Raw genomic sequence first — 72,089 nt, 5'->3', positions numbered from 1 at the left:
GTTTTTCTCATGCAGAATTGAAATAGTTTTAAGCAATTTGTCAAAATGTTCAGAAAATCTCAGTTTTTCATTGAAAAAGTGAATAATTTTTTTTTTCTTTCTGATGAGGACAGATAAGTATTCAAGGAAAGAAAGCATGTTTTGTAATGACAACATTTTAACAACAGCAATAATAAAAATGCAACAGGTTTGAGCTGATGGAAGGGATGCTTGGACAGGATGAGCGGGATGGAAAGGAGGCTGGAACAGGAGTCAGAGCAAAACTGATGGGTAGCTGTGTATTGGGGTTGCCAGGACTTGTGTTACCAAATATCATTGCCACAGCAATTAAAAAAAAAAACCACAAACCAACCAACCAAACAAAAAAGAACCACAGAACTCTTCCCATTCCTCTTTCATTTGAAGATATTGCTGCTTTTTTGCTGTGTATAATCCGGCATCTTCTACTTTTTGATGAGTAAATAAGTTACTTTAGAGTATTGGTACCTTCTTTTCCTTTTGATCGCAGTCAGCTGAGCTTCTGGGACACAGATCTGACTGCATCAGTACATCCACTGAGGTCACTTTAACTGTTACTGAACATGAATTTTTCAGGTTACTGTACTACCCATGTTCCCTGTCTGAGTGTGCTGTTTTATGCATCGTAACCATTTCCCATGGAAAAAAAACCAGAAATGATGATTCAAGTTATGTTTAAAAAATGCTGATCTTGTGTTTGTGGCTTTGCTTCTTCCCTTGAGTGTAGGCAGAGCAGGGCTCTTAACCAGCATGCAGGTTACAGCCCGTAACACTCAGCAGGAGCTGTGCCTTGCCCCAAGGCAAAATCAGGACAAGGAAGCTCGAGCACTGCCTTTCCTTTCCTTTCCTTTCCTTTCCTTTCCTTTCCTTTCCTTTCCTTTCCTTTCCTTTCCTTTCCTTTCCTTTCCTTTCCTTTCCTTTCCTTTCCTTTCCTTTCCTTTCCTTTCCTTTCCTTTCCTTTCCTTTCCTTTCCTTTCCTTTCCTTTCCTTTCCTTTCCTTTCCTTTCCTTTCCTTTCCTTTGTGTGTCCTGTCTCTTTGGAGCAAAAGTATTTTAGTGTAACAATGACATTAAATGAAAGTAAACAGGATTGGTAGTCAACTTGCAAAGGGTTTAGCTCAGCTAAGCATTCTGGTGTTATCTCATTAATTATTTAGAGTAGCTGTATGCTGGAAATGGTAGAATACACAGAGGATAGCACGGACTAGAGAGCACATGGTGTAACTGAGTCACTATATTGCTCTTCCATCAAATGCAGTTTACTGGGGAATGGTGAGAAGGAGAAACAGTTTTAGAGCTGTCATGCTTATGGGTCAGGGACGTGTACACACAGTGACTTCTGGAGCTTCAAGAGCACAAACTCAGGATGAATTCTTACATCAGAAAGACTGTGCTTTCTTGCCCTTGCTAATACCTGGCTGTCAGGAGGCATGGAGAAGCATAGGGTTAACCTGGCCACTTCTATGCCTGGTCCTCCTGGTATTGGTAGTGATAGTGCCAACTTGTGTAAGAAAAAACTTGTTCTGGATTCCGTTTTTTTCCAGCCTGTTCCAGAACACAGCCTTGAATGTGAGAAATTAATTCAGGAGTGAGCCATGCCATCCTCTCAAGCTGAATGGGATTCAAGCTGATAACTTAAAAGGGAAAAAACATATAATTTATTGGCAGTGTCATCTTGCTTTAAGCATACTATGTACCTGTGAGAATGAGTCTTCTAAATTTTTCTCCTTGGAAAAGCAGTGAAGTTGTTAATTCTTTCATAGTAGAGTCAAAAGATCTTTTCACAGAACTGTTTCATCTGGACTAAAAATTGCTGTAGGACAAAATCAGGGCAGATAGAACTGTTATAATTAAAGTGATACAGTTAGAGAGTGCATGATGTGAATCACATACAAGCAGCAAGCAAATATGCTCAGAGTAAATTGCAGTTGAAAGGAGTTTTAAAAGACTAGCAATGTGACCCAGTTTTCAAACCCGAGGTGTCATAGTGCCCTTTCAGATGCCCTCCATATCCTACACTCCAGCTGCTTCTACAGACGGTTGTGGATTTGCAGTCTCACGTCATGTGTGTCAGCCCCACATGGATGTCTCACATACGTAAGGGCGTCTAAAATGGTACTTCATGCCTATGTTCAGGAAGCCAAAACCCCTCTGAATTACTATTTCAGAAAGTATGTATTGGTAGCTTCTCTTAACATTTATTTGCTCTGCATTGCTGCTGAGACTGGAAACGAATTAAAGCCGCCTTTTATCACAGGATATTGCACATTCATATCTACCCCTGTGGGGCAGGGGTACAAGCAGTAACTTCTATATGAGGTTTGAGAAATGAGTAGCTCTTAGTGCCACTTTAGGAGCTGGTGTTGTAATCTCTGCTTGAACCACACATTAGGGTAATATTATCTATAACATCTTCCTAAAAGTGAATGTTTATTGAAGAATTAAACTACTGTTTCCTATGGTCTGGAACATATGTAGTAATTTCAGTCATTAAAAACCTGCCCAACTGTTCAAAGAAGAGCTGCATTAACTAGCTCTATAATCAGTGGCTACTTAAGACAGTGGTTAACATTACCATAAATGCTTGATAGCTTTTGGACTTGAATTTGAATAGAATCATGGAATGGTTAGGGCTGGAAAGGACCTTAAGATCACCTAGTTCCAGCTCCCCCTGCCATGGACAGGGATACCTCCCACTAACCCATGTCACCCAAGGTTCTCTCCAGCCTGGCTTTGAACACTGCCAGGGATGGAGCATTCACAGCTTCTTGGGAAACCCATTCCAGTGCCTCACCACCCTTACAGTAAAGAACTTCTTCCTTATGTCTAATCTAAACTTCCCCTGTTTAAGTTTGAACACGTTACGGGTTGTCCTATCACTACAGTCCCTGATGAAGATTCCCTCTCTGGCACCCTTGTAGGTCCTCTTCAGATACTGGAGGCTGCTGTGAGGTCTCTTCTCCAGACTGAACAGCACCAACTTTCTTGGTCTATTTTCTGAATATTGAAACATGTTTGTGCCGTACTTACCTGTTGTCAATATCTTTTTTTTTCTCTTTTTCTCCTTTTGTTTTCCTAACAAGTTAATAAATTCAGTTATTTGACAACTGTTCAGGTTCCTGCCTGTGAATAATAATTGCTTTTTAAGGCAGTTTGGTGTGCAGCGGAGGGCAATGCATTGTGTTTGGAGAATCCAGTGTTTTCAAATAGTTACAGTGAGAGGGGTATCTTGTCTTATTTGTGTGGCCATAAAGCTCTGTTATACTATACTGTACAGGGCCATATGTCATTTTAGCATCTGAGTTCCTTCTGGCACAGTAGTAAGTTGTGTGCTTAGTGTTTTGTGGTCCTTTAATTCCTCTTAGACCAAAAGCAGAGCCAGTGATTGCATTTCCTTTGTTTTTCCAGCTACACTGAGGAGCAGTGAGCACACTTTGTATTTGGTGCTGCCACCTGACCTTGGAAAAATCTGAGTTATAAAACCGGTTTTATATTGGCTTTACAGTACTGTATGTTTCCTTGGAGCTCAGACAATTCCAGTTTTGTGATTTGGACATCCTCTGAGATATAAATGCAGTTAGATGTCTCTGGAACAAAATAATGATATCCTTGGGTGTTCCAAGGACTGCTTCTTCCAGATAGATGAGTTAATCTGCTAATAACTATGTGCCTAGGGTCTGATGATCCAAAATTTGCAGGTTTATGTACAGAACTATTTTTTTGTTGAAGAAGCACCATACAATGAGTTCTGAGAGCTGCCTGCTAGTGTCTGCAACTTTCACTTGTTCAGACTTGTTCCACTTACCTGAAGGACATGATTGCCTTCTAGCATGCTGATCAGCCTTCCCAAAGAAACATAAGAGAAGACAGTGTAACATCCAAGGTTTTTACTCCTTGTGCCCATTTTTTATTTGCTGTGACTAAGTGAAGCAGAGCTCTTTTAGTTCATGGGCATAGCATTCCCTTTATAGGGGATCTCCTTTTGCCATCTGAATCACCTTAATTTTTCACCATTCTCTGAGCAGTTTTCCTTAAATGCTTTGCTGTCTGTCAATAGGAAAGTTGTTTTTCCTTTTAGGCTCAGCTGTTCTTCTTACTCTAGCAATATATAGTTTTACTGATTTCCATTATTTTTAACTACTTGCCTCAAAATGTGCTGAACTGTAAACTCAATTACTGAATGTATCATTGCATGGGATTGGAAGGGCTGTCTGTAATTTTGTTCTTCTACTAATAATCTAGTGATGCTTGCAGTCTGGACTCTGATGTGAATCTAACTATAGTCAAAGAGGTGTAGCTCCCCTTGAAGAGCTTGCAGTAGTTGTAGTCAGCTGAAGAGGTAGCTTTTTTGGGTTACGTGTCCTTCCCTGAAAACTAACTTGAGAGACATGTGTTATTTGTGAAGTGGCAGGGAAGGGATTTTTAAATGAATTCTGGGAAGAAATTGCTGGAGCAGGGATATGTCATAAAGGTTCCCCAGCTTTAAAATTTTAAGGTCCAAGCATGTGCTCTTAAAATGAGTGTGCTGATTTCAGTGAGAGCAGGGACTGTCACCATCACCGGGTCACCCCAGTGCCTGCAGAGATGGAGCCCCAGGCTCCATGCCCTGAAAAAATCTCTAAAGATTACCCAAACCCACAAAACATGCAAGACCACAGTGTACAAAAACGGAGAAATAACCCCAAAAAACTGTTAACCTCCTTTTCCACTGCAGAGTCTACTCTGGCTCATCCTCTGCCTCCAGGATAAGAGGAAAAAGCCCCTTGGCTGTGGCCTGCCCTTTGTTACACTGCATTTTTGTCTTTCGTATTTGTCAGCTTGCTTACTCATTGGGGTATTCTGTCTATTTGTGCAATACACAATGGCTTGCTTGTCCTGCAGTCTGCTGGCTGGGAAGATAAGACATTCTGCATGAAGAGAATCCAGCCTCTCTTAAACCTGGATGCCTTCAGCTCACTTCTTTGTGGCACTGTTTTACCCTTCCTTCCTAGTTCTCTAAAAACTTCTTTACAGCCCCTGTGATGTGAGTCTGAGTAATCAGACTGGCAGCAATACACAGCTGAATGAGGCAGCTGAGTTGCACATCTAGTTCAGTAAAAAATAATACTGGCACCATCCCAGTCTGCAGCAGTGACTACATTTCTTTGAGCATGGATACATTACAGTGACAGTGATTGGTTTTGTGTTTTATTTTTCCCCCCTTCTCTGTCTGTGTGTACAGATCATCACAAAAGGCAGATGATGGTGAATGTGATTCTTTTTGCTGAGTGACAGATCCATCCAATGGTAAGACCCTAGAGGAAGTTGATTCTGCAGTGGAGAATGGCCACTACACTATTGCCAGATGAATACACCAGTGCCAAGATGTTTATACCCACAATGCCATAAGGCATACACAGGGAGAATGCTTCTCCTACTGGGAGAAATACAGTTTGGTATTGTGGTGTTAGGCCTCTAGCACTGCTGTGAAGCAAGGTTTGCTGTTTTGAGAAAAATGAAACTTCTGTGCAGCCAGATTGCAGTTGATTAGCATGTGAACTTCAACTTTTCCTATGGGACAGGAGTATTCAGTAACCCATATGGACTCTGAAAGCTTGTGCAAGTGAAGGCTTGTCAAGTTTTTGTATTCTACCTGTGTGGGGTAGTGTGTCTTTAAAATTGCATGTGTGTCTTTTTCAAATGTTTGCAGATACTTTTGGAATCTGAAAAACTAACCAGGAAGCCAGGAAGTATGTTTGTACACAGACCCTGTGACACTTTGGCAAGTGAGCTCAGTGCAACCTTAATCAGGTGAGGGTTGCAGTGGGTGCACTTAGTGCAGATGTTTCATATGGATCTCGACAGGCTTTTCCTATAGAAACATTGACACCAATCTCTTCCATTGATGGATAAAATAGAAGTGGGCTAGACATAGAATTATCCATTGCTCAATGTAGGACTTGGGGAAGAGGGTAAACTGTTTTCAAAAAGGACATGGTCCTGAGTCAGCATGTGTGAGTGTGATCTCTCCTATGATACATATTTTAGCAGATAAGGATAAAGAGTCTTGCTTACTGAGTGTGGAGAACGGAGTAGAGAGTTGTCTAGCAAGAGTGCTAAAAAGTGCATTTCATCATAGTTTCTATAAATGACCAATGGCATAAGCCTCTTAGCTGAGCTTTCCTAGAGACGAAGTACTAAATACTAAAAAGCAAAGGAGGAATATCAGTGTCCCAGAGTCATGGTAAGCATGATAGAGAGCCCTGCCAAAAATGTTTGCTAGCAGATATCCAAATAATGAGAAGGGAGATACTGCATTTTGCACTGCTCCACAAGAGCAGGAGCCTGTTGTCCTTCAGGGGCAGGCTGACAGGTTAGCTGCACTCCTTCACCCCTGCACTGCAGGTGAAGAGCTGGAGATTAACGGCTTTGAGACTGGCTTTTGATGCTTGGAGTTGTGCTAAGGCTATGTTCATGACCAGAGCAGTAGGGGTTAACAGGGCACTGAGAGATGTTTTAATATATGGTCAATTAGTTATAATGCAGACTGATTGATTGCGTAGCTATTAAATATTCTGTTAATGGACTTATGAAATGTATTACTCATCTGTAAAATGGTTATAACAGCTATAAATCATTTAAGAAACTTTATAATTCATTTGTGAACCTATTCTTTACAGTAAACAGGGATTGATCTTCATCTTCCTGCCTTGTTTTTTAAAATCACACATATGATACCAGCACTTTCTGTGAGCATGTCTTCCATACTGGGCAATGGAATAGAAAGGATCCCAAGTGTTTCTTAGTGGCTGCTTATTTTCCTTTCCAAGTTTTGGTTCTTGTCTTTGTGGAAGTTATCACACTGACTTTAAAGCTGTTCCACAAATTCTGTTGCAATCCCCTGTTATGACTGCTGGAGCTGACTGAAGCACAGCCATTTGCTCAGTCTGTGGGAAGCACGGCATTTTGGGCTGTTACACCACCCTCAGAATTTAAGTGTGTCTGCCAGATGCCAAGTGGTCCTTTCCAGTGGAAGTCGGTGGGGCTGTTAGTGGTGTATGAAGAATAACATAAAATCTTGGCCAATGTTTTGGTTTGATCAAGCCATGGGTAACCTGATTTAACCTGGGTGTACTTGAGGGCATTTCTGGGCTTGTGCTTACTTATGCCTATTTGCCGTGCAGAGGAATGGCTCCAGGGACTGTGCAAACCTGGGAATGAAACATATTCCCAAACTGTCTTTTTCGCTCAGTCTGAAAGTATGAGGGAATTTCCCTGCTTTTGCAGAGGCCCTGTGGAGGACTGGCATACCTTCCTGTCTGACTTGGAAGATGCATGACTGGGGTGGCTGTGTAATTCTGGCTATTATTATGCTTTCTAGCAAATTTTGTACTTTCTCCATGTACTGGTACTTCTAACCTCCAAAAGAGATGTGATCCACTGAGCCCCACGGGTGCCACCGTGGGTGCCTAGACAGGACCTGCTGGGGAGCAGCACCAGTACTGCCATCTATGCTCTGGCTGGAGCTGAAGATGGAGAGCGAGGGCTCTGTGATGGGAGCCTTGGGGAAACTCACGCAGGACATCTTTTTGTTTTCTTCCCAATTCACCTACAGATGTGTCATCCAGCCCCAGCACTGCTGCTGCTGAAGAGACTGTCAGGGCATTTTCTTCAAATGAAGTTTTCAAATGTTTCCCTCCCACTCCTTTACTTTTTATATTAGCCTCTTGGAAATGGGAAATTGAAATCTCTTTCCTCCCTCAGGGGAGTGTTTCCTCCCTCCTTTCTCTTTTATTTTTTTCCCCTACTTTATATTGCTTGAGCATTTGATGGCTGCTTTTCATGGGCAGCCTGTAAGTTCGTGAAATGAAACAAGCAAAGGAGCAAACAGTACTTTAATGAGATGAGGAGGATGTTAATACATTTTGCAGAAAGGCTTTGCAGACACAGACAGGAAAGCAAGAACACTATAGATAATATTAGCATGGACAGCATCCCATAAATACTTCTGTGCCACTCAACACGTGGGTTGCCAATAAGCAGTTGGTGCCAGACGCTGAAGTTTACAGACCCTATATAATTCCATGCAAGTCTCTGTGTGACAAAGACATTCATAGCTGCTGGAGTGTCTCATGTTTGATACTTCTTTCAGGAGGTTATTCGCATAGGTCTGTGTGCATATCATGTGTCCTGGAGAACTCACTCACTTGCAGAACAACTAAGAGTTCCAGATGAAATATATCTCATTATGGCATGTAATACATTATGCCACAGGACATGCTGTCACGAAGGCTGGACATCAGAACATTGGTCCAAAAATGATGCCAGTTTCTCTCCATGTTCTCTTAGTGCAGTGGGGTGTGATATCATGCAGCTGTCTGGAGGTCACACTGACTCAGCCTGGCCTTCCTGGCACTATGCCCCTGAAACCCATCGCCTCTCAGGATGCATCAGTACCACAAAGCAAGCGACAAGCCTGTGCCTGTCTTATTTCTCTGTCCATGTACCCTTCTCTCCTAAAAAAAGGTTTAAATTTAGGTATAAAATACTAAGAAAATCAGTCCCTTCTTTTGCAAACCAAACCTGATGCCAGGAGTCCTGGTCAGTGTTGCTGGCTTTGGGGATTTCATAACAAATTCAAGCAATTTGTTTGCTTTCATTAAAAAACCAGCCTCCTAAACAAGCAGCTCAGCTGTTCAATTATTTAGAGAGGCAATGTTTTCCTGGCTGGAAGCTCTGGGACATGAGCTCCAAAGTTGCCAGTGTAGTGGCAAATTGTTAAAAATAAAACTCAATTTTTTCTGAAAAGAAAAACATTGTATAGTAAAGCAAAGAAAGTTTAATAATTTGGGGATAGTTGACTTGTGGGTTTTTTGTATGTTTGTAACTGATATAACTGATTTCACTCCCTATAAAAGCAACCACATGGGTTAATATTAACTGTCTTTCATATCTCATTCTAATTCCAGTATGAATTATCCTTCATCTGGGTACTTGGTATTAATAACACTAAAAGTATAAATCAGAGACTTATTTTTTGGTGGTGTTGTACAACTTTTAGCTTCATTATTGGACACTTTTCGGAGAATGGCATCTTGAAATGTTCAAATTAGCAAGCACAGGTATAAGGATGTCCTTTTTTTTTGGCTCATGGCTTTATATGACTGTGTAACCTCCTCACTTGCATCATAAATTCCAGCATGAAGTAGCTGCTGCAGCTATTGCTTTATGTTCATCCTCAGATCTTTGTTCAGGTGCTTCCAACGTGGTCCTTACTTCACTCTCTGCCCCTTTTCCTCTTCAGCTAAAAGGATGTGAAGTGGCATCAATGACTTTTTATTATTGTTGTCCTGTTTTCATGTTCTGAATGTGCTCTTGCAGGGATAAACAGAATGTCCTCTCAGCTGAATACCTCCAGCGTCTCTCCTGTCTGATTCCCAGCCCTTTTAAATAGTGCTTTCTGTCCAATGTGCCCCAAATCTGTTGCTCTTAGATCTGCACACTCCACAGGCTTGATACACTACATCCTTCCTTTCCATGTGAGCTGCACTGCCCCTTTACACAAGTCCCCTTGCACATCTCAGTTGTGCACCTTTGTGCTTGGCTGCGCCATTGCGTAGGTCCCATGGCCTGTACAAAGCAGCAGGGAGAGGCCAGTTGCACCCAATGACTGTCTGGGTTCTGTGCAGCCTCTGTGGGGTCTCTGTGATCTCATGCATTTTGATCCTCTCTGATGCTGGTGTTGCTAGATGGACCTCATCCACAAGCAAGCTTCAGGAATTAATAACCTCTGCCAAGGCTGTCATGAACGCAAACTAGTTATTACTGACTGTGAACTCCATCTTGCCTGTGCCCTGCACGTGACCCCTTATCAATCACGCTCAAAGCAGCTCAGCACTGAGAGAAATCCTGAGCACAGTCGAAAACCCCAAACTTCTGTGAAGGCACCAAACACCTTAAAGAGATCATCAGGCTCCACAGACACTGCTGCAGTGTGCCAATCCTGACAGCTCATTGAAGGGGAAGAAGAGATTTCTCCATTCTCAGAGTGGTGTCATTGGAGCCATTGTAGGGTTTGCATGGACTTCATTGGCTATGTGGAGCATCAGAGAAGTCAAAAGGAATGACAGGAGACAGGAAGCCAGCATGTGTAACAGTGAAGCTGGCGTGCAAGAAGTTGCATTAGAGCCCGACCATACTGTGGCTCCTGATCCCCTGCATCATTTTCAGCAAAGGGAGATGCTCCGGCTTTCTTAATGTATTGATTAACAGGAAAAATAACGTGTGTGGCAATGCTGTCTGTAGGCTCTTCCTACAAAACTTTCCAGCCAAAACTAGGTCAGGTTTAAAAGCCTAACGTGTGCACTGAAGCGCAAAGGCAGAGAGAGAGATGACTTGTTCCCAGTAATGATATTTTAAACAAAAAGAAAGGGCCAGCATTATGTTTCTTTAATGGCTGCAAGCTGATCAGATATTTCACTACAGCTGTGTTTTGCTTTTAGATGCTATCACAGTATTTACTGGCAGAGACAGGACAAAGAGTTGCAGGCAGAAGCTGGCAGGGAAGATGTTACAGCAAAAGTAGCTAAATAGCATAATTTTTCCTGTTATAATTCTGATACATTGCAGTAGCCATTATCCACACATGAAATGAGAGATGCTTCCCTGGCCTTACAAGCAGCGTAGCTAAGATGGAGGACACTATTACCTTTGATTTGTGGATGGGGATCTGATAGTAATAGAAAAAATGACTTGCTACAGGTCCAAATAAAGTCTTTATCACAACTATGTGCAAAATCAGTGTCATGATCTTGTATCTTATACAAACATCTTGGTTTTGCCCCATGTTGGTTTGAGCAGCCATGGTGGCAGTAATTGGTGCTGACAGCAAGTGTATCCACCAGCAGTGGCAGGTCTCACCTCCTTTCTGGGCTGTACACACTTTTTAAGCAGTGTTTGAAGCACTATGGATACCCAAGCAATTTGGTTTCCTCTGAGATTTTACTCTTCACTAGTTTATCTTGCACTAACATCTCAGTGAAGCCTCTCTTCATCCCTGTTGGAGATGTGCAGTTGTCAGGATCCCTCATCAGTTCTCTGAGGACCTCTGGCCCATGTGGACACCTGTTCAGCCAGAAGCCAATGGCCTAAGAAGGGAGAAACACCCCTCTAGGGGCCAACTCTTCTCTTGAGAAGGGTGATTAAAGTAATATGGTCTACTAGCTGGGGAATCCTCCTCTCTTTCTATTGTCTATAAAAAGAGTTTAGATATTTAATTTTTAGATCAATTCTACATTTTTCTGGAAAATTTGGATCTGCTGTATTATTGGTCTCAGATCCTGCTGGGCTGCACCAAGATGCTCAGCTGATTTTCCTTTAGCAATAGTATTAACATGTAATGCTCTCTAAAGGCTACTGATAACAGAGTCACATACTCATCAAGGATGCTGTGCTGCTGCAGTAATTCATATTTACTGTGTGCTTTGATGTTTTTGGAGAGGTCTGACAAAGAAGCAAAATATTGTGACTACAGCTGATAAAGTGAGACAAAGGAGATGGATTAGGATCTGGTTTTCTATAACATTTTGCTCAGTTCTATTCTAGGTATGCTTTAAGGAAGCCTGCATCATTATAATCTCCAAGTGCCTTCCAGTAATGTGTTAAGAGATGCTGCCAACATCTGCTACTTGTGAGTCATCCTTCTTTTTCTCTTTTCTCAGAGCTAGAAGGGTATGTGCTTTTTGAAAAGAAATACGCAGCTTTATATCCTATCTAGTATGTGCCTCAGGCCCTAAAATGCTTAGCAGTCTGCTTAAATAAATACTAAAACTCTTCACATTGTTATGCTACTTTAAAGTGGGTAATAAAGATATCTATCCCTGTGGTATGCTGGGTGGAAATCCACAGCACAGATAGATAGATAGACTGTGAGAATTCATCATACTCACATGTACCATCAGCATTAGGGTCAAACCCAGACCCCAAGTCTCATAGTGCCTTGGTATTGTTTGTTAGCTATGAGCTGGCAGAGCACATTTGGCAGTATGTGGCTTACACAGGGTTGTGGCTGTTCACCAAAGTGTTGGAGGGAGATGTCTTGCTTTCTGTGAGCCTAGATATAAAAAAAACAATACCAGGAACACTGGGGAAGTTTTTTCAGCCTTGTCCTTCACCAGACTTGCTATCGGGTTGGCTGGTGTAGTGGGTTATGCAGTCTAACTCTAACTGTGGGATGAAGCCATTTTTTTACTGACAATTTTCCTTTGCACCAACCTGTGAATGAAGTCAGGGCTGACAAAGCTCTAGGCCAAGCCCCATCAGAAAATGCTGAGAAAAATTGCTTGCTTAATTTGGTGTTGTTCTAAGCAAGCTAACAGTTTACCACACCTTTGAATGTGCTGTTCATTTATCAAGCAGATCCATGAAATCACGAAAATTTTCCAGGGAAGGTGAAGAAGGCTTAGTATCTTATAAATCGGTCAGTTAGGAGCTCTCTCACTGTGAGTGATGTTTCTAAAATGCTAACATTATCTCTAATTTCTTAAAATTACACATAATTTGTGTTGTGTTGTTCACTACTCTAACAGTTTATGAAAACACTTGACAATTAACTCTGGATGGTAAGATTTAGTAAGAGCTTTCACACAGTTTTATCCTGCTTATCTGTTTTGAGTTGTAAATGCAACATTGACTTTTGATTTCTTCAGTAGTAGGACAGCTGGCTGAATAGTAATTGAGAGTTTCAAATACTCAGGAACCGTGAAATGAAGTTTCCTTGAAAATATATCTACGCCTGAAGGAAAAAGGGAGTTCTTGTGTTTCCTGATTTCTCTGTCATAACTGATTTGAATGGTGACCAGGTTAAGGTAGTATTGGGTACTTAGAGACCCACTGGAAACCAGCCATGGCTCTAATGCTCTGCAGTGATCATGGCAGTGAACCCTCTTTCAATTGTAAAGGGGGAACAAGAGATGCAGGGAGATTTTCTGTACCTATTAAGAGTGGGAGCAAGAGGGAGGGCATGTTCCCTTGACCATAGGCTATTTTCAGTACTAGTTTCAAGTTATCTCTTTCCCTTCCTTTGTCCTTCCCACGTGGGAGGGGTGGTCCTTGTGCTGAAGGGCTGGTGTCGGTGGAGCCCGACAGCATTAAGCTGTGCTGGGAGGAACAGGGCCCTGCACACTGCTCCAGGCTGTTTGCACGCTTCAAGCATCTAAATGACATTTTCCAAATTTTTCTTTTTCTAGGCATGGTGGAAAAGGCAAAATCTCCTATTCGGCACCCATAATGGTACTCTGGTGCTGAGGAGAACCATTTGTACTCTGACTTACCCATGTTTGCTTGCCAGGATGAATGCCTAGAAATAATAAGACTCTAACTAGGAGCTCAGCTTCCCAAGTCCCAAGACGGGTCTGGGAGCCTTCACCCTTTCCAAAAAACAGGAGCAAAATCTGACTCCTCATTAGGATAGACATCATTGTTAGTTTTTTTGTTGTTGTTATATGGCATGGTGGGCACTTTTGCCTCTAGTGTTAAATGTTGAAACTCATGCGTCTTTGAGAAAAAAATAATAGGATCAGCCATTGTGGGACTGGCCTATAGTTATTAAGATGTTAATTTGAAAATTCATGTTCCCCAAGATGCCCATTCCTTAATGGTGGGCTTAATAACAAACGAGTTCTGACCATGATACTCAGACAATTCACTGAATTACATGATTTTTAAAAATCATTGTGAAGTGGCTGTCCCTTGCCTTCTCCATGATATTACACTAATGTCTTTTGGGACATTGTCCTGGGTTCAGCAGTAGCAGTCATCTTTTCTCCTTCTTGGTAGCTGGTGCAGGACATCTGACCCAGGCTAGCCAAAGAAGTATTCCATACCATAGCACGTCATACCCAGGATGTAACCAAGAGTTACCCAGAAGGGCTGGGCTCTGGGGGTTGGAGGAGGTATCGGTCGGTGCTCGGTCGGGAAAGGTGGGGTGAGTTATGGGTTGGTGGCTGGTGAGGTGTTGTATTCGCTTCACTTGTTATTTCCTTTATAATTATTATTTGTAGCAGTGGTAGCAGTAGTGATTCATGTTATACCTTAGTTATTAAACTGTTTTTATCTTAACCTGTGGGGGCTACATTCTTTGGATTCTCCTCCCCAACTCTCCCGGAGCTGGGGGAGCAAGGGGGAGGAGTGAGTGAACGAGCTGTGCAGTTTGGGTTTAAACCACGACAGACATACAGTATCAGCATTATCCTGCTGCTTTTGCTCAGAGCCAGTGAAGCAGGTGGCTTGATTTTCCACCTGTTAGGCCAGCAGTAAAATGTCTTGCATATCATTGTGGGAAGGATCTTTAGAAGGCTGATATAGAAAAGCAAAACTGAAAATCTGTCCCTAAAGCCTCAGTTAGGCAGTGGGACTCCCCAGCCCCTATTGCTTTCCTTGGATCATCACTCTGACTCAGGTTCACTGCTGTCCCTGCTAATTTTCCTCTGTCTTTTTAAAGAGAATGGACTGATACAGATTATTGCTGCATTACAGTCCAAATGAGAGACAAATCACTGACCTCTATGCATGGGAATGAATCCCTTAGGTGATACAGCTGTTTTGTAGCAGCAGCTATCTTGGAGCAGTCTGATGGTATATGCATTTCCCTGACATACAGGGCACTACTGTGAAAGGCAGCCCCTTCTCTTCCAAGCGCTGTAAATCTCAGCAGGCACAAACTGGAATGTCTTCAAATACTCACTCTCAGTTTACAACAACTGCATGTAAAAAGAATGTGTTGCGGGTTATTTCTCAAGCAGGATACAATGGACTGCCTCATATCTTGACAGACAGGAGGAGGGAAAGCAGCAACATATTTAGCTTACAACAGTATGGACTTTCTCATATACCATCTTCCCTTGTTATTGAACCCACCTCCAGCAGCCTCTCCTGGGCTGGTCTGATAGCTAAGCTAGCGTAAACCAAAGTGATCACATCTGGCAGCACCTTATTAATAAGACCTTGGCAGCACAAAGGCAAAAGCAACTAAATATCCTCAACTTTGAACTTGTCCAGGTCAAAACTTTTCTGGAGTATGTCAGGTACTATTTATGCCTGTTTTACATGCCTTGTTTCTCTTACTTGCTGTCAGGACATGTGAGATGTGGTGCATATACAGGGCAGACCTCTGGGAGACATCTGTCCATCTGGTTTGATGGTTCCTGAGAGCTGTTGTCAGGCAGCAGGCATTGCGGCATGTTCTAGTCTGTGGCCTATGACAGTTGCACCAAGCAAAAGCCAAGCACAGGCTAGTAAATCATATTTCAAGGTGACCAAATTATAACTTTTATAACTTTTGAGTCCTTCGAGGATCTGTGTCACTATTGGTTTTAATGAATGGTCTAAAAGGGGATTGTAGGCAGCAAATGTGATGGTGGTATAAAATGATTAAGAGCAATAAAACCTGGAAGAGAAACGACAAAATCAGGAGGGACCTAATAAAGCTGGATAAATGGGCAATGCAGGAGCAAATGAAAAACAGCGTTGCAAGAAAATTTGTAACAGAAGGAATGATGTTAACTCTTTTTAGCATTCTTGAGTTCTGCATTTTGCTCTGAAGAGATCTGGGCTTTTGAAACACAGCTTAAAGAACACTGCTACTCAGAGCCTATGTGTGCAAGTGATGCAATATAAGAGATGGCATGTTGTGCAATCTACCTAGACAAGACAGATGGGTGGTAGGGAAGGAAAAGGAAAACATCAGAGACTGCAGTGTTTGCCCATGGTCACTCATCAAATCAAATGTAGAACAGGGGGCTTGAGAATTTCAGTGTCTAGGGCCAGACTTTGAACTGCCTGCACAGATCCCCAGAGGCCAGGCCATTAACTGAGAGAAGCACCTCCAGAGGGTCATAGACATACATAGACATAGTCATACAGATGGTCAAGACAGAGGGAAGGAATCACTCTTTGTCTAGCTCATTTATTTAGAGGGAGAGGTTAGATGAGCTGCTTAGGCTATATGCTCAATTTTTAAGTGGCTGGTGTTAGTAAAATGACTTATACCCTGTTATTTTTACCTCTGAACCATTTCTTTTCAGCCTGAGCTGAAACTAGAGGGTTGTTCCTGGATGGTAAGTTCTTTTGTATTTCCCTGAGAACTGGCAGCTGTGGAAAAAAAATGTCATCAGAGGAACAAAATGAAATGAATACTGATAAAAGCTTTACAGATTCAGGCTAGCCCTAGGGACTGAGGACACTGGTGAGGCCATATAGAGATTTGCCCTGGCCCTCTGACATTTCTGCCCTTACACCAGGGCAGTGGATGGAGTGTGGGTACTACTCAGGACTGGGGCTGTCAGTTGGAGTTGTCTGCTAGTGTGGCTAAGCATAGCCTCTCCACCATGGCAAGCTGAGCTTCCTGGCTCATGAGCAGATTTTATGTAGTGCTGCAAATGTTCATGCACACTGCCAGGGCCTTGAGAAGCCCCAGGGCAGGAAACTGAGGACCTCTGTGATCAGCATGTTTGTTTCACTGCAAGCCTGTGGCATCGTATGTCTCCTTTGAGTTTAGAGTCTCCTCCCTTGTTCTAGTTTGGGCCCTGCCTACTGAACCCTGATGTGTCTGTAAATAGATCTTATTTACATTTCACTGGTAAAAAAAGAGAATTCTTCAGTTTTATTTGTGGGAGGGTGATAGATGCAAGTGTTGGTTGTTTGCATGGAGATCTCACAGACTGCAAAAGCAGTCACCTGTTCCATAAAATGGAAAAAACCCAGCCAGGCTGCCAAGTGCCTACTAAACACCAGCTGGGAAGTGTCACAGCATCAAGCTGTCCAGCTACTGACTGTGCTCACAAGCTGAGGCAAACCCGAGGAAAATCAGGTAGCCTAATGGTGACAGACAGCTTAGGAAGGTGGGTTCAGAGGCTTCCCTATGGTGTGAGTGGAAGCATCTAGCTACAGTGTTGTTGGTCCTTCCTACTGGGTGATACACAACCTAGGAAGCTGGTCTCAGCTGCTGCATGACATGTCTTGCAGAAACCACTGCTGGGGGCTTCTGTGGTGTAAAACCAGACCTTGGAGCAGCTTGCCTTGGGGAACCCTCAGTACATGCAGTAGATAGATACCTTCAAGTTGAAGACAATGTGATTATGGACAGCATTCCTATCCCCCTTCCTCCCACTGTGCTAAAATGGGACAAGTAAAGCATTGCGATATCAGGACATGAAGAACTGTACAGAGGCTTTTTGTAGACTGTGACTAAAAGGAGAAACAGTAATGGTCTGAAAATACCAAACCATAGCCAGACAGAGGAACAATTATCTATGTTCATTGCAGTCTGTATGCAGCCTGTATGACAGGGATAATTGCCTTATACTTCCAAGGGAAGGCTTTTAGCACTGAATATATTGGTGCAGTGGAAGATTCCTGGAAAAGTTACAGAGCCTTAACAGTTGAGGATTTTAAGAATAAACAGGCATCTGCTTAAAATGTACAAAACTGATGATTAATTCAGACAGGGAAGTGGTGGAATAGATGTCCTCTCCTGTTCCTTTCTACCCTATGTTCTGTGATTCCTGTTACATCAGGAGGTTAAGAAGCTCTCAGAAGTCTCTCAATAGCAGGTTTTCATGCTCTGCATCATTTCCTTGATCATGGTGGTTGCAGTCCTTTGTCTAGTGTTATAAAACCAATGTGATATGTGAGCGTAAGTGCTCCAGGATAAGTAAAAGAATTGTTATGACATAATTTTCAGTGCTTTTTCTGTGATGGTGTAAGGCGGTTTAAGGTGATAAGTAGAACCCATGGCATACTATGTTTGTGAAGGCATGGCTTTTCATCGTGTCAGGTGAGCAGATGTTTGAGGAGTCACTAAAATGTTTTTCATCTTGCTGGCTGCCTGGCTCTCCAGAGGCACATGATTTTGTACAACTCTGTGGAAACAAGGCTCCTGTCTTAAATTAGTACAGCCGAAGACGAGGCAAAGTAGAGACAGCAGTGTTTCACACACATCTGCAACAGAAACTGAGCACAGTACTGACATGGTAAAAGCGTGGTGACTGGATGGTTACGTTTGCACATCTGTTTCTGGTTATTTTGAGATGGACAGATTCCTTAGCTAGAAAGAAACCTTCAAATGCCTTTGCTGACCTTTCTGCTTTCAGAAGCCTTTCGCCACCTTCCATAAAACTTGTGTTAGTGTAATTTCCCTGCACCTTCCCGTTTGCACACGCAAACGAGGTAAGATCCAGGCTCAAAACTTTAATTGCAGAGTAAGAATAGCCATAAATGGATATTGCATGTTACAGTCTGTCACATCTCTGAAGGCAGGAGATTTTGTCAGGGCTGTGTAATTGGTTTCCAGCCTTCAAAATGCCCCAGCCATAATGTTTCAAACATCATCAGACAAGAATTTCTTTTTACTTCACCATGGGTGGAATGTACTTGGGCTGGTACTAGGAAGAAATTCTTTACTGTGAGGGTGGAAAGGCACTGGCACAGGTTGCACAGAGAAGCTGTGTCTGCCCAACCTCTGGCCGTGCTCAAGGCCAGGTTGGATGGGGTTTTGAGCAACCTGGTCTAGTGGAAGGCGTCCCTGCCCATGGCAGGGGGTTTGGAATTAGGTTGTCTTTAAGGTCCCTTCCAACCCAAACCATTGTATGATTCTACAGTTCACTGCTAAGGACAATGCCCAAGTGAACAACAACAAAAGAAGGAGACAATCTGCTTGAACTTGAAACCTGAAGGCCTGTCTCCTTGACACAATGCAGATGAACCATTTCTTCTTGATGCTCAAGGCTTGTTAAGCCACAGAAAAACAATAACTGCCGCGAGTAAAGTAGTCAATAAATTACTATCAGACTCTCCCTTCTGTTTAACTTTTATTAAAAGAGGTGCTAAGGTACTGTACTGTATGCAGTACATCATATTTATTACCAAAATTAACAAATATACAAAACTTATACATGTAATTTTCTTACATCCATTTATTGGTCTATAATACTGCATTTGTTCAAGTAGGTTATCTACAGTATGTAAACATCCCTTGGATTGACCTCACACAGATTAGGAAAGCCCATCTAACCCATGTAGTTACCAAATATAGCTTTTTCTTTTTTTAAATTTATTTGGCTTTCATTGGTAGAATCTAATCTTCACATTTGGCACATGGAAGAGACATCTACAGTGCAAAAGAGGCAGATTTTCTGGTTTTGTTCTGAACAATTTAGTGGAGTCATGGTTTTAAGGAGCCAAAAATAAATCTGCACGATCTTGATAGGAGATGGATTAGTGTTAACGCCAGTGACTTATAGATCAGCCATTAAACTAGAGCAGAAATTCAAGGCCTCTTTCCCAGCCCTCTCAGCCAGGTGGAAAAAACCCTCAGCCTTGTTTCTGAAGGATTATAAAATGACTCCGTTACCAACAAAGAGAGAATGTTTACTTTACAAAGAGCCCTCCAAGATTCCAGTTTCAATTTTCTGCTTTGTGGCATTTTTTCTTGTTTTTTCTTCCTCTTGTTAGCAAGCAATTTTTTTTTTTATTCCTTTTTAGTGGGGAAAAAATAACTGGTGGGGAACAGATTTTCTCTGCTGGCAATTTCTTAGTGAATTGGAGATTACAGTTGGAGTTTGTAGATCTTTGAACCCAGAAGTACAGAGCTCAGTAAGCTGCCGTGTACAAGGGAGAGAGAAAGGGAGAAAGAGAATAAATGTCATTATATTCCAGCTGTGTAGCTTTCCAATTTTGCTGTATGAAACAGGAAAAAACTTTCTTCTTTCTGCTTCCCACTGTTTCACAAACGTGACTTAATTTAACTGAGTAAAGCTGATCCAGAGAGACCTTCATTCACACCCTTCTTCCCATTCTCATCCAAGCACCGTATTGCTATTTTTTAGGAGGCCTCACTCATGTCCATGGAAGCATCTGATGAGAATGGACCTAAATGGACACCATTTTGCATGGAAACCCCTCTGCCATTCCTCGTCCATTACCACAGAGCCCCGCTGCTGTCCGTGGCACCGTACATCTCAGCCAGCTTTTTGAAGCGTGGCCCCCAGTCTGTCAGGTAGTCGTAGCTCTGGTCTGAGTCTGTCGTCACCGACTGTAGGGAGCTGAGAGACTCTGCCACTGAGCCATTCCCTTCAAACATGTACGTCTGGAGGGAGTCGAAGGGAGGTGCCCATAGGTCCATGTCAGCTTCGTACAGCTTAGCAAGCACATAGTTGTGGACGTTGTTGTCCATGACGCATGCCTGAGGCACGTATCGGGAAAGGCTCTCTATTTCAGGGAGCATGTCCTGACGGTTTTTCACCACCAGCTGGGCCTCCCGCGGGTTCCACATGGCAGCAATATCAAAGGCCTCTGTGTCCTCCTCCCCGCCACCCTCGTCGTCATACCTGACGATGTTCTCATGGATGTTTTCCTCCTCATCAATGATGTATGGCTGCTTCCGCTGGCGCCGCATGGAGAGGATGAGGAGAACCAGCACTGCAGGAGGCAACAGAGAGACATGGGGCCATCAGTGAAGGGGTAGATCTTATGAGGGCTTTAGACTCTCTGCTGCCCTGTTTTCCCCTTCATGAGCCCAGTCTGTCCCTTGCATTTAAAGAGCTGTGGTGTTTGCAGGTGGGTGGTGTAGCAGTCCTTCAACCCTAACTTCGTAGTGTGAGGTCCTGCTAATCTGTCCCTCTTCCCACCTTAATTCTTAACTCTCAGTGACAAGGCATGTATATCCAGTGGTGCTTGTGATGCACTATAGCAATACTTGAGCTACTTTTAAGTTAGCCAGATCAGACAATCAATAACAGTTTATCTGCAGTGGCACACAGCTCCATAGAGGTACTTTTCTTTCTTGCCGTGTAACAGGTTTTTGCAGCCTGCTTGAAGCCCCCAGCCCAAGGTCTGACTCTTTGGCTTGGGACTGCACGTCACGTAGATGGATGGTGCCAAGGCACTATGGGGGTACATTTGCTTACAGAGTAAAATGCAGAGCTAGCCCTTTGGTCTCCTCCAAAGGCTTTTTGGTTTTGTTTTATCTGCAAACTTCTTGCAGTGCTGCTGTGCTGGTGCTCATCATCCTCTCCATGCTTCGTAGCATGGGGACAAGTAGTCATACAAGCACCAGAGCCCTTTATTATTGAAAATGTGCCATTAACTGGTGACTGTATTTCCAGGGCTAGAACTCAGCAAAGGTTTTGAATGCTGAAATTTGTACCTGAGGTACCTAGGTTCCTTTGAACAAGCAGTATTGAGACACTTCTAAAGAATTTTTCCTGTATTTTACTCCATTTTTCCTCAAAGTGTGTCCCCTGAAATTTCAGGGAATATGTGTTTTGAACTAATATCTCATGACTTGAGAGAGTGAACGGGGGCAGCGCTGGAGTTTTTTGGTACCAACAGCTCTCAGGGGACATAGAAAGTCTGGGCAAGAAAGGAATGAAATTTATTTGTAGAGACAGAACACATGCAAGATGCTCAGCCCTTTTATAGCAGCACAGGCACCATTTTTAATGTAGTGTTTCAACGAAAACATATGGAGGTGTGAATATCTCCTGTCAAAAGACAAGAGATGGAATAGGGCTTACAATTCCTGTTTCTTGTGGGAACACATGATCAGGAACTGCTGAGGATGAGAAAGTAATCTGTCCCTAGCCACAGCTCTCAGGACTTCCTCCTGGCATACCTCTTCCAGGAAAGCAGGGTGATACTAGACACCCTGGTGCTTTGGTATCTGGCAGAAATGTTTGCAGGCCACAGTTTTCCCTCATTCCTACACCCCAGAGTCTGAAGCCATATGCAGCTGACTATACCATCTGGCCATCTGGTCCTTGATTTGGCCCTTTCAGTATGTGTGTGTCTACGTATAATATATACATATACATAGATGTGTGTGTGCATTCTTCACCTTTGATTGATCAGCAACCCCCTGTCCAGAGCTGAAGAGTCTGACCTTTCCCAAGAAGCCAAGGATTTACCGAGCAGGACGAAGATGCAGGCAAGGATCGCAATGAGTGCCCCTCTGCTCAGGCTGACGGGGAGGACATAGGCTTCTGCGTTGCAGGACATCACCATGCCATCGTCATCACAGCTGCACACGTGCACGGTCAGCGTGCCTGTGCTGCTCAGCACAGGGCGGCCATTGTCACTGATCAGGATGGGGAGGTAAAAGGTGTTCTGCTCATGTTGTCTGAAACCAGAGCGCCTTGTCAAAATCCATGCTGTGTTATCTGAGGGTAGAAAATAAACGGAGAGAAGAGCTTGCATGCGGAGCACATGAATCCAGCAGAGAAGGAAGGTTAAAAAAATCACCCCTAGACCCACACATGTATTTGTCTTCTCTCTTTTCTCTTTGGTTTCTATCAGTTTGTCACAACTCAGCATTTTGTTTCTGCCTCCATTATTGCAGTCTCTTCTCGGGCCACAGCTCCAAACCTGCAAGGCATACACACCTTAGGAGCTGCTTTTACCTCTTCTGATATGAAGTGTTCAGAGCAAACTCACAGCCTCCAGATTTAGCTAAAAGAGCTTTCAGAAGGCAAGACAGAAACAAACAGTTGAAGGAAACTTGTTGTTCCTGTTTATTCATGCTCAACATCTTTTCTAGACCTGACTCTTAAGTGCTGGCACTGTTTTGGAGATGCTGGTGTATAACCCTTGTGGACATGTTAAGGTACTTTTCATGTTTTTTGATATATGGCATGGTCATCTGCCTGAGTCAACAAAAAGACAAAGGAAAAACCAGATTGCTATTCTAAAGCAGCAATGAGTTGAAAACTTGCAACTAAACATTTTTTTTCAGTGTAATATATGCAATTTCAGTGGCACTTTTGCCATTGAAAGAAACCAGAATGCTTTACGTCATCATTGTCAGAATTATTCTGCTTTGATATGACCATTCTGCTTCATTTAGTGTGACTGCTTTTTTTTTTTATATAAATCAAAAGGAATCAAAGTGATGCTGCTGAAAAAATAGTAAAAGAGTGACCTAACAGTCAGTTGCTGTTGGTCATTTCAAGCGAAATTCCTACCTTTGGGGCTCCTTCTCCATATTCAGCATCTTTTTAAAAATGTCAGAACTTCCCAGTGGCATTTGAATTCCTGCCTACCCTCTCCCTCCAATTTCTCAGACTGCACCATCTTTCCTAATGAGAAAGGAACTGAACTCAGGAATTTGTTCTTTTCATTTCTCATCACAGGAATGCCTAGGCAAAATCTTTGGAGACCAGTGGTGATTTTTTAGTGCTATCTTTCAAGCTTCTTGGCCTCAGAGACTTTTGGAAAGCATAAGACTGAATGTCTCCAATGTGAACTGGGCCACCAGGGAGTAAAAAGTAACGTGCAGGAAAATTGGCCCTTCTTACAAAAACATGTCTGCAGATCTTGGTCCAGCAATCATAAATGGGGAGCACAGGTAGTTTTTCTTTTTGGCAGACCTACCTGATCTGACCCCATGCAGTGATGCTGTGGGATTTTGGGAGCTGACTTTCATGCATTTTCTTTTACTAAGTTTTGTTTCTTGTTTCCTTGGTTCAAAAGAGGCCACAGTCAGGCCACCTGCATCTCCAGGTTGTTACCAATGTACATCTGCTAAGCCTGGAAATGCAGGATGCCAATTGGCTGTTGCCAGGTGGGTTGGAACAAAGCAGCTGCAACCCAGAAATGGCAAGAAACCTGATCACAAGCACACTGTGGAAAAACCCCAAAATATCAAGAAAGTTTTGTTCCACTTCCTTGTTATTTCCCTATCAATTTACTGCTAAAATTATAATCTTGGGTTATTTTCTTCAGTGCAGAGACTCAGGTTGCAGGCAGATAAATAAGCTCCATTATCTGCTGTAGTCTGAACATCAGAAAAGATTTGATGGCTTTTAGGAATGAAATCAGGAGTGTTATATGCATCTGGCTACGGAATATAAGCAAACTCAAGCTAGGCTCACTAGACTTGCCTGCTAGATTTGAATTATGCTCAGAATTCCATATTTTGCTCTGTGAATCTTATGGCATCACATGGTACTGGTGCCCATATCCTTGGGCTTTTCATGTGCCCTCTAGTATGTGCTCTCCAGGTATTAATACTACATCTTTTCAACACTGGGCCTGTTCTAGCATAAGAAAGAGCAGCCCAAAGGGCAGGAAATAGCCAAGTGCCTGTGTCAATGGAAATGTCTGAGTCACCTTAACAGTGTACTAATCTGGTTGCTTTTCTCTTTCCTGAGTGAAAGACTCACTCTCTTTAAACTGACTTACAACACGAGTAACAAATTCTTTTCTATGTCTAGGTGACAAAAAACCTTCATCTTATGTGAAATTGCTCTTTGTGAAACAAAAAAGACTTAATTATTCTGAGCTGATCATACTTTGTCTGTAAAAGAAGTCAAAGGCAATAAACCTGTCTGAAGCTGTGCAAAATCAGCTAGTGAGAGATCTCAAGTGTTTTTAACCATAACTTTTTCTTTTCAGGCCAAACCCAAGTCTCTATATTCAAATAATAATAATAATTTTATACATATATATATATATGTCTTTTTGCTGTGATATGCTGAACATATCACCCATGTCTTAAATGTTCTTGGTGATAAAATTCTCCTGATGACTCTCAGCATTAGGTTTCATCCCTTTGTTTTGTTTTGCTTTGCAACAGTCAGGCATCCAAATCATCCTTAAAGAATTGCTCTACCTGTTACATTGCAACTGCAATATGTTGGTGCCAAGGCTTATTGTGTGACTCATCAAAAGCTAATGTGATCTGATGTACTACTGCAGTTTGAAGGACATGCTGGGATGTGGTGCAGCATGGCAGAAAAAGGAATATATGATTTTCTTCCAAATTTGATATCTGCTAAGCCTTAGCCTTCAAGAGAAGAGGACTTGTGAGGACATGAAAGCCCCATTATATAAGAAATAAAAAAAGGCAAGCATGATAAGAAGGAACAACATTTTTGCATCACAGCTTCCAACACAGCTTCTTTGGCTCACACAAGGCTGGATAGTAGCACTTAGCTACAGTGTTGAGCAGAGATACTGACAATCACAGCATAGCTGGTCCTGTGCCTGTGTCATTAGGAGGTGAAAACTGTACTACCCGCAGGTGTACAGGTTGGTGTCTTTATGTGGTTGTGAGAGCAAGCCATGGAGCATCTCTTTCCTGCAGCTTTCTGCCCCACTGAAAGTGACGTACCTCCCTGGAGAGATTAGGGGATTTAAACACTGTGTAGATCCAAACACTGAGATCAGAGCTAACCACCACTCTTCTTACAAGAAAGGCTTTTTTTCTTTCTGTGTGCATCTGTACAAGAACGAGGGATGGTTAGTACGGAACTTCTGTTAGTTTTTAAAACCTAATTGTAATAATTATGAATATAGGGAAACATACAAAGAAACATTTCACCCAGAGTGGAAGAAAGAGCACAAGGAAGCAGGCATTACAGATGCCACTGGCTTGAAGAAGGGGTCACATTTTTTCTTGGGGATTTTCAGCTCACTGCTTTGCTCTCTGCTGAAGTGTGAGGTAGACTGCGGTTTTAGGGGAGGAACAAACAGCCCAGAATTTTGTAGGACAAGTTTAAATGCAATGGGGAGGACTGGCAGAGGCTTCTAATGATGGTCCTGGCAGTGGTATGACACTGATACCCGCATCCATGAAAATGTCTGCTCTCTTTGTCAGTTCACCCAAAGATGGAGGCTGGCAGTTAAGGGTCAACAGAAGATCAGCTCAGAGTTTGATCTGGAAATGCAGGAAGATGATTTTGTTCATCCCATTGTTCCGTCAAGCCTCTTTTGCCAAGTTTTTCCTAGCATAATCTCAGTAAAATTAGAAGCAGGCAAAGATGGCCTGACAATATCCTACATGAGTAACCAAACAGATGGGAGACTCCAGCTCAGTTCCCTGCTTTATCACATATATCCTAGAAGGCCTTGGGAGGTCATGTAGGCATAGATCTTTGCAGATACTCACATGTCTATCTCCCACTGATCGTACTGAGCTCAAAGGGAGCTAGGCATGTAAGTAGCTTAATTTCTTTTTGCCCTGGATCCCTGACTGTAAAAAAGGAGAACAATAGGATTTCTCTGTCTACCAGAGATATGTGGAGAATAAATAGTCTGAAGAAGTTCTCAGAGACTAAAATGACAAGGGCCAAAGAAATATGTAAAACAGCTCATCAGAATGCAAAGTGTGATCTATCTGTTGCTCAGTATAAATCAAAGTTTTGATTGTGCCAGGAAGGCTGCATGTTTTGCAGTTTCTCCTACTGCTATATCGGACAACCAAGTAATCAGCACAATTGCAAATCTTGATAGCGCCTTCCCACAGCCTGAGAAACATTGCTGTCTTATGTTTACATGTGGAGGCTGTGACTAGCAAGGAGGGTTCTGTTTCTTGTCTTGCCACCCTGTGACATACAATATAGCTATCCCCTCTGTGACTATGTCATATGATTTATGTAGTCCTTAGTGGTCTCTAGCTGAAAATATAAATATAAATTATTGTTACTGAAATGACTACTGCACTCCAAATTGCTGAGGCACTAAATTAATCCTTAATGTGTATATTTCAAATAGTCAGTGGTTTGATACTTTACATTTTTTATTTCAGGTCTGTAACTGATAGTACCCTAAGCTTCTTGTGCTGTATATCTCTGGAAAACTGGTATTGTACAGAGTGGGAGGCACAGCCATTCAGTCATTGCTGTCACTATAAATTATCACAAGTATGGCCTTAGACAGAAAAAGTGCATCTGATGCTGAGAATTTTGTTTCTTTTTTAGAACAATGCCTTGAGGGTGAAATGAGCCTAGTTTGCCAAATGTATTAGCAATAGTTGTGTTTTATTTGCTCACTTGTTTTGGCAATATATATTCAAAAATAAAAAGAGGGAGACAGTGGGAGAGAGATGTGGATAAAAATGCAAGAAATCGTGTGTGGAAGCTTCAGGGACACTATAGAAAGAAAATTGGGTTTGGGATGAAAAAACATTAGCGTGCAGTATAGGAAGATTCCAAACTTTGCAAGTAGCATGTTTTAATAGATGTTCGAGGGGGCTTCTTTGTTAGCTTCTGCATTGCTTTTTCATATGCCTGCTGAGGCACAAATAGGGCTTAGGGAAATCCGTGCGACAAGCAGGCAAGTGTGGGAGCAGGGGCAGGCATGCTGCTTGGAGACCAGCACAGATGCTGCAGGCGGCCAGTCTTTCTGCCCATTTATTCGTAAATAGCTTGCTGATCTGCTGTACTTTACATACTAAACTCCTACTGAAATCCAGCCCCTTCATATTGGCTTTCAAAGCTCTGCACCAGGTCACTCAAAGTCCTCCCTCTTTCCCCATGAGGGCTGTTGTGGATCTGACCTAAGCACCACTATCTGCCCGTGGAGATCTATCAGCAGCAGTCATGCAAAGGCTTGCCGTAGTGGGGCTTTGCTGCCGGCTCTAAGCCTACCAAATCTTTCCCAAAAGAAGTAAATTCCATTGCTTAGGACACTCACATGCCAGCACTTTGCCATGAGTCTTCCCACTGGTGTTTCAGTTTATACTTAGCAAATCTTACACAGACTTTAAGCTGTATGCTGTTATCCCCCTAAGGCTCTGCATATCCTTCCATATCTCCTACCCTTTCCTATGGAAATTAGGATATATAAAAGAGGGAGAAAAAACGTGCTTGGGGCAAAAGACTAGAACAGTACTAGAACCTTCCCTTTCTGTGCCTGGGAGAAAACATGAAAAGTACAAAAAACCAAAAGGGAACAGCATAATTGCCTTCGGATATGTCTCCTAGTTCCAGTTGCTATCCTACCTTTAAGCATCTCCTTTTGAATGTATGCAATTTCCACTCTGTTATCCAAGATGCCTGCAGCCTGGCCACAAGATCTGAATTTGAACAGAACACTGGCACATTTCATTGAAGAAGAAAAAGGGGCCTATTTCTAGAGAATATTTATAAAGAAGAAAAAATCATATAACCTTCAAATATAGTAAGTAATGTAATTTTATTGCTGCCTTTAAGGAGCAGGTGTCACTTGGTATTATTTGAAATGGCAGTCTTATCACACAGTCTAAGTCACAGCCTCTCAAGTCCAACTCAGGCATTAGAAATTAGAGTGTATAACTATCTGTGTCCACTCTGATTACCTTGATTGTCCCTTAGAGTAAAGTTGGGGTTGTTGGCTGCCTCTGGAGCCAGGCTATAGTAGAAGTGCTGACCATCCTGTGGGTCATCCCTGTCGATGGCGCTCACTGTTTGGATCAGCTACAGGGTATGATAACAAAGCAGAAACAGTTGAGAAGCAAAATATATATACTATGAGTAAACAAATATCATATACATTTAAATATATAAGCAAATGAATGAAACTGTCCTGCAGATATACAGTAGATAAAACAAAAAGAGACTCAAAACCTTGCAGACTTCATATATTTTGCTATGATCATGCAAATCACCTTTAAACAAAGGAAATAGTTGGTTTGCTTCAAATAACAGACACTTTTCTCTCATGCATCCCTATCTTCTGTTGCACATTTATTTTTTCAGGGTGTTCAGAAGACTCATTGTGCATTAGAGAGCTTGTAAGAAGTCCATGCTTATTTTCAACTTCATTTTGCAGGTAGAAAAGGACTTCAGGTTAATTATTTTATCATTCTTAATTTTAAATCAATAAATTCTTTCCAAGTTGTCAGCGGAAAAGAGAATGAGTAAAGTCAACCATGCAAACACTCTGCATGTGCAATATATAACATCATGGAAAGAAATTAAGACAATGTTGAATCCAGGAAGAGATTTGTCAGCTCACTTATAGAGGCTTAGTAAAGTAGGTCTAACAGCTTGAAGCACAGTGAGCTATAGCTCTGTCTGAATAAACATTCTGACATCTTTTTAGACAAGGAATAAATCTTCACCTGGATTTTTGCATTCAAAAGTTATTTTTGAATTCAAAGGCAAATGACAGACCCATAAAGTCTTGTTCACCACCTTAAAAATTATTTCAGAACTTTTCAAAGAGTGGAAACAGAAGCTGTCTTTCTTCGCATAAGGAAATCGTCTAAATTAGAGTGCATTTCTCAGAAAACTTATTATTTAGGACACTCACCTTTCAAAACCAGGAAAAAAGTATGCAGTGATTTCTACTCCCTGTATTTTTAAGATCCTCTGTAAATGAGGGAGATGAAATTATCCTATATGTGATAGTTGTGAGACAGTTGTCCCGGCAGTAAATAGCTATTCTGCTTCACAGCAAGCTGGAAAAAGCTTCAGTGAACACATGGCAATATTATCAGCATAATTTTTCCTTCACAAACTGTGAGTGATGTGTCTATATGTTTAAACTATGCTAGTCAGGTTTGCATTAGGAGACACAAGTCTCCACTGTGGACCCTGGGTGGCAAAGCATCCAAGTTGCCTCCCTACAAGCAATCAGCAGTAGAGCTCATACCAGCTCCAGTGAGAGAGAGATCATGAGAGAGACAGACATTGTTCAGGGGGTTTAATGGGCTTTTAGAAGGGAGAGGAGCAAAAAGGCTTCACTGCTTGTTTAGGGGTCCTGGTTTGAGAAGTCCTGTGCTGTCCATGACTCTGCCCCAGCAAAACGGGTTCAGCTTGGCTCCCCTTTGAAGCTGATGTAGTTTGTTGTGCTGAAATCCCACAAGGCCAGGGTGCTTAAGACGCTTATAAATAGGGTCTTTTAACAGTAAGCCTTTTCTGCCACAGGCAGGGCAGGCTAACTCCATGGCATTTCTCATAACACTTCTCTCTTTGTTACTGCTACAGGACACACTGGATGTTTGCCTGATGGCACCTGCCCAAAGGAAGGCTTAATTTCAGCCATGAAGTGTATTGTGCAGTGATTCTGGAAACTACTGAGGGAGAAAAAAGAGGTGCTATGTATGATGCTAATCCTGGTGTGATGTACTTGCCTTTGGAAAGCAGCAGACAGCTGTTGACCAGAATTCAGGTGAAATGTGTGGTTAGCTGAACCCTCTTTTCAATGTTCACCCTTTCTGATATGCTCTCTGTGTGCAGTACTGCATCCCCTCCCCAGCCCCTGGCACTACCAGTGTTTCTCACCTGCCCTGCTTTGGCATTTTCACAGACAAAAGCTTCATAAAACCTTGCAAACTCCGGCGCGTTGTCATTCACATCCAGGACTTTCACTGTCACGGAGACGCTGCCCACCTGAGACGGGTTGTCTGAAAGCAGGAGGCACAACGTAAAGAAAAACAGTGTACAGGAAGAAAAGGGGCTGCTCCCCACCTTGTTTCAGAGGTAAAGCAGTTTTTTGGGTACTGACTCATGTTAAATAGCATTTTCCCACAGGGAGCTGCGATTGCTTGCGGGTTGTGTGACTTGGTGTGAAGCTGCATATGCATCTCTCTCTAGCCTGGCTTCCCAGCTGATCACATCTTTTTCAAACAAATTCCAATAAAACTTCAACCTGGTTGGGTCCAATGGGACTATTTCCATAACAAAAGTTTTAGACAATGCCCAGTATTTTTTTTACTGTCCCTTGATTGGGCAATAGTATTTGTTAAGCCTCTCTGCTGGTGGCACAAATTAGAAAGTGACTCTTTTAAGGATAGGTTTGTGATTCAGATCTCGTTGAAAGTGGTAATTCTGCAGTTCAAAATTTGCCCAGAATTTATGTTCCTTGAACTCACAAATGCTGTCAAAGTTTTGTTACTTTGTACAGATGGGGTTAAAATGTAGTAACACATGAAATTGTACAGAAAAGCTTTCACTGAAGCTTAAAATTGCAATGAAAATTTTGCATTCCACATGCCATCATTTGTGATATTTCTGTCCCACTCGTTCATTAGCTTTCTTTGCCAGTAAATCCATACATCATTTCACATATCTTCACAACTTCCAAACTAAGTGGTCACAGAATTCTTTTTTACTGTATTTTTCCCCCAAACATATTCTTTTATTTATTTAATGATAAAACACTAAGCAAAATGAAAAAAAAGAGAATTCATTATTATGAGGTCAGAAAAGGTGCAAAAATTCAAAAAATTCTTTAAAGAGTATTCTCATCTTCTTTTTCACCATACCACTTTGTGCATTTATCTCCAAATAGATTTTCCTTTATAACAAGAAGTGATATGTTCATATAGACAATAGAGAATTCTCTTATACCCTGGAATTTTCTTAGATGTTCAACGTAGCGTATCTGTAACATGTGTCACATTGTATCGAGATAATACTCTTAAGCTATATTGTTTCTCCCTAATTTATAGTTTAATCCTTCATCTTCCCACATATCCATACATATCTTGCTAACACACCTGCCATTGTGTCAGATGAATGTCTGTGTTTACATTCTTAGCAATATGGATCTAATTTTTTAAAGTAGGAGCTTTATTCAGGAGTGCACAACTATGACATTTTTGCAGGTATTCACTAGACTAAAATATTGTGTTGCACACGTACAGATCAAAACTGACAGAGGACTGATGGAGGATGGGTCAAAGGAAGACATGCCTTCATATTGCTCTCACCCTTGAGTGCTGCTACAGGGGCAGCTTTTACAGACTTGTGTGTGTATCTGGATTTACATGGAATTGCAATGGCTACTGGTGACTGAAAATAAAACTTGCATCAAAATGGATGGGGGTGAGATCCTATCATGTCACCAACTCCTCACTAATAAAAAGGGGACAGAAAAACATGTTCTGGAGCAGCCTGCAAACATGTGGCAGAGTCACCCTGACTCCTGTGAAACGTTCTCTTTGCTAACCTCAAGCTGGCTGAAGCATTTTTTGGGCAAGCTTCTTGAAACTTTTTTCTTCTCAAACTGCCCTATATCTCTGGTACAGCCTGAATGTGCAGGGAACCCTCTCAGACATGAGGAATGACACCACTATTGGCAGCAAGCTTCTGAAAAGCTGCTGCCCCTCGGTAGATGCACTGAGATCCTGAGCAAAAACTATATGGACTAGAGAGATTTCTGGTGAAGACTGGGTGAACCTTTTGTTTGCTTATGTAGGCCAAACTTCTTCATGAATCTCACATCTGTTAGTATTTCAAACTCAGCTAAATTTTTCATAGAGACACTACAAAATAATCAGCATTTCCTTGCTCTCAAAGCCTAGGTAAATGCTTGGCACAGATGAATCCTGAGCTGAGTTTTAGTTCGTTGTAAAACCAAAATGCATAACGAGTTTAACATTCTGGCCCAAATTATTTATGCAGCAAGCAGATAGTTATGACCTTTACTTGCTGCTGAACCAGAGCAGATTTCAGCTGGTGACCTAGTAGTGCAGGATCACTTCTGCGTATCAGCCCCTGCTCCACTCAATCCTCCCAGGTAGGACTGGCAGCTCTGGCAGCTGTGCAGCATATACAACATCTGCTTTAGCTGCCTAGCCCTTCTGAAGAGACAGAGCTTTTGTAGAAACACATCAGAAACAGTTTTAAATAAATCCCTGGAATACTAATGAATTGGAAAAGCAGCACTCTGCATTGAATTGCCAGCCTCTACTCCTCCCACCATCCTGTGAAAGGGAGCACAAAAAATAAATAAAATGCAGTATTTGCTTGTCAGTGTCAGAAAAGTAATTCAGTTAACACGGCTTCCCACTCAGTGCATAAGAACATGTGAACTGCTGAATCTGTCTCTCAGCCTGCTTTGTCTATTGTATCTTTTTAGTCTATGTACAGTTTGCAATCTCCTTACTCAGCTCCATGGCCAGCACAGTGATGTTGTGCCAAGAAACGTCTTCCCGGTCAAGAGGTCTTGCAGTCATCAGTGCTCCTGATGTAATGTCGACATAAAAGAACCTCCCTGGATCACTGCTCCTGTCAATTGAGTATCTGCAAGAGTACATATTAAAAGTATTACATAACCCATGTGAAAACTGTGTGTTATAGCCAGCAAAATACCCTAGCAATGGGAATAATGTCATACCCAGCAGATCCACTTCTTCCACAACCTAGTTATATGTCTCATTGACTTGTATAGGTAAAGTCAGCTGCTCAAAAAACTAGTTTATGTGGCTAACAGCATTTAATGGTGAGTACTACTTGGATGGAGCTGGAAGAAACGAAGATTTAGGGGAAGAAGCCTCAAAGCAAGGCACAGCTCAGCACAGGAACATCTGCTTTACAGAGAAAATCTGTCAGTGAGGAGTGTGATTTCTTTCTCTAAGCAAAATAATTATGCCCTTTCCTTGGGCACAGTTGAGACAAGATGAAAATTACTCAGCTTATTCTCTGAGCACCTTACACTGACAAGAAGGAACTGTTCCTTTCCTTGTGCTTTTGTATTCTCTCCTCCTTCAGGAGATTAAACTCCACCTGCATCCTGAACCATCCATACTGATTGAGCCATGTCAACTCAAGGAGATGATGAATGGCTTTCTCATATCATCCAGCTAGAAAAGCAGCTCCCTTTGTGAGGTTGATTCATCATAATTGCTGAACCCGCCTGGCTAATATTATGTCAGTTTAATGCTGGAAATAAGCTTTTTGTATCCATGAGCAAGGAAATGTGGTGGTACCTGAAGGCCAGAAAATGTGGGCAAGGAGTCAGCTGATTGACAGCTGTCACTGCTGTACTCATTCAGTCAGAGGGACCATTTTGCAGGCTGTGTAAAAAACTCAATATCCTTCATATTCATCACCTTGCATTTTCATGAGTTGCCTTCCTAGCTAACTATAATCATGGTAAGAGGTCCTTTGGCAAAAGCCACCCACGAACCTATGTAAATGTCACAGCCTAGAACAGAGACCAGACTTATCCTCATTTTTGCTGGTTCTTCCTTTGACGTTGATAGGAAGTGAAAACATTAGGTCGTAACAGACTCTGAAGAGGACTTGTTCTTCTGAATTTTCTCCTTTCAGCATAAGTGTGTTGACTGGAACAAGCATGCCAGCCTGATCTTTATATAGGAACTTATTAAACTGAGATATAAAATATTATTGAGCTGTGTAGTTGGAAAAATCTTTTACAATTTTTTTTTTTTTTTAAATCAAAGAAGGTGGGATAGCAGGTTTGCTTCCCTTTCCTTTCCGGTCCTTCCCATCCCTTAAAGCGATTTCTCAGACCTTTGTTTTACTTAGGAAATAAGTACGAGTGTTCCCATATTTAGCTATAACAATTATTTTTGTATGAGAGCTATAAAAAGAATTTTTCACTGACAGTTTAAGTCCAACAAGTATCTGAAATTGAATATGGCTTTGTGATTAAGTGTTGAGGTATTAATCACAGGTGTCAAGAGGCACAGGTGGAGCCTTGGTCTGTGTTCTCCATGTAAGTTCTCCTGCTAATAACACCTGCTCCTTCACACTTGTTTCCATCGTATTCTTTAGGTAATCTTCCTGAATCACTTAACAACAATCATGGTATATTTTCAGCCATTATAATTTCACAGTGTGAGAGTCCAGAAAATGGATGCTGGGAAAATGAGGACTTGAGAGTTCCCCGTGTTTAGTGAGCCCTCCCACAATGCATCCTAGATTTTCCATACTGGGAAAAAATGATAAAAGGAGGATCAGATCACTGTTTTAATTTCAGGTGGATCTTAGCTTGTGTAACAAAACATGGGATTTTGTTTTTTCTATATTTCCTTGCCCTGTGCAAAGCAAGCCAAAAACACATACAGAATGATACTGCATAAAGCTGTCATGGATGGAGTGGACCACATGACAGGCAAGGAGAACCAGATCTTAACATTTGTATTTTAGATAGCATTAAAAGTAGTATTTCTTCTTCTTTTTTTTTTTTTTTCCTATTTCCTCTACCCCAACCATTTACATTTGTATGTACTAGGTGTGGGGGAGGAAGGAGAGAAGGAAGGAGGAAAGAAAGTGGGAAGGGCTGAAGCTGGGAAGAAAGAGAGGAAGAAAGTCAGGAAGGGACAGAGTTACAAAGGATTCTGAATATTTGAAACTTTTTTTATTGTAATGTATCTCTGCTTTATAGGGTGCTGTTTCATCAAGGGTAGTCACTGGAAAACTCTGAAGGAAACTAAGAGAAATCTCATTAAAGAAAACAATGAACACTTCTGCCTTCTGATAGTCTGCAGAATTACTCTTACACTGTTTTAAGCAGATTAGCACAAAACAGTTTGCACTGCAGTGCTTGGATAATGCTAGACAGTAATCAGCAAAATAGGATGCAAGTGAAAAAAGTTTAGGGTAATGAAATTGTGATGTAGACAGTATAATACTTAGTTTTATCGAAGAATCTGAGACAATATCATGAGAAGTATGATAACCTTATAACATAGAAAAGATTGGTATATTAAGATAACAGAGATGAAAAACTACTTAGAGCAGCAACACAGGAAACGATATTAAGAACAGGTTCTGTGCCTGCTCCTATCTCCCATGTGAAGCCCAGAGCTGCTCATATAGATTTAACATTCTTCAAAAACTCCAAATATTTGATGTTTTGACTCCCTCCTGTATTTCCCACGCCTGTTTCTGAACACAGACAATTCAGAAGCTGGATTGACCCAAGGTTAGGCAAACTGCAGCTCAACACCCAGAGTGTTTCTGAGATGAAAGAAGCAGCCAACCTGCTGGGATTAACTTGCAGTCACTTGGAGCTTCTGCAGGTTGTGAAAATTAGTATGTGTGCTGGCCTCAGAGAAAAACGATCTTCTCTGATAAACTGGGCTGACTTGGCAGCTACTATGGAACAGAGCGCTGTGATCACACAAATCTGCTCCTTTGGCTCCTTGCTGAGTTGCAGCTAGAAAGCTCCCATAGCTGTAAATACACCTTTACCTTTCTTAACTCCATATGGGAAATATCTAGCTCTGCAGCTTTAACCAGGCACTATACAATTTAGTGGCTCATGAATATTTATTAGTACACATTCAATCCACTCAGAAGTAGCTGTGTATTTGAGCTGTTGACAAAGGCAGGCTTTGAACCAGGAGGGGGAGAAAGGAGAAGCATGTTGATTACTTTCCCCTTGGTATGGCATCAGATTCTTAGTGATGTTGTCAGGTTTTGTGCCAACAAAGGCATGAGAGTATGTGGTTTGTTTTCAGTGTATCCTATGAGGACATGCCTGGCCAGTTCATTGCAATGCTAGATGCAGACATTCTCTATACCACAGAAAAGTCAACGGTGAGCTCCTGCATTGCTTCGGCAGTCATAGCAGAGTCCCTCAGTGTGTGAGATCTGGTTTGGATAAACCTACTGACAGCTACTACTGGCTAAAAAAGAGTGAGTTCCAGCTGTGCTGTTTCATCACTGTCTCACCAACCATACGTACTAGGGAGCACTCATGGGGGAACACAGAAAGACAGAACAGACCTGATGGAGTTGTTGGTCACATCTGGGTCCTTGGCAGTAATGGTCTGTATGGTGGTTCCAATCTCCACATCCTCAGGCACTTCCACAAAGTAGAAGCTGGGCTCAAACACAGGAGGTTCATCTACATCCTCCACAGTGATGTGGACGGTGGTGGTGTCGCGAAAGGGACCCAGGTTCAAGAACCGCATTTCCAGGTGGGGGTTGGCACCCTCTACTTTCAAGGTGTAGCTTTTCTTGCTCTCAAAACTTAAAGGCTGAGTAGGAAAAATACATCCAGCTTTAGGCAAACTGAGCCTTATGATTTAGGACATATAATTTTAATTTTCAGAAGTAAAGCTACTCTCCAATATAAACTGATGTTTCTTTTTTAAAGTAGACCTTTACTTAGATTTTTAATCATAAGGTTAACAAAGGTAAATATTTGCAGATGGGATAAAAGTATTGAGTGAAAATAGTATTAGAAGTAGTACAGTATACATTTTTAGTTTTTAATTTGACAGTTGAACTGAGCAAGCCAGTAGAAATATTTGAAAACCACTTCAGAATATGTATTTTTTCATTCTTCTTGCTGAAATGAAAGTAAAAGCAGCCATAAGATCACTGTCGTGATTGGTACAGTATGTTTCATGCCTAGGAAAATACATGTAGAAACAGACAGTACAAGAGCACCTGGAAATAAGTTAAATATGAAGAGTTGGTTCCTCAAAAATGGGTCCAGTGTTAGGGACAAGGATGTTCACACGTGAGACTGAGGTCCCACTTAACATCCTTTTTTCTCTGTATGGAGATCAGTCTCCTTTCCAGAGAGCCCTGTCTTCCATGCTGCTAAAGGGCTTCAGTGGGAGCAGGGGACATGATCAGCCTCTCTTGTGGGATTCTGATCCAGTTTTTATCAGTAATCCATCCTTCCTAGAAATGGGGTTTTTCATGTCCCCTCAGTAAGTGTTCTAAATACAGGTTCACAATCCAGGTGTGCTGAGTGCTAGGATTTGAATCTCCTCCCTGGTTAGAGTATAGCTTAATTTCAAAGTATTATGAGGTACCCCTGACCTCTTGCTGCAGGATCTCTTCTGGATGAAATACTCAGGTATTATTTGAAGCAGGGAGTGGGAATAGCTATTTAAAGAAAAATGTTTCCTGAAATAATGAATAAAGGGGGGGGTAGCTTCCTCTGTTAGTACTTTCATGAACTTTATTTCCCATAGTTATAAAACTAATTTTGTAAACATGGATATAGAAATAATTAATGCTAACAATGAACCTCTCAATAAATGCATTTTTAATCTTCCTTCCTTCTTCTTTTTACAGATCCCTGAAGAAAACAAGACCTCTCCAAAACCTGCTTACAACTGAGCAACAAATTACATATTTAATGTGCAAATTACCAGTCTTGATAAGAGATGACTAAAAGCATCAGACAAACAGAATGACAGTAGGGAAGGATCAGTCCAAAATATACAAAAAAAAATTAACCAGGTGAGGTACAGCTTACAGAGGACAGAGTCATACTTCCCAAGTTGTAGTTGGAAGTTACAAGCAATGGGGCTAGATGGTCACAACCATACTTGTGTGATCTGAGGAGTTTCAATGCTTAAAACCAGCAAAACTGGTTCCCCTTAGCTGGAAGAGATCTTGATCAAGACAACTTTGTACCAGGAAAGAAATGGCCCAATTCTCAGGGTTGCCCAGAGGGACATACTCCTTTTTGTTGCATTAATGAATTTCAAAACATGTGGCTTGAGCATCATGTGTGGAACTACCATGCACAGCCTTATTTCATCTGGACTATAGACAGATAGCTGCTGTTGTTCCCATTCAACACCTTTGCTTTCCTGGGCAGCCCTTTGTTTTTGAAGACCCACCATCAGACTGGGACAAGGAGATGGGCAGGAAAATAACGAATAATGAGGATGCCAAAGCAACTGGAAATCAAAGCTGCAAAGATCATTCTTGTAGCATTGAAGCCCTCCTTGGCCTTGGCCAGCTGCAACCCATCTCTTTTCTGCCCTGTTCAGTGACTCAGTTGGCCAGTTCTGCAGCCATGAGGTGTATATAAGTTTAAGCAACATCAGCACAAGTTTCACATGCTCAGACATGGCAGAAGTATATCCTATGGGCCTCAAAATACACCCTAAATTCAATGGAGTCTTCAGTACTTCTCTACTGCCACAACAGCTTGTTTCTTGAGAAGTGGAAACATTGCAGTGACATACAAAAGCTCATGCTTATGCAGTAAAATTGCTAGTGCTTATGTCCCCCATAAGAATGCCTGATGAAAGACTGGAGTTCTTGAAATTATAAACCTAAAACTCAGAATTCAGGACATGGAGGTGAGAAGTGAAAACTGGAATGGGAACTGGTTTTATTGTGCTGGGGAGATGACAGGCCAGTATTACTGGAGATGCCGTGCAGTGATGTAGTACAAACTGTGCAACCTGTGGCAGCAGGTGCAAACAGATGAACTGAAACTTGCTCAGGCTGCCCTTAGTTCCACCTGGTAAATCAGTGACTACTGCAGGCATAGCACTTGTCAGCAAAGATTTATCTAGATCTACAAACGTATTATCCATCACTGAAGAGCTGTTACGGTCTACCAGTTGCATATTTATGCATTGTAAAAATAGCAATAAAATAAATTCACATGATCAAGCAACACTTATTGTCCATCTGTCAAGGAATGTGCAATGCAAAGCTGCCTCAACATATACTAAGAGGCCATTATATTTCATGGTTTCTCAGAAAACCACATGAGAAACACTGTATGTACACTAAAAAGCTAAGTTGTAAAAAGAGCAGTTAAATCACAGAAACACTTACTAGCTATAAAACCCAACTACATTATGAAAAGACATAATCACCTGTAATGATCGAGTTAGACAAATGAGATAAATCAAACAAGTGTGCTAGGCAATCATATTTTTGATGCTTCTGCATTCAGACTCCCTCAGTTTGTCCTCTTCATCAGCCATGGCTTTCTCTCCAGAGACCCTTTCATGTGCCAACGCCTCAACATCACTGCCCCCCTCAGTATTGTCTTCCATAGGTACATTCAAACCTCTTTCCAACAGTGGTACCATAGGGAGGATGAGCGGGTTGCCTTCTACAAACTGAGCATTGTAAAACACAGCTGAGAGGAAAGGCAACCAATGGAAACCTCTCTTCATCCTTATCCTCCTTACCCCATGTGAGGACAGACACTGAGAGATGTGCCATAGAGGAGGGATTTAGCAAGAGCTGCTGTGAGAAGTGATTGACCAGAGAGAAAACATTGGGCTTGGTCCTGGCTGAGTGACCCACCACCCTGCTCCTATGGGCAACGTGGCAGCCCAGGAAGGGAGAAAGGGGAAAACCATCACTAGAGTGACTATCATCCTCACAGGCAGGGAGCATTGAGGATTAGTGGGCTGAGGTAAGTGGCCACAAGACTGCAAACAGTGGTCGTATCTGTAACTGTAAATTCTGACATTTTGATGCCCGCAATAGAAGTATTAGTTATTTTGCTTGGGCAATCTGTCTAGAAAAATGAAAGGGGAAGTTTCGCTTTCTTTCAAAGAAGATTTCATTCTGGGCTTAAAAATTCCTTCTCTGTCTCTCTCCCCACTCCCCCCATTTTGATATTCAGTTGAATTATTTTTTTCTTAAGTGGATACAAAGTTCAACTTTCCCAGTGTTTTGCTATTGATAATCATAACATTACAAAAACCTACAGGCATTATACAGAATTTCACAAACATTTATGTTTTGAACAGTATGTACCTGATGCCAGTACATACCAGGTATGATTGATGCTGTAAAAGTTTATAACTCCTCCTCTTAATGTACATAAACATCTAGTAGAACTGTATTCATAATAACAAAAGTCAAGCTTATTGACCCATTTACTCCAAAGATACAATTTTCTTTCATCAATAAATTAGTGAAAAATTACATTAGAGATTTCATTCAACCTCTATTTAATTCCAGCAAACATATTTAACTTTGGGGACTAGTGCTCAGGAGGAATGTGACCATAAATACATGTTTAAATATTTTGCTGCAGGGCACAGAGGCTTGTAGGGTCAAATCTCTGCCATGTGCTGTTCCATTTTAGTGCACAATTTAATCCCAGGCTATTTAAATGGAGAATATACTTCCTTATTAGTACACTAGATATACTTAGGCAGAAATAGGGTCATAATTTCGTAACGTAGAAACAGAGTGGAACTTCTAGCATTTATGGAAGCTTGTAGAATAAATAGCCTGTAGCAGGGAGTCTAAGGAAATACTCCATGCCTTTCTGCACAGCCTGCGGTACAGAGTACTAGCAGTTTCACAGCTGCCATTTTCGAGGCAGCTTCTTCTAGCCTAATTAGCATTTATGGATCTTCAAGCTGCAATTAAAAAAAAAACCTGCCTGGGTTTTATTGGTTTATAAATAATTCTAAGGCATGCTTTATTATTGTTTGTGGGACACAGGAGTGAAAAATGTGTACAGTTCAAATGCAAATATTGATCTAATTTCTTGTATTGTAGGATAATTAAGCTACAGAGAACATTTAAATAGATAAATAGTGAATCTGACCATTCCTTCAGCAGGAAAAGACATGTTTATGCTAATGCTCTCCCCACTTTTTAAAGGCTGCTCCTAGGAATGCTGTCTGCTTTCACATTTTAGCAATGAATGTTAAAAAATTTGTGTTTTATAGCAGGAAAGGGGCTACTGTCATGTAATGGGAGCCAAATTACTACAGGCATAAGGGAATGCTGCACACATAAAATGTAACCAGGAATTACATGTTAGCCATATAAATTACTATAGAAAGGAAACTTTACTACCTTTCTCACAGTTATGATGCCAACTTGGTAATTAGGATCAGTGTTAATATCAAAGACATCCAGTCCATCTCCATCCACAAGGCTGTATTTCATCTCCGCATTTATGCCTTCATCCAGGTCTTTAGCAACCACACGGCCCACAGTGGAGCTGACAGGAGCAGACTCCAGCACGCTCATCTGATAATGCTCTGGCACAAGCAGCAGAGAGGGAGAGGGGAGCAAAAAATAGGCTGTGAAAAGGAACCAAAAACTGTGATGTGAAGAGTAGATCAGGGCAGGCCACAACACTGCATAGCCTGCAGGGAGTCTCCAGTACCTTTCCCAAAGCTGCAACAGCAGTGTGACTTCCTTTAAAAAGCTCCAGCTCAACTGTGTATTCTGGGAAAGTTTTATTTAGGAGTTTGTCATATCAACAGGTTTGTTCAAAGGGTTCTTTTCAAAGTAGCAATATTACTGAAAAGGGGAACTTCAACCAGAAAAATGGGGCAATTAACACTTGTGCTGTTGACGCCATGATATAAAGCAGGATATGAAACAGCTTTAATAGGACAGGCATCTTTTATTAGATCAGCTTGTACAGAGGGTATAAACACATAGGTTTTGAGCACCACAAATCTTTTCTCAAGTCAGTACAAACCTTCTTTTCAACCCTGAACAAGGCTTTGAGAGCTCAGAAGCTTGCCTGTTTCTTCCAAATTTACTAGTTACTCTATTAAAATATACTACTTCTCCCTATGAACACATTTCTTGAGCACATTTGGTGCATCACTAATTTGCTGAGCAGCAAGCCTGGGGAAAGAGAGAGCTTCTATTTTGAAAGTATGCCTAAAAAATATAGATGTTGAGCCTAAAATACTACTCTGCTATCATATTTATGTTCAAACCTTCCTTGCTGCACTCTCTCTGTTGGCTCCACCAATTATTGACCTTTATAAAAGCAGGATAACAACTACGATGGGGTTTAATCTAGTCTTAATTTTCTTAATCAAGAATTTGATATCAGTTACAATTCATGCCACTTTCAAAACAGGATTGAAAATGGTGCGTTCAACAAGTTGCTCTGACAGAAAAGCAGAACTTGAGGTTTCTTGCTAATCTTGGTGTATTGCTTTGATTTAGCAGTGCAGCATGCAGAAACAGATGGAGAATAGCAACAAAAAGAACTGCAGGAGGTTTTATTTCACAGCTGGATGTGAAAAGATGGTAAAGCAAAAAATGGCTCGAGACTGATCTATGCCACCAAAAGAATCGGAATTTTGATTTTTTAAATTAAAGTATATCCCTTGAAAGATTTAGTTCAATCAGACTTGACAAGTTTCTTTCAAGTTTAACAATAATGTAGAATTATGTAGATAAATTTGATCTAAACAAATTAAAAAGAACAAAATATTGCAAATCTTGATTTGAGGACCACTTTTGTAAATACAAAGAAAGATTTCTTATAAGAGTGGAGTTGCCTGAATTGCATTCCATTAACTGTGGCTGTTGCATGTCTTAGGGTTTAACTATATACTGCTAAGGTTTAGATGAACCTTTTCTGGAGAGCAGCCTGTATGACAACGCAGTGTACACTGGCAGCACAGCTACCAGACGCTCCCCTGCAGTGACCTGGCTGGAGTGGTGAATGAATTATCTTGCAGCTTCCAGCACTGCCGCATGTCCGTGATTTGACAGACATCCTTTTGGAGATGGGATGAAGAGAGAGTCAGGGCAGCAATCAGCAGCCAAAGGCAATGGCCATAAGCATTCTAGGAACATTAAAGACATCTTTCTTTCCTCTTTCTCTAAATTAATTTCCCCCTCTTTTTAAAAAAAGGTGTATTTTTTGTTGCTTTTGGAGGTCAGAAACCTCTTCTGAAAGACAAAACTGTGAATTTTGACATTTTTTCTGAAGGAAAGTTCCCTTATGGATTGAAATTCTGCCCATCTCTAATAGTGACTATTCAGAGTTTGAAAATGTTTGCAATGACAGCAAACAGCAGCCAGACAACTCACCCACCCCTTTTTGTCCATCCTATTGCAGTGGGTACTCACTCTGTGGAAATCTGGGTGGGTTGTCATTGACATCAGAGAGGGTGATGTTGACTGTGGTTGTTCCAGCTAATCCTCCCAGCTGTCCACCCATATCCTTGGCCTGGATAATCACTTCATAATATTCTTTTGCTTCTCTGTCCATGTTCATTAGAGCTGTTCTAATTAAGCCTGAGATTGAGGGGGAAAGAGGTTTTGGGAACAAAAGAAATGGCAGTTAAAGAGTATACAAACAAAATGGAGTGCTCTTGCTCCTGCATTCTATCCCTATGTCAAGAATGAGACCAGGCTCTGCATTCACTCTCACCTTTCCTGGCAGAGTAAAACTCACCCAAATTAAATCTAGGTTAACAGAAGGTGTGAATTTTAAAGAGGCCCAGTTAAAATGCATCAGCTCTGGGGCAGGCTGTCTGTTCAAAATTCAAATGTTGCCTTCCAAGAGAGCTGAAAAAGCATTTCAGGAGTAGAGTGTGCTGTGCTGCTTGGAGATAACTGTGTCCACACAGAAGTGGAAGTGATGGGATTAGTTAACAAATAGATCAAGGTGAGTGTTCCACCGTCCCTGCACATGCAATCCTGGAGGCAAACTGGCATAAGCCCACAGGCTTTGATCGGGACCTTGAGGACCGGCGCTGCGGGCTACACGAGTACAATCTGGGGAGCTGCCGCTGGTTTGGGCTGGGCGGGAGGTGGTGACCCCGCTTCCCCCACCTGCAGAGCCTCCGTGTCCTTCGGGGTAACACTACTGCAAGAGGACATGAGGTGGCAGCAGCACTTCTCTCTCGGAGGCTGCGGGGAGCCGGCCCGGGCAGCGGCGCGGTCGGTGCTCTGCGGTGGGGGAGCGGCTCTCGCCACGGGGGTTCCATGATGCTGCTCGCCCCTGGGGCTCCTCCTGCTGCACCCGCCAGGCCTCCTCCTGCCACCCATGCTGGGCTTGTCGGGGGTCTGCCTCGGGTTTGGATGCTGCTCTTTGGTTTTCCTCAGGCATCAGATCTGCTAGAGTTAGCACTCCTTTCCCTCTCACCCGGCTGCCCCCACTGAACTCTGCTCATCCCCACGGCTGGCTGCCAGGACGGAGGCTCACAGGTCTACATTGCAGGTGTATCAAACCTCCAGTCCTCCCGGTGTGACCCATACCATATCAGCAACTACTTGCCCACAGCACACTAGTGGTTTTCTCGTTCACAACACAGCTACCCAGGACTACTGCTTGGCCATACCGGGGTCCCTGAGCAGGACAGCAGCAGTGACTGGTGATGCAGCCCAGGGCATGCACTGCCAGGGGACACTTTCCATGGCACTTATGGCCCTTGCTAGACATAGGTCATGACACATTTGGGGTGGTCTTCTATGTGGGGGCAAATATGTGTCAGTCCTGGGCACCATCCCAGCTGCATGGCTCAACAGGCAGTACTTGCATGTCAGGACACTATTAACTTGAGTGATCTGCATTTAGTGTTTATTTTTAGCAGGAAGACAATATATGGGTTTAATAAAAAAGCGGTAAAAAGATATTGCATTGGCAATTATCGCTGTATGCAAGCGGGAAGAAATAGTGACCAGTACTGAATACTTCCCATGGATATAAATAAGATATGAAAATGGTTATAATTTTGGAAAGCATTTTCTCCATATATGAATACTTTTTAGGTTATTTTCACTCTTGGCTTGTCCTTAATACAGAACAGTCTTGATACATGAAAAAAGACAGCAGTGCCTAAAAGCCAGGCTCCCCCATGCCTATGTTTGGGGACTGGAAGGGCCAGTCCATGACAGCAGGACTCAGAGCCAGGCTGGGGTTCATGCTCCTCCAGATAGGATGCAGAGGAGTAGCCATGCTGAGCAGGAAGCCTCTGATGCTGCTGCATGCAACTGGTCAGCAAGGAAACGCTGAGGTTGGTGGTGAACTTTAAAACTTTCCTTAGGGCTATGGAAAGGATCAGATCCTCAGATTTTCCAAGGTAAAGGGTGCTGATACCATTGTTTTAATCAGAGTGAGGTTTTCTCTCTTAAAAAAGGTAGTAAAGAGCAGAGCTAAGGTGATGTCCGTCCTTTTTTTGCAACAGCCAGATGATTTCTTGGGGAGCTGGATACTCAGGGGGTTTTGCCTGCTCTGCCTGAGGGGATTTAAATCCTCGGGTTTTACCTTCTAGGGGATTATGATCATGGTCAGGCTGTAAAAGTACCCTGAAAAAAAAGGAGGAAGAGCCTCTCAGTTTTCCTTTGAAGTTGTGCATGTACATTTGTTGAGCACCTGTGAGGCCAGTGGCAAAACAGGCATGCTTCTGGAACCAAGAGATTGTGTCGGGAGGTGAAGGATAAGGACACCAAATTCTTCTGGAAGAGGAGTATATTAAAATATGTTGTCCACTGTCAGGTGCTTTAATTGCTATGCATTGATATGAAGGAGCTGGTGTTTGTTTGTAATTTAGTTCTGTTTTAGAAGAATGTGAGAGCTACAATTGCATTTTTTGGGTTAACAAACCCTGTGGGTGGTTTGCTGTTGGAAGCTGGTGAGAGTACTGTGTCTGTTGTGTGGAATTGGTTTCTGGCTCACAACTGCAAGTTGTCTAAAAGGATGCCCTGTTGTCCATTTGTAAAGGCTGAGGCAGCTCTGGACATATGCAGCGATGCAGGTCTAAGTGACTGGGAAATTACTAAGTGGAGAAAAAGAACTTTTCTGGGTTAAATACCAATCAAGAACATGATTTTGTACTTAAGAGCCTATCTTTGGTCTAAATTGCACTCTACCTGTTTAATCTGTACCAGGTTTGACCCTGAATATTGTTTCTTTGCTTTCTTAGAAATCATTCAGTACCCAGCAAATCTATGATTATCTGTGGCTGATAACCAGAAGACAAAATTGACATTACTGTTTTATTTATATTGTAAAGAGCTGAAAAAATAGCATGCCACGTACAAATTTGTCTTTGGCTAGAGGATCTACTCCCTAAACTGCTAACTTTCTGAAGTAGATTATGCGGTGTTGTTTTGCTTTGTCCCCTAGGGCTCAGCAGTGACTATAGTCTCATGAGTTTCTGACCTTAGCACTACAGATGCCCTTTAGAAACTGTCAAAACCTGTCAGATTCCTCTTTTGGGTATGAACCTTGGATATACACAGAAAATGAAAGAGAGAAAGCAAAACAGCAAGGGTATCCTACAGATAAATTTAATGTTATTAACAAGAACACCCTTAGGTAAAACTAAGCCAGATAACTGCATCCTTTAAGTTGTAGTTTCCAGTCCTGGTTGGTTCATAGATTACTTTTTTTTCCCTCTAAGCCTTGTTACCATCTAGATCTAGATGTTGCAATGATAGATGCCAACAAGAACATTTACAGCACCCAACCCATCCAGCTCCTGAGCTGCAGAATACAGTCATTCAGATGAACATATCACTGTAAAAAGCATATCATTCTGGAGCTCATTACCACAGCCTTGCTTTAGCCCTCACACAGTACTGCTCTATCTTGACTCTGAGCCATAGAAATATGTTTCTCTGACCACAGTCACAATGCACTGCCTTTACTTTCTGCTTGAAGCTTTTTCATTTGTTTTCACACTGCCTCATTCCTTGATGAAATAGCATACCTGTCCGAGAGTCCACAGAGAAATATGGTTGTCCTTGAAGAATACTGTACACTACTCTTGCACTGTTGCCATAGGTTGGGTCATCAGCATCTGTTGCTGTCACCTGGATAACAGAGGTGCCTGACAAAAAAATCCATCAGGTAAGACTTTGTGGGATAAAAAGCTGTCATGAAAAGTACAGTTCAAAATAAACTGAAGTGCCTAACAAAAGCTTTACCACAACAAACTTTTTCATTTTATGCTCATAGTGTTTATTATTATTGCCCATACTTTTATCTCATTAGCATTAAAGGAATTAACAGGCATAAATTCGTCATGCATCTATAAGAAGATATAAAAAAACTAGTACTCTACAGACTACAGTTACACAATTGCCAATATAACAGTACTTTGTTATGGGTTGCAGAGGGCTGGTAGTTATATACTACTTGCTTCTTTTTCCTTTTTTCTTGATTTTAAATATTATTTAAAGGCAGCTCAAGTAAGATCTATAGCTTTGTTGAAATTAATCATGACCTGCTGTAGCAGGCCTGTGAATGCTCTATGTTGAGTAAGGGATGGAAACCATTTTTACACAAACAGTGAGTGTGAAGGGATATGTATCTGAGATTATCTCTCTCTGGGATTGCAGTTTACATTGTGTGATCTTGAGATTATAATATGCCTCAGTGCCCTTTGGAACCCGCACAGATGCATATAGACTTATTTTCTTCAACTGGTTTTCAAGGTCTGCTTCCTCTAAAGCCATTAATGGCTAGCAGAGGAATTAATTTATCATTAAAAAGGAGAAGGTAAGGCATAACTGTTCAAAATATATGTGAGTTTTGACTCCTTAAAATGTCAGACAATGCCTTTATGAATGTACCTAGCCTTCTATTTAATGTTCTATGTTAGAAACAAACCCAGTGCTACTAGATACACACTTGAAAATAAATCTGAATTTAAGCTAGACATTACCATTAAGAAACACCATTTCTGAATGGAACTTTTGTATTTGATGCTTGTCTCTAGCTTTATGCCAACATAATATTGAAGAATGAGAAGTTAAAGAAGGACATGAAATTTGTATGGTACTATTATCTCTGTAATGATGTCACAGCTAAAAAGCAATGAGCCACTCCAAAAGAAAGGAGTCCAGAAAAATAATGTTTTATGGGAATACTGGATCCATTACATGTAAATAGTTTCTCTTGACTTGGGTAGGTAGGAAGGCTGCTGTTTGTCTTCTGCACTACAGTAACAGGACTGTCTTTGACATGATCTCTTTCTCTAACAGTGGAGAGCAAATGGTACCAGAATCTTGGGATCCACTGAACTGACTTTAGTGCAGGCTTACAGGGATCAGGAGGTGCAAAGCTCCTAATAATTGTTGTCATGTCTCCTGGGCAGTATTTCACCTCTCAGTATGAACTAGAATAGGTTCCTAAAACTGTGCTATTTTTCTAGGGGGTAATGGTTGTCTAAAGGTCATTAGTGTTGCTACTGTCTGATGGAAGGAGAGAAGGGGAAGTACATTACTGCAAGTTGCCTGAGGATGGCATGTTCAAAATACACCTTTTTTCAGCTCTCTGGTTTTCCTTGGCATGTTTTCTTGCAGAGGGGCCCAGCTGAATGTGGTGTAAACCTGCTATCCCTCTTCTGTGGCAGCAGGGCACCCCAGGGAAAGCTCTCCTGTCCTGCAGCTCTGGCACAAGGGACAAAGGCTTAGTCCAAGGAATCAGGGAATTTATGTTTTTGTGACCATCTCCAATTTGCTTATAGATGAAGAGACTCCACAAAATCTGCCTTACCCACAGGTGACATTTCTGGAACAGAAGCTACATAAGGTCCATCCAGGAACTTGGGTTCATTGTCATTGATGTCTTGGATTTTGATGATGAACTCTGACTCCGGTTCCATCGGCCGGCCCGTTCGTCTGTCCAGGGCCTGTGCTCTGAGGGTGTACTGTGACCTTTCTTCCCGGTCCAGTCGTTGAATGGCATGAATGTCCCCTGTCGTATCATCAATTGTAAATACAATTCCAGCTCCCTCTCCTGAGAGGATGTATTTGATTGAACCATCTCCCCTGTCCATGTCAGAGTGGAGCTGCAGAAAGGCACAGGTCTCAATTACTACGAGCTGGGCAAGCAGCTGCTGAGAAGCACCAAGCACATGAGCATCCTGAGCATTTTGGTCTCACTGTTGGAACTCACAGTCTGGTTTTAATTAACTTGTTTTGCTGAAAGAGGCAAATATTCAGTAATGTCTGTATCACAGAGTTGCAATTAAACCCTCTCTCCTGTCTTTCTATATCTGGCCCCACAGCTGTGCCAGAAGAAAGGGCAGAAACACCCAAAAAGGAACAGGCTCTGTACCTTTTTGAGATCTCACTCAGCACAGTAATTATCTTTTGCCTGGTTGCAATGGCCACTGAGAAGGCCTCACTGCCAGGCTTGGGATAAGGTGAGGTCAGCAAAGCTGCAGACTGTGCTTGCTCACATGGCTTAAGAGGAGTCAGGGGTATCATAATGATGGAACAGGTAAGGCAAATCTGTTTGGGATCAAGGGGGAAGTAGGATGGGAGAGCTACTCAATAACTGTAATGATTCAGAAATCTTTTATTTTTTTCTACTATTCCACCAAAATTTTAGCAGTAAAAATTAGGATTGATCCTTAAATATTCAGAAAAGAATGGAGAGTACGTAAAGTAAATGAGGAACATTTGATTGTGACCATGGCAGGCCATAGAGATTAGAGGCATCCCAGATTTTCTAGAGAATTAGTAAATGGATTTATTGCATGACTGCTGATTAGTCCTGAGCAGCCACAATTACCTGTGAATGTAACAGAACAGGAGAAAAGTAAATGCAGTGTTAATTATCATCTAAAATAGAGAAAGAAATCATCCTGGGGACTACCATTATGTTAAACACCCGGTTCCCATGAAATACTGGAAAACTACATCAAAAGACAAACAAATCACTCTATTTATTTCACTCACACTAGGAAGATTCTTAACAGTATGCTCATACTTCCATGCTTTTAAGGAATAGAACATAAAGACCTGTGCCCAGAGACAGCATTGGTTAAGTTCCAAAAGACAGGAGCACAATAGACTTGAGGTGCAATAATCAAAATGGGATATTCAAGAATGGTTCAAGTGTGAATATTGCGTGATCATAATTTTGAGAGATGAATAAAGAATAGATAAATAATAGGAAAAGTTGATCAAAGTGGGCTGGATTCAGTTAGGCTCATTTTAAAATGCATATATAATACATATATAATACATACACATATATACATAGGTAAATATTTGTACTGGAGAGGAAAATCTTGGAATAATAAACTGAATATATGAAAACAGTATTGGTAGTGTTTGAAAAAAAGACTCCAAATATAAATGGATAATTTGTGTGGAAAAGCAGAAGTGAAACTTAATGCATTTTATTACAAACTATTCTCTCAACAAAGAAAGAAATCCCAACTGTGAGTTATTTAAAAACACACTGAAAACTCCACTGTAACTTAGCACATATGAAAAAGTTTAACAGGGAGGAGGACAAATTGGCTTATCTGACCTAAGCATTGTTAATGGCAGCAGACCAGAAGACTATGACAACTGCCATGTCAGGCCATTTGTATTTCATTTCATTGCTTCATCATTGATCTCTTCAGTGACTACTGCATCTGAGAGACAGCAGTCTTTCAGAGAAAAAAAGGAAAAGGAAAAGAGGAAAAAGAAAAGGAAAAGAAAAAGGAAAAGAAAAAAAGAAAACAGAAAAAAAAGAAAAACAAAAAAGGAAAATAAAAATAAAAAGGAAAAGGAAAAGGAAAGAAGAAAAGGAAAAGGGTGCACCTTTTAAAATAACAGGTGCTCAGGGAAGTTTAAAAGACATAGAAGAAGATACTGAATTAAACTCACAGGTTAAATTGCACCTTTGGACCAAAGCCTGTTTGAAATGAATGCAGTTGTGTAGGGAGCAAACAAGGAATGAATGTGGAACACTAATAAGAATTTGGGAGTACAAGGGGATCTCTGTCTAACTGATTTGTTACAAACATTGGGTCTCAACCAAGGCTAAGCAGCAAGAAATGCTAGCAGCACTTTTGCAGCTTCTTGTGTAATCTGCTTTCCCTAAACATAGCAAAAAAGAGCATAAAAGCCATAATATTGCCAGACTGCAATAAATCTGAAAGAATTTGGTGTCTGAAGGGACTGAAGCTCACACCATTGCTCACACCAAACCCAGTATCAGGATCCTGCAGTTCAGATTGTACACAGAAGTCAGTACTTTGGAAAGGTGATCCAGGTTTAAGTTTGCTCTGTTTTACAGGTGCTGCCATGTGGCTGACACAGAAGGAATTCATTTGTACTTTCTCCTCCATATTAATGGGACTATGGGAGGAATAAAGCAAATAACTCCCTAGAAACTGTTAACTGTGTCAGCCTGGATTGCTTCTTTTGATGAGGATGGTATAAAGGATTAAGGCGTTTGTATCTGCATTTAAACAACACATTTCCTGGCAAAAAGCAGATAGAGTGGTGCTGAGGAGGGCAGCTCAGGGGAGGACTTGCACAGCTCTGCTAACCAGGCTGTGACTCCATCCTTGATGTGCTTTCCTTTCTCTACCTCCAGGGAAGTAATGAGGATGCACGAGTAAGTTTCTTTGATCTGCAGTGATAGTCCATAGAAAGGAAGCATTTTGTTCACTCACTCATCTGCTATGGTTCAAATGCTTTGAAACAGGGTTAGGGAGTCTCCAACACGGCAAAGTGGTGAAGTCTGTCCCCAGTTCAATTACTGACACAGTTTAGGCTGCTGGATGAATGTGGAAAATACCTGCTGTAGCAAGTGTGGGGGCTTTGGTTTCTGTAGTTTGTTCTATTAGCCAATAATGGCTACCTCTAGGGAAGTTGAAGCCTTGTATTTCTCTGACAGGACCAGGAAACCTCAGAAGCTGAAATACTTTAAATTAGTATCGTGAACACTACAGAAAAGCAAAAATTATAACGACTTCACCTCAGGAAGTTTCTTTTAATTTCCCTGTCCATAAGATACTTTACACCTTTTGCTTTACAGTTACATAAGAAAGTACATTTTTCATAGCAGCCTTGAAAATCATATTAGACAAGCCTGCACCTATGTTTCAAGTTAAGGAATTTTCTGGGTTGCTCCAGTTGTACATAGCTAGCGAGAAACAGCTGTACAAGAGCATCGGAAGAGCCCCTCTCTTGTGGGAATCCTTCAGAATATAAAGCAGATACAACTGGATCTATGCTGTGCACTCTTTCTCCTTCTGACATGGGCATGGAGTGGGCAGATGGATAAAAGAAAGGCCTTGTTAGCAGGGTGTTTCAGGGTGTTGTGGGTGGTGTCAATCAGAAGATGCTCTTCCTGTCCAGGCGTGGGACCCAGAGCTGTTTGGAGCGCTGGTGCTAGCTGCAAGCAGTAGGCTGGAAGTTCTTCCACACCTCCTCTTGGCCTCGCACAAGCCCTTCCAGAGCTGTTTCTGAGTCAGCCTGAGGTGACTCACACTGAAAAAATTCTGGCCTGCCAGAACAATTAATTCAGCCCACAGACTATTCCCTTTCCTAAGGATCCCTAAGACACAGGCAGCACGAATGCAGGCAGGGTGACAAATTGTGGTAGGCTTAGAGTCTTCTGAGAGCCTGTGCCTTTGGCTGTGTGAGACAAGGGTAAGCTTTTCTGTCATGGAAGCCCCCACCGCATTCATCCCACCGCTCAGCTGCCTGCTCTGCACCCAGTTCAGGGGTGGAAGAAGATGAAATGTTTGCCCCCAGAGGCCCATTGTGGCAATATAGTTTCCTGTTGGTCTACACAGAGCAGTGCAGAGCTATGAGGCCTTCAGAGAGGTCCAGCCCAGTCAGCTCAACAGTGTATGGGGTTAAATGGCCCTGTTAACCCTGTGAGCTAATTAGTCCTTTCACACCCTGTGCTAACAAAGCTGTGGCTTTGGCATTCCTGGAGAGAGTTCATTGACAGCAGCATGGGCCTTTGTATGGTGGGCACAGACCACAAAGGGTTGTCTCTGCTTCACCCCCATTCAGCAGAGCTGAGCAGCAGTGAGTTCAAGAGCATTGACAACTGCGCCAAGTTTTTGTGCTCCTAATGACAAAATCAAGTATCAACCAATGATGAGTCAATTTCTTCCAGGCCTTGTTTTAGCTAAAATTCCGCTCACAGTGCAAGTCTGGAGTAATTTCAGATGAAACTGAGCGTGTGAAATAATATGTCTGGCCCTTGTTCCAAAGCTGGGAATTGCATGAAAACAAATATTAATTTCTTTAATCAATAGAGATATCAAGAGCTGAAATGCTAGATGCAGAGATGAATGAAGACTAATGAGGTCTCATTTGGCGGCAATCAGTAGGAATGCCGTTGCTGTGGGAGGAAGGAGAGAACATCATGCTGTCAGTCACACAGGGATAAATGAGGAGGAGGTCTTTTGAAGACTGTGGATTCATTTTGATTTATACTGGAGTGACTGAAGGCACAGTTTAGCTCTATGGGACTGCAGAATGATAAATACAAGCCCAGAAAGGGCCTCTGGATATGTGATTCTTGTTTTTTGTTTTCCCTGCAAATGGATAGCTAGGAAGTAAAGCAGCCTTGATCATATGAAAAAAAAAAAATGAAAGGAATTGTTTTTTGACATCTTTTCTTAGTTCTTAATTTTTTATATCTACCTATATATAGTCTGCACCCATCATAGTGTTATCTGATATTCTAGGCATCTAAAATCTCAATTGTATTGTTCAAACACTTCAGTAAACTAAATCTTCTCCTCCCCACTTTTTTCAGATTTGTCTCCTTGGTGCTGACCATAAACCTTTGAATAAGGGTCAATACTTTAAACAATTCAGAGTCTTTAAAAGCAATCAGAAAACAGAAAAAAAGAGGATGGTTATAGTGAGGCAGATTGTGATGGCAGATATCACTGCTTTGATTTCCACCAGCTTTGTCCTCAAGGAGCTACAGAAATGTGAACGAAAAATACTGCCAAGAAGATGGGGTGAGCTTAGACATCCATTTGAGATGTATCTGTACTGATGTGTATGTTATTGGGGTATAAGAGGACCCTTCATGGTTGGATTTAATGAGCTGTCCATCTATCCTTCTAGATCTGGATCAACTTCTCTGTAGTCCACAGCATTAACTTCCAGTCAAGCTGTGCTTAGCAAAAAGATACTCTGACCCTACCGATTTTTAGAATATAAAAATTGAAATGTCAATTTTCGAGGGAAACTGGCTACTTAGTTTGATGTGAATTTCAGCTTTCAGCTGACTTGATCACAGACAGAAGCATGATCTAAAATTCTTCCTTTCTTTCCTATTTCCATGCCAATATAACCTTGCTTTGCCTTGACGTTGTTGGAGTCCCTGGAAAGATCACTGCAGATTTTCTAACACTACCATAACTACAGAGGACGACTGGTGCTGCAGATCTTTCTTTGAAATAGGCAAATAGATTGACAGCCCCCGAAACAGAAATTCTTCCCAAAAGAAGGTGACACAGGGAAAAAGCTCTTACAATCAGAAGTTAAATAAATAAATTTGCTGCCAGGAAGAAGGTAAAGGCACTTAGGGAAGCTTCCTGTATTTCACCACAATCTGCAGATACTCAGATGTATACATTCTGCCAGATATCCTCCTAGTGCAGGTCTTACCTTCCCGACATAAAGAGGGTCAGTTCCTGTGTACTCCTCCAGAACAAAGAACTGGTTCCACACCCAGCTCCTCTTCATGCGCTGATGTAGCTTGTCTGACAGGTTGTCTTCTTGCCCTTCAGTGAGGGGCCTGGCACTTCCTGACAGCACAGTTGTAGTAAGGTCCATCAGTCCCCAAAAATACAAGGACATGCCAAGTCCAAGCAAGTTCTTTGCATTTCTCATTCTACCTGAAGTCCACATCTGTATTACAAGGCTGACTTAAAAGTCAAACCACAGTATCTTAGGTCCCTTGTGAAGAAAGTAGGTCCTGTGTGTAGTCCTTTGAAATGTCCAAAAGATCCTTGTTCTGGGAATGGTAGTCTCCTGTAAAGTTAAAGAAAAATCATAGGAGGATGGACAATTCCCCCCTGCCAAAGGTAAAAGAGTTTCCTCAATAGGCATATATGTCGTAAAATATTTAATCTTCCATATAAAAATACAATAGCAGGATGTACACCCTCTGAAATTGGGAATTCTATTGCCATATAAGCTGCAGAACTAAAGCCTTAGATACAAGAATCATCAGGGTTTAGTCAATATGTATGAGTTCTCTACTTTGCTAACTTAGCTGTAGTGTTGCTTTATAGTATTGATTGGCATGAGTTAAGCACATATGCTTTAGAAGTATTTATGATCAGAAGTCCTTCGGGAATATTTAACAACAGTTCACTCTGAAAAATAATAGCTGGTGAACACTCTTTGGCAACCACCTTTCTATTTGGAAATTATGTCACTGTAATTACACATGTGCAAGCCCACACGTCTACATAAATACAGGTATCATTGCTATATTGCAAACCTTCAATATGACTTTTAGCAGCTCCAAGTTATTTCTAATTTTAATTATTCTTTCAACCTCTCTGTTGCTGGAATTCAGGTTTCACACGCTGCTGCCTCCTCCCTGAGGATCTGATTGCTACTACAAATTCAACATTTCTAGAATTTGAATGGTCAGTTAATCATTTTATAACCCATAAAAGGTTTCAGAGTTCTGATGGTCACCTGCTATTGTGTGATGTGTCCAAGCAAGTGAAGCTTACACATTTTTTCTTTCACAGGTCTGAAAGACTTGTTTAGGCAGAGGAATGCTGACCTCTATAAGAGGACACTTTCTCATCAGTCTAGGATCTTTTGTTGTCATGAAGTCAGTTTAGTCGGTGAGCTCACTTCAGGCTATGGATTGTAGCAAACCTTTCCTTCACCATTTTGCTGAGTTTAACGATGTGGTGCTGCACCCAAGTTATTCTGTCAAAACACTCCAGTTACATTTACTCTGTGGGCCTAGTATTTTTGCTCTTCTTTTTAAGAAATCTTTCTCTTTTCAGGACAAACAGACTTATTAGGAAACACACACAGGGTTCTGAGGCTTAAGCAAGCAGTTCACACTTTACTTTACTGGTGTTCTATACTTAAGTATTTAGACTTAACTGTTTTTTGCTGTGGAAATAAATGTAGAAGGTGATGTCTGACAAATATTTCTAATTGAAATCCTTCAAAGATTTCAAAAGCATAAAAAACACTTTGAAGAGTTGCATGATAATGTTTTGAAGACCGAGACAATGCAGTGTTTTGAACAGAGAAGAGGGTGTTTAAAAATTCCCCAGCATCCAAGCTTGTACAACTGGAGAACTTTGTACACTCACAAATCTACTGAAACAAAAGTTCAGAATTTAATCCAAAAGTTGACTGAAATCTAAAAAGGGCAGATTAGGTCTGGAATAGACGTCCATAGGGGAAGTAAAACAACTTAATGATCTATCTTAGACTAATTTCTACACAAAATAAGGCTTCCAAGTATAAAGCCCAGAAGGACTATGACTACACAGTGCTCCTAGTCCATAGACTTGCAAAGTGTAGCAAACTAGCAGGCCCTTTACCTTTGGAAGTTTACAGCCCAAGACTCACTAGATACAACAAAAAAAATGGCCAAACTGTAAGAACAGAACATGGTAAATCTCTTCTAAGCAGAGTAATGTACAGAACTGCTGGTTCTTTAGATATTGGCTATGTAATGTGCTAGGGCTTATTGTCTGCAAAGGCAAAGAATGGGGATTTATCTAAGCAGTACAAGCCCAGAAGGACCACAGTAATCTGTGTGTCTGTTGTTTCACGAAGAAGCTGGCAGCTGTTTGTGAGACACAGGGAGAAGGCTCAGTTTGCTGCATACCCACAGTTAAGAGTCTAAGACCTGTGTGCGCAGTGCTTGCCTCTCTCTGTCCTGTGAGTCCTTAGCTCTCAGTAGTTAATCTACACTCACGCTGGGCAGAGAAGGCTGAAGTCCTCTTCACATAATAGGTATGTCCACCTTGTTCTTGGCATGTTGTCAACAGCAAGTTTTTTTCAGCAGTCAGGGGGACATTATTGACAACCCATGCTCTGTTGGTGAGTAAAGGCAGGAAGGGGCCTTCCACCATCCCTCAACATGAGTTGAGGGAACACAGAAGTGCCTCTGCCATGCAACAGGAAGGGAAAGTGGATGCAGGCTGCGATCCAGAAAAGAAGGTCCTGCCTGAAGTTTTTACTTTAAGAAGTTCCATCTACTGTACAAGTCAGTTACATTTTTTGTTCATGTGGCAAAAAGGTGATACAACACGATGGCCCAATTCCAGTGTCAATGAGAACTCTGTTTGTAAGTGAACTCCCAGACCACAAATTCAAAACTAATTGTGCCAGATGTCTCCTGTAATTAAGTTCAGCCAACAAGCATCAACAGCATTCAGGCAAAGTAGTATCAAAACATGGTTAACTAAACTGGTAGAGTTACCAGTAGGCCAGTAATGAGGCAATAGAAAAAGAAATATGATAATCAGGATGTTTTTTCTGCATGTGTGTTATATCAGCAGAAAGCAAAATAAGTAGAAACAGTAAAATAAAGGGCAAGACTAGGGATATAAATGCTTCAGGCTCCCTGTGATAACAGCTTTTGTCATTTGAATGTTACTCAGGATTGCAGTCCAGTTCCATGATGAACCTTTCTTGAAAACAGTGTGCAACTCAGTAGCCCCCAGGGGCAACATCCCTAAAAACATTTCCTGTTCCCAATGTAATCTCATTCTGGGATATGGCAAGCATCAGGAAACTGTTAAGTAATGTAAAATCTTGTCAAGGATGTTACTCCCCTGAGTACCAGTAATTTCTCCATTTAATGCCAGCCCAGGTTACATGGTCATTTATTTTGTAAGGATGGAAGAAAATACTAGTGTTGAAGTGGCACAGATTTTTTTTGTTAATACCAGAGTTCCTGGTGTCTTGTGTCTTCCCAAAACTGTGAGCAAGCAAGCTCAAAGTCATCACAGTTTAGTTCTCGACTAAAGGTAAGTTACCACTATTAATGTTTAATCAAGAATGGTTCCTCTGTCTCTGAGGCTAAAGGAGAATGAGGTTTAACTTTCTGTGTCAGGGCCTCAGCTGGTATTAAAAGAACAAAAAAGTTCTGGCCCGAGGTGCTGCTGATCTCTCTGAGACTCTTTTTTGACAATTTCCTCTCCCCCAGGTGTGTTCTACTGGCCTCTGGCTCTGCAAGACCTACTGGTCAAGCGGAGTATTTCTCAGCAGTGTAAAAGGCACTCATGTACTTTCAGGATTTGAATTGTGTGGTAGCACAAGTGATGGTTGAGCTACAGTTTAGGTAAGGGATGACGGCGTGTTCCAGAGTACTCATGCAGACAGCTTCTTAGCTGTGTGAGTTTGATAGAGAAGTATGGGGTCACTTAGACTGTAGAAACAACAGCTCATTAGGATGATAGCCATATGCTTTGAATGTGCTAGCTTGGCAGAATCTCTAGTCTTAAGTGGGCCTTAGTGGTTTTTGTTGCTGAATGATGATGCAGGCTTTGAGGCAGAGCCTCTTCTTCTGCCTCAGGCTAGGTAGTGCCTTGCAAACAGGAAGACAAACAGTCAAACAGGAAGACACTTGTTGGCATGACTGAGTCAAAACCAAATCTTTAATGTTCTCTTAATGCAAGTTTTTTCTTGGAGCCCTTCAAAATGGGTCCTTAGGAAAATCTGCAAAAATGGAATTAAGCTTCTGCTTGTCATATCAAATATATTATAGAAACATGTTTCATGGCACAGTACAGGGATGTGCAAAAGACTTGAGGGCAGTAAAGGAAGGGAAATCTTGTTTTCCTTGCTCACACAAAAGAACTGTTGAGCCCAGGAAGACTGCATGACCAAAAGCTGTGGGATTTCTGAAGAGGGCTTTTTATTTTTCAAGAACCATTTAAATGTTTCAGAACCCAGTTTGTTACCCATAGTTGAGTACTCCATTGTAATAGGCTTAGCTGCACCTGTGCTGTTTAGATCCCTGTCCCAAGGTGAACGCCTTCCTTGCCCCTGCTTTTGTGATGAATATTTCATTATCAGCTCACACTTTAAGGTTATTTTTTCTGCTTTTGCCTTGCAAATATTGCAGAAAGAATCCTTTTTCTTGTCACTAAACAGTTACAAACATGGGTTTTGGCTTCATAAAAAACAGTGAAGATCTGATGGAGCTCTGTGCAACTGGTGGTCCATACATGGTACAAAGAAACTACCTGATTGTTCTACACAAAAGGGTTAAAATAATGCATTTTCCACCAATGTAAATACACATTTCTCTTTTTGGCCTATATTACGAATTAAAGTACGTGGTTTCCAAGTGTGAGCTCCTCTTCGTGCTCCAATTTCAAAGACTCCTCCTTAACAAATACTTGTACTGTAATTAAGCTATTCTTAATTGAATATCTAGCTCTGGGAAAATATTAAAAGGAAAAAGAAGTATCTGCCAGATATAGAACCAACTTCTAGCATTTTTGTACGTGACCCATTTATCTTGTTAATTCTGAAAAGAACATTACTTCCAAAGAAACGATAAAAATATTAGTAGTTTGGATAACCATATGGGCATCCACAGAGTTCCACTGGGATTGAAATGTATTATGCTCAATATATATTTGCATAAACACCAAGATTTTATGGTCAAAAAGCTCAGAATTTAAAAGTTTTATATACATGTTTAGTGTATTCATCATGCAGAACAAGTGATCTCCCAGAAAGCCAGTGGACTATTTGCATTCATAAAATTAATTGCATTCTTATATCTTTTATGCCTGGTCCTTCCAATGTATTTTGCTGCATGGACCCAGCACTCATGCAAAATGCTACAGACCTTAGTGGATGCTACAGACCTTAGTGGATCTCATGCAGCCACATTGCTTGAGTGGAACCAATTCATTTGCAGAAGGCATATTACACTGAGAAAGTGGAGAAGAAAGAGACAATCACTTTTAAACTCCTTCCTCCACTTTCTCTGTACATAAATACACAAATACATGTGATATTTCTAATATATATATGTACTTCTTAGCAGCGCATACACTGCAGTATGTTAATGAAAAATTATTTCTGTGTTTAATGACACCTTTAGAGAGTTTTTCCCCCACCATTTTGCCAAAAGAAACCAAATAATTCATTAATGACCACAGTAGGAAAAAACTAAATCTGAGTGAAAAGAATTCTAGTGAGCTATATACTTTGTTCCTTGAATTTCTTGTGTTATTTTAAACACAACGTGGGTGTGTGAGTACTGAACAGTTTTTTACCCCCTGGTAAATAGATTATTCTTTTACATTTACAAAGATTATTTCTAAGGTTTCCTGTACCCTTAGCTGCTCACAGCCTTGTCATAAAATGTCTTTGCAATAACCCCACAGCAGTGCAAGTCAGTAAGAAAGTGTAGGCTATATTTTGTACAAGGCGAGCCACCCACAATAGATGCCTAAAACCAGCCTCTAGTGATGGAGGCTCCACTGAGCCAGGATCTAGAATATCTTAAGCAAATTACATAGCACTTGTCTCATTTTAGAAATCCTAACACTTGCAATACCTAAGTTAGGTACCTCTAACCAGGCTGTTTGATTATAGTCCTAAATGTTTTTGCACCACTTCCACAGCATCATATGTTTTATCTCTGGTCCAGGCCACTCCTACTATTACCTATTGTTATACTTACTGAGAGAGTTTAAACTGAAAGGAAAGATCTAGAGGCATTTGTTATTTTTCTTGAAAATAGTCTGGGCCTGAACATGTATTTTTATTTTTATCATAAATACAATGAAACTTGACAACATACCATATGGTGCATAAACATTAACTCAGAATACAATCCATTGTCATAAAATTACATCTACAGACCAGTCAACAGTCTCTCCCGGGACACATCAGTGAACTCATTTTGCTTAAGATCTGAAGTCCTTCAAAGCTACAGAGTGCCTGCAGAGTGAAAAATCCCACAAAACGACAGAGGGAGTCCCATCATATAAATCCCAGTCCTATGGTTATACATGCATAAAAAGATCAAAAATAATGAAACACAATCACAAAGTAAACATTTCCAAATAAAATAATGCTCATAACTTACATCAGGGGAGGATCTGATCCCCAGCTTTTGCTCAGTGTGTGATACTGTACATCTACTGTAAAAAAATGGACAGAAATACAAGAGGATTTCAAAAGCTCCATGCTGGTCTAACTAACCCTGCTGAAGTCAGCCTCAGTAGGAGCTAAGTGAGGCATTGCAGATACATTGGGAAATAGAAATAAATGCTAGATAAAGCTCAGAGATGCAGCCTGCTGCCCTACGTAGTGGAATATTTAAGCCCTGAACAGGACCTAGTCACAGCTGTTACAATCCTCTTTGAAAAAAAACACACCAATGCCTTCCTTCTATTTTTCATTTGCTTAATTTCTGCCCATTTGCTTCATTCCCTTCCCTCTTCCAGATGCTGAGCAGATGCCTTGCCTGATCTGCCATATCCCTACAATGGGATAAAACCTGTTCCTTTTGCAAACCTGGACTGCATTTTGAACCTGAGATGTCCCTGTCTGTGCTGCGTGGTGGCTATGGTAGCAAATCATATTCTTTGGCTACAAAACATTGCATTTTGGGTATGCTAGTCCCCAGAATATGACATATTTCCACACAGCAGTGAAAACTGGACTCTTTCTTGTCCCATGGCTGCTGCTAGATAGTAAAGCTCTCTGATACTCCCTAAATGTCAAAGATGGAAAATGTGTTATCTGCTACCTGGAGACAGATATGAGAAGCAGCTGTCTGCCTGGGGCAGATAGAGGTAATATTTCTTCCCATGCATGAAGATCAAAAGTAACGATAGGCAAGTACCTAAGTGCTGTTACTGGTGAAAACAACTCCCCAGCTTAATTATGACTGTGCTCCTGGTTAAGTTAGCTTTTCATACAGTGTTTTGACATATTAGAAATAGACTCAGAAAAAACAACTTTCAAAGTCAACTCTTGAAGACAAAGAAGTGGATGGGTAATTTCTTTTTCCAGCCAGAAAACAATATTTGTCCCTCACTCATGCACCCACCACCACACAGTAGGGTTTGTTTTGTTTTGTTTGATAGAATTGTGGCTGTATTCATAGCGAAAGGATTGTCTTTAACCTATAAAATAGCTGTAGGGGGTTCTAAGAGGTGGAAATCTTTCATATAATTTGTATTTCTTGAATCTGATCTTGCTTCAGCTGTACAACAGTGGCATCTGTACCTTGTCCTGACCTCAGTGATTGCCTTGTCTGAACATAAAGACATGCCACTAACCAACAGGATGAACATTTTCAATACAACTTCAAGCTGCTGTCTATGAAATCAAACTAGCAAAAGAAACTTACAGCCTCTTTCTCAATCTAAACTGTTAGAGTCTACCCTGCTCCTATCACTTAGCTTCAAAGTGTATTTCATAGAAATACAGACTATGAGTGTCTAGCCTTCACAGGACGCTTTCAAGCTGAAAGGATAAAGTAAGAAGGAAAAAAGATGTGTTCTAAACAGTTCTAAAAAGAATGGTTCTAATACAGCAAGAATTGATTAGTAAAGCCTAAAAACCAACCTTACATGCTTTGCTTGCCAGCCTCTAGATTTTTGCCTTCAGATTCAATTGTTTCAGTCTCCACAGTAAATGTATATGAAGAGTGATCTAATTGTCATCTATAAATGCAGCATGCACTAACAATGCTCCTCACAAAGAGGATTCAGTTATCTATTTTCCATCTTCTTCATAATCCAATGCTGGGACATGTTCCCAGTTTTACCAGTCTCTTCCCATTTGAGAAGGTTTAGTGTGCTAGATGGAGCTGTTCCTCTGCTTGGATTTTTTAATGCCTAAGAACTAGCATTTACTAGAATATAAAAGATTTTCTAAGCTTCATCTTGCTGGCAAATTCTTGGTTTGGCAGTTTGTGAAAGGTGAATCTTTCAGAGGAGACTCAAAAACCATGTGCTCTATCTGTCTTGGTATTCAATTTGTAATGCTGATGTAATAGCAGCTTTTGTATGAGCTGAGGTATTCTTGGCCAAAATTCCCATCCTTCCATTATCTGCTGTGAGCCATCTGGTTGCTGTCCTCCTTCACAAGGGAGAATCTTCTGCAGCTGGTTTGAGTCAGATTTTCCAAGGAAATGAGTTTATGTGCTAATATAATTGCACTGATATTCCATTAGTGTTATGAAAGACAGAGATCCCAAGGATTACTGTATTTTTGTCTGTTCCTTGGGTATTAGCAGGTACCATAGGGAATGGACACCCGACTGATGTCCCCACCAAGCGACATGGTCTCCCAAATCAGATCTCTGATATACTGATTTTTTTTGCCTTTGGAAATTGCCAATACTTCAGAATAGTTGAATTATTTCTCAATATGCTTTGGAGGTGATAGTTCAGAAATTAAGGAACTTCTAATAAAACAAACTTGACATCTGAATAAATGTGATTAATAGCAGCAAACAGGATTTACCAAGAAGCTGGAAAGACAGTATTTCCCAAATGGAAATGGAGTGGGCTTCTAGTCTGACACAAATGATATTTTAGCTAGAGAAGGTGTAAGAACAGGAAAAAAAGAAGTGGTATTTTTCTGAGATATTGAGCTATGGGTTGCTGGGAAAATGTATGAAACTTGAAAGACAAGTGCATGAAAACCGAAATGATTTGCCTGAAAGATGGTTGTTCAAGGCAACTTTGCTTCCAGGTAAAGCTGAAAAATCCAGCCTTGATTGTAGTTTTGCTTCTTTATTTTTGTAGGAGAAATGTTATTAATCAAATATTTTGTATTTGAAGTTTCAGAGAGGGGGAGGAGAAGTAGAAAATAAAGAACAGTGGGAATAAGCACCAGTGCTCAATGCTAAAATCAATAATGTGAGATTGCTTGATACACAATCTTTAGTTAATCATAAAAAATAAGGTTGTAGTGTTGTGAGCAGAATTCCTTGCTGACCCTTGTGATTAGTTTATGCACTGAAGCATGAGTTCTGATTTCTTCCTTTTGACTGAAAAACCATTTTGCCTCTTTAAAAAGATGTAGCAGTATAAATTTCACCTTCCATTTCTCACAGATTTTCAGCCTTTTACTACATCTTCCATTTTTAAATCTGGCGGAAGGATCCATTTTTACTTCATCAGCTTCGCTTGATCTCAGCCAAAAGCCTGACCTAGTGCCCAGTGAAAATTGATGGGGTATTTGGATATTATGTTCTGTCTTCTCTCAAGCTGTATAACCTACGTTTTCAAGATCTCTTGCCAAATTAATCTGTCTGCACAAAATTTACCTTCAGTTACTTCAGAAACCAACTAAAAAAATAGCCAAAATATTAGTGATTACCTTCATGTGACTGTAGAAGATGAGTGGGTTCCTAGAGGACAGGAAGAGGAAAATAATACTTATATTTAAAGGGGGAGGGGGCAGTGGGGAAGAGGAACCAGTGAAATCATTCCAACTTCAATGCATAGGAAGTTACTGGAACAACCAATTTTTCAGCATCCAGGGGATAATGAATTACTAGGGAATAACAAACATGGATTTGTGAAGAACAAGTAGACAACAAATCACTCTGATTTTCCTTACTTTGATGACTGGCCTAGCAGATGAGAGGTGAGAAAAATGCAATACATCTTGACCTTTTAAAACGTTTTACACAACTCCACAACTCATTGTCAAAGACAACATAGGGCAATGTGGCCGAGGTGAAATGAGAGTAAGACAGACTAGAAGACAACTCAATCACTAGCAGCAGTGGTTCAGAGTCAGACTGGGAATCCTCATTGACGCAGGATTTTGCTTTTGACCAGCATTGTTCAATGTTTTTGCTAACAGTTTGGATGATACAGTACATTTACGAAATGTGAGGATGACATCAGATTGAGAGATGTAAGCACTTGGGAAGTGGGGTAAGATGTAAGCACATCGGAAAGATGGGTTAGAGTTCAAAATTATCTTGATAAATTAGAGAAATGGTAGGAAATCAATACCAAAAAATTCAATAGGAGTAAGTGCAAAGCACAAGCCTTGGAATGGCAAAATCAAACCCCTAGGCATAGAGGGATGAATAATGGCCTAGGAGTCAGCACTGTAGGAAAGGAGCTGACCACAAACTGAATAGGAACCAACACATTGATGCATGGGTTGTTGCAAAGGAGGAAAATGTCACTCTGCTGTTTCAACAGGATGTTGGGCAAGTTGCTCATGTCTTGTATTTGAAGGACTTTTACCAGCATCCTCAGCATGGAAAGGCAGCACATCACAGCTTAAAGGAGATATCAGGCAGACTCCCAGACTGCTGCCAGAAAGACAGCAAGAAATTTAAGCATAGGTCTGGAAAAATAGAACTTGTGAAAAGGTTGAAAAAATTGTCATTTTTTTAGATTTTGAGAAAAGCTACAGAGTAATCTATTGAAAGTCAATTAAGTGACATCTGATCTTGTGTCAGAAGGAAAAGACAGAAGGTAATTAGAAAAATTCTACATTTCTATGTCCCTGAAATACATATAAAATCACATCATGTCAAACAAAAGATTTGAGTGCTCATTATGTCTAGTCTTCCTCTATAATTTCTTTGGGTCTTTTTCACCTTCTCCCCTCCTCCTCTGTTAGGCTGAACCCACATGTGCTATGAATTGCCTCTACTGTGTGAGGACTCAAATAAACTAGTCAGGTTTACTCACTGGTAAAGAGAAACCTTATCAAGCACGGATGATATTTTTAAGCTTATGTCAACAAAACGAATTAACTTTACAATGAACAATGCTTCTCATGATAATTAGGAAAAAAACATGATGAAAAAAGCTCATGCTTTTCTTGATCATTATGAGAAATTAGTTTTTCCAGGAAGAGCTGATCAGAAGGTGCTTGGCTATGATTGCCGTACCATGGGGCTAACTGGAAATATAGAATTCGCTCCAGCTGCACTTTGATTGCATTTGTGGCTTCCCACTTCCATAACAGCAATAATTTCATGACAATTAAATCATGTCCAGAGCCTTGTATATGTAAATGGAATTCTTTTAGATTATTCCTTCAGGCAGGAGGTTGTACCCTCAGTCCCAGAGTAATGACTTTTGTGGTGCAAACTAGTCTGTAATCTCCCTAACCACACTGAGGTGTCACCTTACTTCATAAAATGACCATCAAATGATTCTATTGATTTCAAAGGGGTTTCTGTTTCTCCATGTGCTAATTGATACTTTATTAAAGTCTGAGTTAGCATACAAAAGTGCTAACTAGGCAAAACTCCCTACAGCTTTGTAAAAGACCATTATTCCCCATTACCTTTAAAATCCCCATATGAGAAGATACCTACACACTTTTCTCATTGTTTCCTGCCTCAGAGTATAGTTTCACAGTCTACATATTCAGGCAAAAATAATTAACTGACCCTTCTTACGAGGTAAAACATATTTTCAATAAAACAAAGTTCAAACTGCTGTGATTCTATCGTAGCTTGCTGTATAACATCATAGGGTACTCCTCTTTGCATTAGACAGTTCAGAGACCCTAGCTATTTCTGCCTTTTAAAAATTGACTGATGCTTACTGTAAGAATAGAAGTGTTCTTTTTTTTTGTGTCCTACCCACTTTTCTGTTTATCTAAATCCATTTAAATCTATCATTGACACTCTTGCCTTTGGCCTATTGTGGTCTTTCAGCAATGCTCTACATCATTGCATTTTATCTTGGATTTGCCATGTTTGAATGTGAAACAAAGTGTTTTGATGTGTATAAGACCAAATTTCCCTCAAAAACCTTCTTGCCTAATCTTCAGATTTGTACAGATTTTGCACAGGGCAAATCTTATTTGCTTTGCTCATTTCCACCTTCCAGTTGACTTCAGTAAGAATGTTCAGGTGAACAGAGTCATGAAGATATGACCTGCACTTCTGCAGAGACACATAAAAAACATAAAAGAATTACAACACCTACCTATATAATTTGTAACTACAAATGTAGCTTTGGCATTCAGATAGCAGAATTAAATGCCTATATTGCATAATATGTGCCTATTAGCCTATTAATTGTCCCATTAGCAACAATGAGTAACTGCAGGCACAAAATATATCTAAAGAAACTAAAATTTTATTCATATACTATTTATATTGCTATGACATTCCTTAGTATGGAAGTGCAATATAAATTCATAGTAGTATCTGTCAAAAATCTATCACCTCTTCTTCAGCTAGTAAAATATCTTTCCTTCAAGAAATACATTCCCTGCCAATCACATGATAATCAGCAAATACAGGTTAAATGAAATTCTTTACTTTTTAATGTCAGGATGATCTCTACTTGCATAATATAAGGAGACTGGGTTTCTTAACATTTCACTCACATAAAATAAAAGAGTGTAATATAATGTAATACAGTATACTATAAAGTGACATAATATAATGCAATATAATATGACACATATGGAAAGCACAGCGTCCACTTTCCCTAGAAGATATGATGTGCTCATGAATATGCATCATTTACTCATACTAGGAAGTGCAAACTCAACAGCTCATGCAGCTCACATCCGTAAGTGCTTGGACAGCTCTAAGGTGGAGGGTTATGAGATGCACATGTCTTGATCCGATTTGATTAAGTCAGTTGCTGCTAATTTCTACTTCAATATCAAAGGCAGAATAATAATTCAGGTTTAGGAAGCCACAGCAAACAGTCACACTTTTTTTAGGATTTAAATAGGGAAGTGGAATCTTGCAAAACTCATAGATAGTTGCAGGCTGCTGGAGTAATACCAAGATATGGAGATCTGTGGTGTCTTGGTTCTGCACAAAAGGCAGGCAGCCTCAAGTACCACCAGCCAAGGCTGGAAGTGTCTTCTTTTGTGGTTTATCCCCTGTACTCACTGTGCCCACCTGCATCTCCTCCCTGCCCCAGCTGACAGACAGTACTTGGGAGCCCAGCTTTGAGAAGCACCTACAAATGGCTCTGGGCAATCAGTGGGTGCTGGGGTTACACCCTTCTCCAAGCATTTTGAAACAGAGATGTGGCCACCCTGGGCAGAAGCTGTGAACCTTGAAGAATTAGTAGACTTAAAACTTGGGAAGAAGAAAGTTTTTGTCCCCAAAAGCTGTCCAAAGGCTGTGGGTCCCTACCTGCTCTGGCCCAAAGAGGTTTCACAGAGCCCCTGCGGTAGTGCCACCACACTACATGGGGGATATAGCTGGCTGGGGAAGTGGAGGGATGGCTCTGATGGAGCAGCAAAATAATCAATGCTCCTCATCCTGTGTCAGAGGCTGGGGGAGGGAAAGTGAAAACTTCCCATGTGCAGAAGCTGGACTGATTTGCTTGCAGAGGGTTTTAACAGGCATTCACCTATCTATCTCTGAAGCTTTCATTAAGAAATGCAGTTTTTTCTTTAATGATAATCCCCACACACCATTAATTTTAGAGGGTGGACTCTGAAGCTGTAGTTTTGCTATGAAGAAAAACTGAGTAAAATAGAGCAATGTGAACAGTGAATTGGAAAAAAACATGTCAAGGACAATAAAACTTTTTATTTCTGGTTTAATATTCATTCTGTATTTCAAGAACAGCTATAGTAGCTGTCCAACATTATTAATTAGCATGAGCTTCATTCAGTGAAACTCTTCCTTCTCTTCAAAGAAATACATATATTGTTACATATCCCCCATTTTGTTTTCCCACAAGACACATTTCAAAACAACATGTGCTCTTTTGGATGCAATACTGTATCACTCTGATTATTGTACATAATAAGATATGTCCTAAGATAGAGCACTGCACAGATATTTATTTAGAAGGACACTTTTGATGTTGTGTGGACTAAAGAAATACTTAAATTCTACTGAAATAAAACTGAAATTCTGTGTTACTATAATCAATCTTGATCCGTTGTAGAAGTCTGGGCTCTGCAGAAGTGCCATTCTAATCTACTTCATATATGAGCTTCCAACTTAGAGACAGTCAAGACATATGGATTAACTCTTTGAACAGAAATTTTCTAAAAGCACAAATAGAAATGTATGTGCCTAATGCCTATTTTACAAATCAAACTTTCAATTCGAAGAGGTTTACAATTTATTTAAGAATGAGAAATCCATGTCACTGTCAGTCTCAAGTAATGCATGGGTTTAAACCTACAGCCTCCTCAAAAAGACACTGAGGAGCAAACAAATTATTTCTGAGCTTTTTGTACGGATACCAATGACTGCAACAGAGAGCTACCTAATATTTGTAAAGAAGTGTTTCAGACAGCTTGTCCACATCTTACAGAACAGTGTGTATTAATTTGTTTCTTACCAACACAGAAATACACGCTTTCTAAATCTTTCCTGGTTTTGAGCAATTCACTGTATTCAGTGAGAAGCAATAGGAAAAATATACTTTGTGCTACCAAGAAAAATAAATAGTAATGTTAAAACATACCCTTCACTATGTTTGCACTTCTTCTCTGCTACATTTGTTACAGCAGCTCTGTTTACATACTGCCTTTCTCTTGCACGCTTCTGGGCAGTATCTGCCACAGGTGCTTCAGCAGCTCTGTCCTCTTTTCAACACAACCAGCTCTAAAGAGAAAGTGTCATTTGTACCATTGTATGCATCAGCTCTTAGAAAAGACATCATCCCAAACCAATCAGAACATACTTTGGTGGTCTATCTTCTTTCTCAACTGATGCAACAGTATATGAATGGGACCAATAATCCACGAGGTGAGGTGTACAGATGCCATTCACTAGAGAGGATGCTGGGAGAACATAAGCTACATGGGTGGGTGGTGGGAACAATAACAAACATTTCATGTTGAGGTGGTTGGGATGAATAATGCATGTGTTGGGGAAACAGTTGTCCCATTCTGGTGTGGAGGGAGTAGAAAGAGTGGTTGTGGGAGGTGGTTTCCTGATCAAGTCAGCATTCCTAATTAAAATCATTGTCTGCACAGACCCAGAAGACACTTGTATGATGAAAAAACAAGATGCAAATATCCAAGGGGGAACTGGTTACCATTATATGGACCCACAGCAAAAGCAGCTCAGATGAAAAATAATGATTTCTGTAGTCAGGCAGGCAGACAGACCTTCACAAACAAAACCAAAGGACCAAGAGAAATGTTGGCAGACTATGTGTTCTTTTGATCTGGTATTGTTTAGATATGCCATATAAATGAATACTTCATCTCAGCTAAACCACCCTTTCAAATTATTATTAATTAAGTAATAATCCCTGAGAAATGTGTCATTACCAACAGCTAGGAACTGGTTTATTATGTTTGCCCCGGGCTATTAATGCTCAAACACAATGGCCACTAATTGCAATAAGACTTAATTTCCCTGGAATTGCACATGCCTTTTCTAACTGTCTGGGAGCCTCGTTTTTTTTTTTTTTTAAAACTTTGTTTTTGTAACTTGTCTAACTAGAACATTGGTCAGCCAGAAGAGCTATTCTCTAATCATCCCACACGCGAATTACCATTAACAAAAAGCAAGCTGATTTTTGTTAGCTTTGTACATTATTAAATTTCTGTTGCAGACAACAACAGCAGAGGTTATAATCCCTATAAACAATGCATTATGTCCAAATCCAGCAAAGCTAGCAAAAGCATTGTCAATCAAAGCAGTGAGCTTTGGATAAGTCCCGACAGTTTCTTTAAAAACAAGGTGGGGAAGGGAGGGCTGTCTGTTGTTTGCCAAGTTTATGGCTCATCTTCTGTAACATGTTATTAACGTAATGAGAAATCACTTCTGGGATGTCAGTGACCAAACTTTGACATTCATTCCTGTCAGCTGTTTTCAGTGTAGACAATTTAGGTGGCCATAAGAAATATTATTAAGTATTGTTAAAGGAATAAATTGAGAAAATTAATCCACAGGCAGGGAAAAAAAGTCTACCTGGAATTTAAGTGATTTTCTCCACAAACACTTTTCCCCTTGGCTCAGAAGCAGAGTATAACGAAAAAGTCTTAAAGAATAGCTGCCATTGTCATTGCATTTTAAAAGCATCCACATGACAATTTAAAAAGAACTGCCATTTCAGCTGTTTCTTAAATAACCTCTTTCTTCCTCCATAATCATGTAATATATTTCTTTCACCTTTTGACTAGCACTTTGGTGTTTTTAATAAACTTACACACTCATTTTGCAGGAAATTATATTTTAAAATGCTTCTCAGAGGTGTTTTATCCTAGCAGTTTCATTTGGGTTGAATTAATGTTGAATCCTGATTTGCAGAAATAGAGGAAGAGAAGGACAGAAGAGGGAAAAAAAAAGAAGCTTAGCTTGTACCTCATCTCCAACACACACTTATCTTCAATTTGCATTTCCAAATCTTACAGTAACCTTTATCTGTAATGACAGAATTATTCTGATACTTTTAAAACACATACAGCAACAGTGTAGTTATCTGCTGGACTAGATAGTCAAAGGAGTTTCCATTCCCACTCTTCACCAGTACAGTTTATTTTCAAGCCTCCAAGGCCAGTTCGCAGTTGATAGTTTTTATTCTTTTCTTTCTTTTTCTTCTTTTTTTTTTAGGTCCTCATCTCTCTTTTTTCCCTATTAAGATGCGAATGGGCTGGTACCTCAGCCAATATGTCTACACATGCCTGAATAGAGTTGCAGAAAAGCAAGGTCTCCTTTTGTCTGGGCCCATATGGCTGTATGTCATTCCGCACCGATAGGCAAGGGCTCTTCTCTCTGTGGGAGATTTCCAGTAATTGCCAGAACAAATTAAACTGGGGCTTATCTGTTCCTCTTTCTTTTCAGCTTGAAAATGGAGGAACAAGACCAATTTTAACTGGTGACAATGCAGCGTAGAAATAGATTGGATACAACATGTGTGAAGTCATGTTGCAGACAGCAGCGGCAGGTTACTGCTTTGCAAAGTGAGGTGATGTTGTGCTGCTTGGCCAATCCTTCTAATCTGACAAAGACTAAAAAATGAGTTGATAGGTTAAGGTCCATCCAGCCACCATTTCCACCATCACCATAGGTGGAGATGGATAAAGGAGTATTTCAGATCATATTTGCAGATGTGGCTCTTAGGGAGATGGTTTAGTGGTGGACTTGGCAGTGCTAGGTAAACAGTTGGACTTGCTCTTAAGGCCAGGTTGGATGAAGCCTTGGGTGAGATGGTTTAGTGTGAGGTGTCCCTGACCATGGCAGGGGGGTTGGAACTAGATGATCTTAAGGTCCTTTCCAACCCTAACTATTCTATGATTCTATACTGGAGTGGACTGGGAAGCCCAGAAAAGTAGAGTGGACTACAGTGTGTAAAAAGGACAGATGAGGCATATTTAAAAAAACATAAATGAAGTGTACAATGAATTTCAGATATTCCTCTTCCCCATGCACAGCTCCTTCTCTCCTTGTCCCACACCATGTCCATCTTGTGCCTTACTCTATGGGTGAATA

The 72,089-nt window shown here is 41.0% G+C and overlaps 1 protein-coding gene across 1 annotated transcript; it reads right to left on the bottom strand.

The window, feature by feature from the left end:
- Positions 1-19,502: 19,502 nt before the first annotated feature.
- CDH20 (cadherin 20) lies at positions 19,503-69,250 on the bottom strand. Its single transcript, XM_005149942.2, has 12 exons — positions 69,109-69,250; positions 54,350-54,715; positions 48,468-48,762; positions 46,678-46,797; positions 43,088-43,255; positions 41,054-41,241; positions 36,239-36,492; positions 32,646-32,782; positions 30,038-30,159; positions 28,108-28,225; positions 21,959-22,210; positions 19,503-20,471 (listed from the first exon to the last, which is right to left on the bottom strand). Exons 2-12 carry the CDS (start codon positions 54,590-54,592, stop codon positions 19,972-19,974), a joined length of 2,397 nt encoding a protein of 798 aa, XP_005149999.1. The 5' UTR covers positions 54,593-54,715; positions 69,109-69,250; the 3' UTR covers positions 19,503-19,971.
- Positions 69,251-72,089: the final 2,839 nt, after the last annotated feature.

Source organism: Melopsittacus undulatus, chromosome 1 (assembly GCF_012275295.1).
Source record: "Melopsittacus undulatus isolate bMelUnd1 chromosome 1, bMelUnd1.mat.Z, whole genome shotgun sequence".
In the NCBI taxonomy this organism is placed as follows: Eukaryota; Metazoa; Chordata; class Aves; order Psittaciformes; family Psittaculidae; genus Melopsittacus; species Melopsittacus undulatus.
This window is presented reverse-complemented; position numbering and strand designations above follow the sequence as displayed.

What these genes read in the sequence shown, in the direction of transcription:
- CDH20 (XM_005149942.2), bottom strand. Translation starts at nt 54,592, where the DNA reads ATGTGGACTTCAGGTAGAATGAGAAATGCAAAGAACTTGCTTGGACTT. An exon ending in CTCTGTGGACTCTCGGACAG is followed by an intron (nt 43,256 to 46,677) that starts GTATGCTATTTC and finishes CCTCAATCTCAG; the next exon opens with GCTTAATTAGAACAGCTCTA. An exon ending in AAAATGCCAAAGCAGGGCAG is followed by an intron (nt 28,226 to 30,037) that starts GTGAGAAACACT and finishes CATACCCTGTAG; the next exon opens with CTGATCCAAACAGTGAGCGC.